Source organism: Mixophyes fleayi, chromosome 6, assembly GCF_038048845.1.
Source record: "Mixophyes fleayi isolate aMixFle1 chromosome 6, aMixFle1.hap1, whole genome shotgun sequence".
In the NCBI taxonomy this organism is placed as follows: Eukaryota; Metazoa; Chordata; class Amphibia; order Anura; family Limnodynastidae; genus Mixophyes; species Mixophyes fleayi.
In genome coordinates, this window is record NC_134407.1 from 221,978,360 (window position 1) to 222,048,289 (window position 69,930).

At 42.1% G+C, this 69,930-nt stretch overlaps 4 protein-coding genes and 1 long non-coding RNA gene across 8 annotated transcripts; 4 read left to right on the plus strand and 1 right to left on the minus strand.

The window, feature by feature from the left end:
- Positions 1-14,593: 14,593 nt before the first annotated feature.
- Positions 14,594-17,034, minus strand: LOC142159836 (uncharacterized). The gene is made up of 2 exons (XM_075214627.1): positions 16,958-17,034; positions 14,594-16,819 (listed from the first exon to the last, which is right to left on the minus strand). Exons 1-2 carry the CDS (start codon positions 16,989-16,991, stop codon positions 14,994-14,996), a joined length of 1,860 nt encoding a protein of 619 aa, XP_075070728.1. The 5' UTR covers positions 16,992-17,034; the 3' UTR covers positions 14,594-14,993.
- Positions 17,035-28,426: 11,392 nt separating this feature from the next.
- On the plus strand, positions 28,427-35,440 carry LOC142159919 (gastrula zinc finger protein XlCGF66.1-like). 3 transcript variants are annotated; one of them, XM_075214799.1, is made up of 5 exons: positions 28,427-28,608; positions 30,903-31,059; positions 31,191-31,379; positions 31,459-31,585; positions 33,610-35,440. In XM_075214799.1, exons 2-5 carry the CDS (start codon positions 30,988-30,990, stop codon positions 34,617-34,619), a joined length of 1,398 nt encoding a protein of 465 aa, XP_075070900.1. In that variant the 5' UTR covers positions 28,427-28,608; positions 30,903-30,987; the 3' UTR covers positions 34,620-35,440. The 3 variants fall into 3 exon arrangements, with proteins under 3 accessions (XP_075070900.1, XP_075070901.1, XP_075070902.1); XM_075214800.1 differs by having other exon boundaries at positions 28,427-28,557; XM_075214801.1 differs by lacking the exon at positions 28,427-28,608 and adding an exon at positions 30,716-30,769.
- A 70-nt stretch (positions 35,441-35,510) lies between these two features.
- On the plus strand, positions 35,511-41,599 carry LOC142095503 (uncharacterized). Its single transcript, XM_075178447.1, has 2 exons — positions 35,511-35,585; positions 40,287-41,599. The coding sequence occupies exons 1-2, from the start codon at positions 35,511-35,513 to the stop codon at positions 41,481-41,483; spliced, it is 1,272 nt and encodes a 423-aa protein (XP_075034548.1). The 3' UTR covers positions 41,484-41,599.
- A 4,878-nt stretch (positions 41,600-46,477) lies between these two features.
- On the plus strand, positions 46,478-48,058 carry LOC142160042 (uncharacterized). 2 transcript variants are annotated; one of them, XR_012693021.1, is made up of 3 exons: positions 46,478-46,541; positions 47,143-47,256; positions 47,866-48,058. It is a non-coding gene; the product is annotated as an uncharacterized LOC142160042 (long non-coding RNA). The 2 variants fall into 2 exon arrangements; XR_012693022.1 differs by lacking the exon at positions 46,478-46,541 and adding an exon at positions 46,576-46,633.
- An 11,378-nt stretch (positions 48,059-59,436) lies between these two features.
- LOC142159905 (oocyte zinc finger protein XlCOF7.1-like) lies at positions 59,437-69,912 on the plus strand. Its single transcript, XM_075214767.1, has 5 exons — positions 59,437-59,488; positions 61,552-61,744; positions 63,724-63,891; positions 63,971-64,052; positions 67,269-69,912. Exons 2-5 carry the CDS (start codon positions 61,595-61,597, stop codon positions 68,348-68,350), a joined length of 1,482 nt encoding a protein of 493 aa, XP_075070868.1. The 5' UTR covers positions 59,437-59,488; positions 61,552-61,594; the 3' UTR covers positions 68,351-69,912.
- The last annotated feature ends 18 nt before the right edge of the window (positions 69,913-69,930 follow it).

The following is a 69,930-nucleotide window of genomic DNA, read 5'->3' on the forward strand; positions in this document are numbered from 1 at the left end:
TCAGCACTTTCAAGGGCCCCCTGGATGCCCGAGGCCCCTGGGCTTTAGCCCAGTTAGCCCTAGGGTTAATCCAGCCCTGGGTCTGTGACGTCAGGAGCGAGGATAGCGCAGACAGCAAGGCGACTCAACGTAGAGTCCCTGTTTTTGCACACTGAATGGGAATTAAAGACAGCACCATGCAAAAAATATATGACTTGTTGTCTTTAATGCACCAATATACACCAACAGTGACATTTCCTGATATGAACCATGGGTGTAAAATACACTGTTCAGTGTGACCCTCACATTCTATTGCCGATCTGTTATAAAGTAAAGTATTACCGCCACCACCCCCATCCCACTCTTCCATTATACGCCGCTGTCGCGCCTCTTACAGCTTTAGGACACGAAAAGATTCATAAACTTTATTAGTAAATAATAAAATCTCTTAACCTAAGTGCAAATTCTGTCAGTGATCACGCAATTTACTTTGTACTCTCTCTAGAAATCTGTATTTGGTGAGAGTAGCTAAATGCTCCGCAGTATGTATACCATAATTGCACTCGTTGACCACATTCCTAGTGTCCCATCCAGTTATCCATTGTACATTTGAATATAATTATTATGTAATTAACAATCATTCTAATCCACTGAGTTTCTTTTGCCATGATATCCACCAATCCACACAGTGCATTTCAGCTGAGCAAGTTTGCCAAGCTGTCAGTCAGTCTGTGTCTGCTGTATCAGGGAGCTCCTCCCTCCAATCCTGGCATGGTCTATTTATTTCACGTGAACTATTTAGCTCAGTAATACTCAGCCTTTTATGTAAATTAATTTCAAACAGTGGCCTTACTTGCTTTCTAAATGACCACAGCCCTAGTGACAAGTGACTGGACCTATAACACACAACTGAAGCCACAACCCAAATATTTAGGACACTGACCAACAACTTATACTTCTCCATACTCCGCACCCAGACTTACCATACCTCAGAGTTATACTAAGAGATTTTATCCTCAAGACACAAGGAAATAAGGGCTTAGAAAGCACTTAATGAGATGTGATATCACCAATTTTTAGAGTTCATATCATTTACGTTCTATAACCAAAGATTGTGGGCAATTTCCTTATTATATAAGGACACTGTGGATGTATCAATACTGCCTACAATCTGGGAACACCTCAGTATTATTGATATCACCTTAGGCAGCATATGAAATAACTTGGTAATAAATTAATTCACCAATGTGACTATTAGGGTAATTGCTTCTATATAATAAAAAGCCTTTCAGTAATAGAGGGATAATAATCAGCTGGGACTTGCTGGCAAGTTTTAGCCTAATAGGCTCAGCAGTCTATCCCCAGCCCCTGATAATCAGGTATAACATTACCCTTATTATAACTTGTTAAAGGGACGACTGTAACCATATGAATTAATAGTATATATTGTACATACCTATACTCCATTATAGATTGTCCCTGGTTCAGGCCGACTTCATCTACATCATTTGATCAGAATTCCACTGACTACTATAATGATACCTATTTGCTGTCTACGCAGTATTTCTAATTAAGGAATATTTTGTTTTTTAAACAATATTCATTCCAGTGGTAAGAAATAAAGGTTGTACTTTATCAGTACCCCAGGAGTGCCCTACATCATAATTATTCTTTACTTCTGTTTCCCTGTGTTCAAGACCATACCTGCAAACAGTCCCAAATTCTACCGAAACAGTCCCAATTTCCTGTAGAAAAAGAGATGTAACTTGCTGAAAAGGAGAGGTGGTATCAGTGTAGTGGACGTGATTACTTCTGGTCCAAATGGGGGGCAAGACGTAATGTGTCCATTTTACCATTTGGGAACGTTGTGAGACGTTTGCCGTCCACTCTCCTATCAATCCAGACAAAACCCCAATTAGTTGTTTTCACACTCACAAAAACATTAGGCTTTGCCTCTTTTTCACAACAGGAATCTGGACGGCTGGGTGTTACATACGTGGATATTATATAGGACAAAAAGGTGCACACAAGCAAAGCATGTCAGTTAGTTTACTGTGACACTGACCCCGCTCCTTTCTGTAAATCCACCAATCTGGCACTTGTGAACCTGTACAAAGCATTTATATCACCTTGGATGGGATGGGACGAGTTTAGATAAAATGGGGCCCAGTTGTTTGTAATGTTATCAAATGATTATCAGCTGTATTATAATAGAGCCTATTTATCAGTATGTGATAACACTGTGTGATTGTCTGCTGGGTCCACGGATGGTTATGGAATAAGACAAACATTGCTCAATTTACCAGATTGATTGTAGCGTAAATCTGTTGCGTGATGGAGTCAAATACAATCAATGAAAAATGTTCTTGACAAAGCTCCTGACTTACTTCATTCAGGCGTGACCCGAGTTTACCCATAAAGAGGATGCCCCGGCCTGCGGCCTGGATACATAAGTGCTTTTATGTTTTGTAACACGTTTTTTTTAAAACAAGTTAGATTTTGGTGCAGTATATCCATTAGGATTTTTACAATTGATTTTTGCTTTCTGTTCACATTTTTAAACTTTTAATATAAATCTAATTTAAAGAAAGGGAAAAAAGCAACAAAAATGCTGAAAAATGCAAGAGTTGAAAAAGCCAAACAAACAAACTACCCCCAAAAAATTAAAGGCAAAAAGCTACTATTTCTGCTGATAGACCCTTGTAATCTGAATGCAACACTATGCTGCTGAAGAACCCTGCTCCTTCCACTATCTGTCTGTGGCTTCCCACTGTGCTCATTCCCATCCTCACAGGGGACTCTACTCCTTCCACTATGTAGCTCTCAGTCTGTGGCTTCCTGCAGCCTCCATTCCCCTCCTCACATCACTACACTGTGCTGCTGGGGACCCTGCACCTTCCTCTATCTCTCAGTCCATGGCTTCCTGCAGCCTCCATTCCCCTCCTCACATCACTACACTGTGCTGCTGGGGACCCTGCACCTTCCTCTATCTAACTCTCAGTCTGTGGCTTCCTGCTGCCTCCATTCCTCTTCTCACATCACTACTCTGTGGTGCTGGGGACCCTGCTCCTTCCACCATCTCTATCTGTGGCTTCCCACTATGCCCATTCCCATCCTCACAGGGGACCCTGCACCTTCCTCTATCTCTCAGTCCATGGCTTCCTGCTGCCTCCATTCCCCTCCCCACATCACTACTCTGTGGTGCTGGGGACCCTGCACCTTCCTCTATCTAACTCTCAGTCTGTGGCTTCCTGCAGCCTCCATTCCCCTCCCCACATCACTACTCTGTGGTGCTGGGGACCCTGCTCCTTCCACCATCTCTGCCTGTGGCTTCCCACTGTGCCCATTCCCATCCTCACAGGGGACCCTGCACCTTCCTCTAACTCTCAGCCTGTGACTTCCTGCAGCCTCAATTCCTCTCCTCACATCACTTCTCCAATTTGACATTCCCACTCTCCAGCCACAACATTCTTTCTTTCAGGCTCACCTTACCTCATGCCCCCCTCCCCCGTGCACCCAAATTCACATACACACAGCGACACCTAAATACTTTTGACACAATCCACTTCTCATTTTCACTAAAACTCCCACAACTATCAGGGTCAGTTGGCCCTTCTCCTGCTGAGTCCCTGGCTTGTCTTCAGAATCCTCTTTAAGCTCCTCACACTCACCTACAAGGCCCTCGCCAACTCCACTGCGCCCTACATCTCCACCCTCCTCTCTATTCATGCTCCATCCCGCCCTCTCCGTTCTGCCTCTGACCGTCGCCTCTCTTCCCCCCTTATAACCTCCTCCCATGCGCGTATCCAAAACTTCGCCCGCGCTGCCCCCCTCCACTGGAACAAGCTCCCTCCCTCCATCAGAACTTCCCCTAATCTGTCCAGCTTTAAACGGGCCCTAAAAACCCACCTTTTTCTTAAAGCCTTTCAGTCTCCCACTTAACTTCCTACCTTATCTTCTGCCTCCGTCCCCCTACTCTCCCTCTCTCCCCTGCGTCTCTCTGTCTGTCCACCCCTCCCCTTAGATTGTACGCTCCTCTGAGCAGGGCCATCTCTCCTCCTGTTTCCACCACTTCTAACTCTGCTCTCCAGCTACTTAGCCCTCCTCCTCGAGGGTCCTCCACCCCACGTCCACTCTCGCTCCCTCCTCCCCCCTGGGGGCCTCCCTGTCTTCCGCGCCCTCCTTCTTGGGCCCCGTCGTTTGCGGATCCTCCCTCCCCCTTCCCCGCCCTCTCTAGCTGTGCATTGAGCGTACTGAGTTGCTGTGTTTACTGTACTGTGCTGTCTCCCATTGTATTGTGATTTTGTTTGTCTCTGTACGGCGCTGCGGATGCCTTGTGGCGCCTTATAAATAAATATTAATAATAATAAAAATAATAATAACTACTCTGCCCTGCCCATATCAGTCTGCTTCATTTTACAAATCCCTCACTTCAGCCACCACTTATAGTCTCTGATGAACCACACCGCAACCAAGGTACGCCAAGCAGACCTGCCACTTATAAAACTGTTCCTGCACTGCTGGGCACCATTTGAGGACATCCAAGTCCTTTGCTGACTTCCTCCACTATAGATTATTCAACCTTTCATTTTACAGCGCTGCTCTTTCACTTGCCAAACATACTTCAAATCTGTAATATCCACAACTATCATACCCGTCACATCTATGCCACCTTCAACTCGCTTCTCTGGCCACCTGCATCTCCTCCACAGCCCATGATTTTTCCACCTACTTCAAAGACAAAATCAACACCATTTGACAAGATATTTCCTCATGACAAATCCTGCACGCTCAAACCACCTTCTTCACTCCCCAATTCACCCTCAATTCATTCTCTTCTGTAACCTAAGAAGAAGTGTCTTCACTCATCTCATTATACAACCTTCCCCCTCAACCCTATTCCCTCCCAACGTCTCAGCTCCATCTCACCAACAACATGCCCACCTCTTCAACCTGTCTCTCTCCACTGGCGCATATCCATCCTCCTTTAAAGACGCATTCATCTCACTAATTCTAAAGAAACCATCTCTCAACCCAACCTCTCTCTCCAAACAACTACCTCCCTCTTTCTATCCTCCCCTTTGCCTCTAAAATACTTCAACGACTTTTGTACAACCACGTATCTCAGTTTATCTCCTGTCACTGCATTCTCGACTCTCTGCAATCAGACATCCACCCCCAACATTCTACTGAAAGTGCACTAACAAAAGTGATTAATGATCTACTTGAAAAAGTGGAGATGTTGCCTATAGCAAATAATCAAATTTTAGCTGTGATTTTGTAGAATGTACTAAATAAATGATAACTAGAATCTGATTGGTTGCTATAGGCAACATCTTCTTTTTTTTAAACCCTCAGTTTAGTATATATACCCTTAAGAATCATTTCTCTATACTCCTGCTCACGGAACTCTGCTGCTTTCTCGTATTAATCACCTTCGATTCCTCCACACCTGTCACTCCATTGGCATTCGTGACACAGTTCTTTCCTGGTTTACTTCCTGCCTATCGAACCTCTCCTTTAGTGTCTCTATCTCTGGCGCATCAACCCCTCCACTTCCACTATCTGCTGGGGTCCCACAAGACACTGTTGTCTTTCTGCTGCTTTTCTCATTTTACACGTCTTCTCTTGGGGATCTAATTCACTCGACACCCACTTCTATCTCTCCTCCATTAACCTCTCCCCTTCTGTACTATCTTGCGTAACCAACTGTCTCCCTACTACCTCCACATGGATGGTCCAACACTACCTAAAGCTCAACATGTCCAAAACAGAGCTATCATCTTCCCTCCTCACAGAGCCATCACCTGCCCTCAAATCTCCCTCACTGTCAAAACCACAACAATTTCGTCAGTTTCCCAGGTCTCTGATTTATTCCTCACATTCAGTCTTTCGCCCTGTTCTGCTTTCTTTATCTTAGGGATAATGACAGAATATGCCCTTTTCTTATCCAAGATTCTACCAAAACTCTATCTGGCATTCCCTTCATCAATCTATCTGCAGCTAGACTGATCTTCCTCTCTAGCTGCTCCACATCTGCTACACAACTTCCATACAATGGATCCCTGTGTCCTCCAGAATCCAATTCAAATGAATCACCCTTAACTACAAAGCCCTTAACACCACCACCCTTTCATACATCTTAAATCTTATACCAAACCTCTGACCTGCATCTCGCCTCATCTCCGGTAACCACCTCTCACTCCCGCCTACAAGACTTCTCCCAATACACACTTGTGACGAAATGAGTTTGATAACCCTGTGAGCATGTCTCATTTCTCACATAATGTGGACTATAGTACTTTTTATAGCCTTTGCTGTTTGTTCCCCAGCTCACCAGACTACAACTGCATTGTCCAATAACATGTGGCTAAGGGGACATTGTAGTTCAGTGTACATATGTATATTGTTTATTGTATATTGATGACTTGAAGTAATGTTATTCATTGTCCTTAAACTGAAGCCAGGAGGGTTATGGGTAAAGATCAGGTGGTGTCTAGGATACAGGTGAGAGGGCTTGAGCTGCATTCATTCTCCCCCCTCCTTCCTCTACAGGAAGCATGGAACAGCTGGGGACCCTGTGACATCACAAAGTAGTGTAAGGGGTTAATTTTAGGAGGGGCTCACTGCTACCTTATCCTTGGAAGTAGGGGAAGCCAATTAAGCATCAATTGTTCTCCTTAGGACTAGTCCAGACGTTCTGTCTGCATCCCAGCAGGGGGCTTCTGTGAAAGGACATCTCATCTCCACTGCCCTGTCCAAGCCCCCTAGTCCTGCACTGGCCAATGGGGAAGTAGAATAGATGCAGGGGTTTGTCCAGGGAGGGGAAAGACTGTGGAAATTAGACCTGTGATATATAAGGAACAACTCCAGGGGGGAGGGGTGCTCATGCTTGGATTTCATTCAGGAAGGTGCAAGATGGAGTTTTGAATTGTCGTTTTCTAACTCAAGTCTATATATGCAGCTGAGAGGGATCCATGGGTCATGAAGTCTGGACAGCAGGTGACTATATCTCCTTAAGTTATTGGGGTAAGGGACAGATGATGTGGTAAATCAGCCTGGCATTTATTTACTGTGTGTACATAATATTGTAGTGTGATTTGTATGACAATAAATATACTGTTGTATGTTTATAACTGCATTTTGCCTGAGTGACCATACGAATCCTAGAAGGTACTGGGTAGCACTGGGCCAGATAAACCCGGTATCTTCACATTATTGGTGGCAAGCAGTGGGGTCACTCAGTCCCAGGTCCTATCTGGGTAGAGCTGCAGGGGAACTGTATCGTGATACATTCCAGGGCTCTGCAAAGCAGTTAGCACTAGAAACCAGTTACCACATTATCCTGAACTTACTCCTAAAGGCTTTAAGGTAGAAAGTGTCACGAAAAGCGTTGTGGGCTTTAGGCGAGGGAAGATGCCGTCTAAGTGCCGATTTGATAAGGGGAAGCGCACCCCGCCAGAGGAGAGCGGAAGATGGAACCGTGTCTCAAAGAGAGGAAATCACAGTGAGGTGATCCCTGGAAGTAAAATGGGTGTGAGCTCTAGGAACAAGAGAGCAGGTCACAGCCCAGTGTTGCAAAAGTTCCCAAAGGAAGGGATGAAGCAGTCCAGTACTCCCAGGAGAAAGGCGTACTGGGATGAAGGACTGTGGCAGTGTCTGCAGGATGGGGATATGGATGTGTTGCACCACCCCACCACAATGCAGCACATTTTGGATTATTGGGATGAGGAGTGCCCAAAGATTATTATGTGGGAAGGAGCCAGTCTACAGGAGAAATTGGAGAACCTGTTGGATGTGTTCCTAATGTTGAAAGAGGAGGCAAGTGCCTGTAATTTTCGGGATGAACCAGCATGGGATGATTTTACACATGAAGTTATTTGTATTATGCAGAATCTGGCCAAGGGAGAATCCAGATACAACAATAATCAGCAATACAAACAAGACGTAAAGGGACTATTACAGCACAGGGACATGCCTGATGAATCCCCTGCAAATGTATTAATAGAATCTGTCCCATTAGCAGATTCTACAGATCCACTAGAGACAATGAGTATGGAGGAGCTGATAGTGGAATGCCAGATCCGGGGTGTACCTTACCTGTACTGCACGCACATGGATATCCTGAAACGTTTGTTAAAAGATCAGGAGAATCCCATCAATGCCTTTAGTGTTTATAGAAAATGGATGCTCACTTTAGGTCCCCACATACCTCTCTGGGAACAAATGCAATGTCTGCAACAGAGTTTTGAAGAAGCAGAGGATGAGGTATGGCGGCAAGGATTTACGGACACTGAAATGTGGCAGGATCAGTGTTATCGAGTGAATACTGAAAAATGCCAATTGGAATATCTTTTATCACACTCTAAAAAGATGGCTGCTCAGTCTGTTAATCAGGGGGAGGTCCATCCCAGTGGATTAAATACAGTTGCCCAAGCTACTATCTTGGGGGAGACTGGAGAAGAACTGCTTGGTGAGGATGTTGTACCTCTGACTACTCAGAAAGGATTAGGAGAAATTCTCCCATTTGGTGACTTGGATGGAAAAGAGCTACCAAGTAAGTACCATGTAGTAGCATCTTCTGATAATTTGCCAGTGTTATTGGAACCTGAGACTGTGTCTGAGTTAGAACAGAATTACAGAAAAGACCAGTTATCCATCCCTGTTGTGCCTGAAAAGAATTTGTTTAATGAAGTAACGCAGGATACCGCATGTGTGCTCTCCGGGGCAAGTGATGTACAGCTTTACCCAATTGTGACAGAAGAGAATCATAAACTTGCGCAACATATGATCTCAGCAGAAATCATGTTTACAGACTGTAGGACAGAATTAATGGGAGAGGATAAAGGAATTGTCATGTCAGAGGCCACTACCATGGGGCCCTGGGAAAATTACACTTATGCCTTCCCCTATGCAGAATTGGCAGATGAGGAGATGTTGACTGAGTGGGTGTCTGAGAGGGCACCAGTACAGCAAGATTCACCAGCCCCACCAGCTTTGATGCATCGCACTCCAGCTCCAAATCTGGGAATCCAGGACCCAATACCAGAGGCCTGCACTGGACCATCCACTTTGCTTTGCTGCCAGGAGGACAAGTCTGTGTCCAATGAGGATTCACACTACCCCGATGCGCCAGAGGCGAGGGAAGTAGTGCAACAGTTGGATGTGGTAGCAGGGGAGGGGAGATGCACACAAACATACTTACAGGGGCACCCACATGTGGTTTGGGAGGGGGACAGAGGATTCCCCATAAGCAAAGAATTAATGGAGCCCCCACGCTTGCCTGCCACTGGGCAGTTGTCCCTTGAGTGTTTGGGGGAGGGGGGATTGGATCTTTGCCAGAAACAAACGGACAAGGAGCCAGAAAGTGTGCCTGCCACTTGGCAGTTTTCACTTGAATATGTGGGGGAGGGGAGCATGGTCTCCAGAAACAGAGGACAGGCCAAGGGACTATTTGCAGTTGGGCAATTAAGGGTGGATAAGGCACACAAGGGATGTTGGACTACAACTCTCCTACCATGGATGTGTGCACAGGAGTGGCCCAGTTTTATTGTTGTCTCATCTTATGACACAGGGCAGCATAAACCCCCACTCCAGCTGAGTGGGAAGATATGCCTGCAGCCATGGGACCCTGGTGGGAGATTGAGGAACTGTGTACTGCTGTCTACCTTGCCATCAGACCCAGGAGAAACCACAGCAGGCCAGAGATTTTGGACTTGGGGGAGAAAGGTTTACTTGGAGCAAGGGAGCCACTGGGGAACAAAGGCTAAAAAAAGTAGGGGAGGTATATGTGACGAAATGAGTTTGATAACCCTGTGAGCATGTCTCATTTCTCACATAATGTGGATTATAGTACTTTTTATAGCCTATGCTGTTTGTTCCCCAGCTCACCAGACTACAACTGCATTGTCCAATAACATGTGGCTAAGGGGACATTGTAGTTCAGTGTACATATGTATATTGTTTATTGTATATTGATGACTTGAAGTAATGTTATTCATTGTCCTTAAACTGAAGCCAGGAGGGTTATGGGTAAAGATCAGGTGGTGTCTAGGATACAGGTGAGAGGGCTTGAGCTGCATTCATTCTCCCCCCTCCTTCCTCTACAGGAAGCATGGAACAGCTGGGGACCCTGTGACATCACAAAGTAGTGTAAGGGGTTAATTTTAGGAGGGGCTCACTGCTACCTTATCCTTGGAAGTAGGGGAAGCCAATTAAGCATCAATTGTTCTCCTTAGGACTAGTCCAGACGTTCTGTCTGCATCCCAGCAGGGGGCTTCTGTGAAAGGACATCTCATCTCCACTGCCCTGTCCAAGCCCCCTAGTCCTGCACTGGCCAATGGGGAAGTAGAATAGATGCAGGGGTTTGTCCAGGGAGGGGAAAGACTGTGGAAATTAGACCTGTGATATATAAGGAACAACTCCAGGGGGGAGGGGTGCTCATGCTTGGATTTCATTCAGGAAGGTGCAAGATGGAGTTTTGAATTGTCGTTTTCTAACTCAAGTCTATATATGCAGCTGAGAGGGATCCATGGGTCATGAAGTCTGGACAGCAGGTGACTATATCTCCTTAAGTTATTGGGGTAAGGGACAGATGATGTGGTAAATCAGCCTGGCATTTATTTACTGTGTGTACATAATATTGTAGTGTGATTTGTATGACAATAAATATACTGTTGTATGTTTATAACTGCATTTTGCCTGAGTGACCATACGAATCCTAGAAGGTACTGGGTAGCACTGGGCCAGATAAACCCGGTATCTTCACAACACTTATGGAATTCTGGAATTCCCTGCCAGATTCCGAACAGACTCTCCCCCAGCCTTCAAATCTTTAAATGCTTTCTGCAAACCCCTCTCTTCATTGGAGTTGTCCCTACTCCCACCTATACTACCCACACTAATGCACCATCACATCTGTCCCAATCTTCACTCTCAGCCACATTCGCTCCACTCGTCTCTGCTGTGACTTCTTCCAATTAGTATGCAAGTTCTCTTATGAGCAGGGCCCTGCCTACCCTTTGTTTTCATGTCTGTATTTATGTTGTCAACCTTGTAGAAATTATACTATCAGAGGTGGGTGCAGGGCACTATTATTAAAGGTTAAGCCCCGTCTGGGACACCCTCACCCGCAGTCCTTCACTCAACTGAATGGAGTACCTCTCTATCGTCACTGGGGGCATTGCTACCCCCAGGAGCCTCCGAAATAGAGCATCTGAATATTGTGACATTAATAAATGTTTATCAGACTATACACAGACAATGTTATGTATTTATGATGAATGTAATTCACTATCCTGTTTAATTTGTTTATTACGTAAGGGAACATACCTACTAAACTAAAGTGTAATTCTAGAGGCTTAGGGCCTCATTTCAAACAAAACACAATTTCATGCTTGGAAGTGGGACGTGCTTCCAACTCTATGAGTCCCAGTGTTTCTGTGACAACGTGGGTTAATAAAACTTTTTGTAGAGCGTTTAAGGCATAAACGCCGAAGTATCATTGGCTCACCGATGCTGACAGTGCCCACTTACTGTGTAAATAAATGTGCTGACCCACAAACATTGCGAGTAGATAAAGACAGAGAGGAAAGTCCCTGACTGAGCCTCATCCCGGGACAGAGACTATGCCATGACTGCCATCATTCCTCAGGAGTCTATATACGGGCTATGGGGACTCTCCTGAACGTCAGAAGCCGCATCTGCAACTTGAGTTCTTGTTTATTAACAAAACCACAGGTAAATGAAATATTAATTTACTTAACTTTCTGAATTCTGTTACATGTCATAGTTTCTGTGTGAGTCTGTGAACGTGCTAGGCTGGATACACACTACTGGTTTTTCACCCGATTATCGGGCGAATTACACGATAAATGACTGTTCGGCCCGATATCGTATTAGTGGGTCCTCTCCAACGATCATGTTTTATCGTTCCAAAGCATATTGCATAATTTGACTTGATTTTATAAATGGACTAAAAATCTCTGTAAATGATGGAACAATGTCGTTCCAATTCTGCAGTGTGTATGTACTCAGGACCAGCAGTGCAGGCAGATCTCTATAGAGTTTACAAAGTCACAATATTTTCAGACAGGTCAATTGTAGGGATTTCAATTTCCTTTTCTAAAACGTAGTTTGTAAAATGTTTCAAAATTTGAGCACCATATTTTGTGCTCTAATTCCGAATGTTGGGGTGTAAACTGAAAGAAACAACAGAAAGGGACTAAAATAAGTTCTGTACTTCTGAGTAATGACTGAGACCCTGAGAAATTAATAAGAGTTATCATTAGGATTATCTTTTATTTATAAAGTGCCAACATATTACTCAGCTCTGTACATTAATTGGATTGAGATACAAACAAATAACATACAATGATATGAAACAGAAGGTAAAGACGACCCTGCCCAAATGAGCTTACAATCTAAGTGGTGGATGAAACACTCGATCCGTATAGTAACGGAATTACAACTACAGCTGTTGGTAGATATACATGTGGTTATACCGCTAATACTTGCCTTCAGGAAGTTGATGGATACAGGTACTGTGCTACCCCCTGGCTCTGGGCAGTTGATAACTGCATATACAGGGCTACTGCCTGGCTCTGGGCAGTTGGTAATTGCAGGTACAGCACTAATTCCTGGCTCTGGGCAGTTGGTAATTGCAGGTACAGCACTAATTCCTGGCTCTGGGCAGTTGGTAATTGCAGGTACAGCACTAATTCCTGGCTCTGGGCAGTTGGTAATTGCAGATACAGCTCTAATTCCTGGCTCTGGGTAGTTGGTAATTGCAGGTACAGCACTAATTCCTGGCTCTGGGCAGTTGGTAATTGCAGGTACAGCACTAATTCCTGGCTCTGGGCAGTTGGTAATTGCAGGTATAGCACTAATTCCTGGGTCTGGGTAGTTGGTAATTGCAGGTACAGCACTAATTCCTGGCTCTGGGTAGTTGGTAATTGCAGATACAGCACTAATTCCTGGGTCTGGGCAGTTGGTAATTGCAGGTATAGCACGAATTCCTGGCTCTGGGCAGTAGGTAATTGCAGGTACAGCTCTAATTCCTGGCTCTGGGCAGTTGGTAATTGCAGGTACAGCTCTAATTCCTGGCTCTGGGCAATTGGTAATTGCAGGTACAGCACTAATTCCTGGCTCTGGGCAGTTGGTAATTGCAGGTACAGCTCTAATTCATGGCTCTGGGCAGTTGGTAATTGCAGGTACAGCACTAATTCCTGGGTCTGGGTAGTTGGTAATTGCAGGTATAGCACGAATTCCTGGCTCTGGGCAGTAGGTAATTGCAGGTACAGCTCTAATTCATGGCTCTGGGCAGTTGGTAATTGCAGGTACAGCTCTAATTCCTGGCTCTGGGCAGTTGGTAATTGCAGGTATAGCACTAATTCCTGGCTCTGGGCAGTTGGTAATTGCAGGTATAGCACTAATTCCTGGCTCTGGGCAATTGGTGATTAAAGTTACAATTACTGTATTGATTACAGGCATTCCTTGAAAGACGCATTACTGGAATGGTTTTCTGTTCTATAAACAAATAGTAGCTTCAATTATACAGGGAGGAAAATGGGTATGTATAGAATAAGCAAGGGCTCTTCATAGTGATAATCAGAATTTTAGGAGCCTCTATTATTTTCTCTTTACTTTCTTATATTATTAAGCATTTATTGCATGACAACCCCAGAGATTACAATACGGATAAGCTATGCTACCTCAGAAACAAAAGGATGTCTGCAAGGCTGATTTTAGTGTTCCTGTGATAGAATTGGCTAATAAAGCTTCCTGAAACAGCTTTAAGGCATAAACCACAAAGCATCATAGTTTCAGTAACAGATGCTAGCAGTGGATGATTATGTGCAAATGGCACTAAAATGTCGTGTGCAAAGCTCATTATCATTAATCACATCTATTTTAAACTGCCTAATTAACTGTATTGGGACTGACCCAGAAACATTGGGTCTGATTCATTAAGCAAAAGTAAGCAAGTAAGGCAAAACCATGTTGCATTGGAGGGGAGGTAAATGTAAAATGTGATGGCAGATTTATCGTTGGGGTAGCGCATGTCCTAGATTAACTTTAAATTTCAGTGTACAAATGAGCTATCAAGTATTTGTGTGCTACATGAAAAAACAGCCAGCATTTTCCTTATGTACAAAATAATAAACTCATTTGCACCCCTTGCATTGTAACATGGTTTTGTCCAGAAAACTTGAGTAAGAAAACTTACTCAATTTTTTGCTTAACTTTCCTTAATGAATCAGGCCATTGTGAGTACATAAAGGCAGGGTGGGAAGACCTCAATGGAGCCTCATCTGTAATTAGATTGCTGCAGGACACGGTGGCTCCTTACAAATCAATAATAATATTCTTTGCTTGCTTGTAAATCAAATAATGGATTATGATGACTGGATGTTAGAAGCTGGATCTGCAATTTGTCTTCTTAGTAAGAAATCATCAGTAAAAGCTTTGTTTTTTCAACTTTCTGAATTCTTTGACTAGTGATGGAATCTGATTGGGTGCGTGTGCGAGTCCCTCTGTGACTCTACCAGAATCCTTTGCAAAAAATAATTGCTTTACACTTAGCAAGATATATAACTTCCGTCTATTTTTTTAAAAAAAAAACGTAATCTAAACACTTTCTGTAACTAATACTGTTCATGCTTTTTTCATTGTTTTTAGGTATTTTAAAAGTTGTTTGAGAATGTTCTGGAAGCGAATCCTTGAACCAACAGGACTATTTTAAATAAATCAATTCTACTATTACTAAATCATGGGAATAAAGTGCATAATTTCCTGTACATCATATATATTCCAAAGGCGCAGAATGGGAAAGAGATTGGAACATAGAAATTACGATAACTTTATTTATTCACAAGGTATAGCTGCTACATAACTAGCATTTAAATATGTGATTTCGCATAACGAACGTTTCACACCTGTTCCTGTTCTGTGTGAACCGTCAAATGCTCAACAAGCGCTGTATTTTCTCTAAATAGTTCTCCAGATACGGAACACTAATATGTCTCCTTTCCAGAATGACTTTCCTGATGTCTGACAAGCTGGGTGTAATGGACAAAAAAATCTCCACATTCAGAACAAGAGTATGGCTTCTCCCCAGTGTGGATTCTCTTATGCCTACCAAGGTTTGAATTTAAGCTGAAACATTTCCCACAGTCAGAGCAGGAAAATGGTTTCTCCATGGAGTGTATTCTCCGATGTGAAGCGAGAGTCGATCTTCTATCAAAATATTTCCCACAATCCGGACATTCAAATGGATTCTGTCCTGTGTGACTTGATTGATGCACCAGAAGATGTTTGTACCTCTTAAAACTTTGACCACAATCTGAACATGAAAACGTATTATCCTCTTTGTGAATCCTCGCGTGTCTAATAAACTGGGACTTTTGAGTAAAGCATTTTCCGCATTCGGAACAAGAAAACGGCTTTTCCGCTGTGTGATTTGCCTGATGTCTGATAAGCTGTGTATAATGGATAAACAATTCTCCACATTCAGAGCATGAATATGGCTTCTCTCGTGTGTGGACTCTCTGATGTTTAATAAGATTTGAGCTAGTGCTGAAATATTTTCCGCACTGAGAACAGTAAAATGGTTTTTCCCCTGTGTGTATTCTCTGATGGATAGTAAGGGTCGTTTTTCTGTTAAAACATTTCCCACATTCAGAGCAAGAGAAAGGCTTCTCCCCTGTGTGACCCATCTGGTGGATAGCGAGATGGACTTGTTGGTTGAAACATTTCCCACAATCCGAGCATGTGAATGGTTTTTCTCCTGTGTGAGTTCTCTGATGTATGAGAAGCTGAGACTGGTAAGAAAAACACTTCCTACAATGAGAACATACATGCGTCTTCTTCCCTTTGTGAGCTGTGAGATGTTCTTCAAGATCTGACTTATAAGTGAAACATTGCTGACAGTCAAAGCATTTAAATGTGAAGTCTGTGGTCATTGCAGACTGGTGATATTTAGAAGGTGAAGCAGCACAAATTTGATCATCTTCAGTATTATTACTTCTTTGTAAGCCAGTTTCCCCATTCAAGTGTTCAATAAAAGGGGTATATGTACTATGTGCGAGAGTATGTTCCATGGATGTATACATGTCAGTGTCTGAGAGATTTTCTTCATCACATGAATCAGTTTCCTCATTAATAAAAGAAGGTGTATATTGTGTATGATCTGTGGGTGTATAAATGTCAGTGACTGTGAGGTTTCCTCCATCACATGTGGCTGATTCCTCCTTAATATCAGTAGATGTATATTGTGTATGATCTGTGGGTGTATAAATGTCACTGTCTGTGAGGTTTCCTCCATTACATGAGACTGATTCCTCCTTAATATCAGTAGATGTATATTGTGTATGATCTGTGGGTGTATAAATGTCAGTGTCTGTGAGGTTTCCTCCATCACATGAGACTGATTCCTCCTTAATATGATTAGATGTATATTGTGTATGATCTGTAGGTGTATAAATGTCAGTGTCTGTGAGGTTTCCTCCATCACATGAGACTGATTCCTCCTTAATATCAGTAGATGTATATTGTGTATGATCTGTGGGTGTATAAATGTCAGTGTCTGTGAGGTTTCCTCCATCACATGAGACTGATTCCTCCTTAATATCAGTAGATGTATATTGTGTATGATCTGTGGGTGTATAACTGTCAGTGTCTGTGAGGTTTCCTCCATCCCACGAGACTGATTCCTGCTTAATACGAGGAAATATGTAACATCTCTGGCTATAGTTATTTACACCTTGATCTTCTTTTGTAAATCCTTGTGATTTAATAGGGGTATGAAATCTTCCGCAGGTATTTCGGTCAGAAAAATCTGCTGAAAAGAAAGAAGTAAATGTTTGATGTGTCGTTAGTAAGCAGATCCCGCATTACATGTATATAACAAAGTGTTTGCACACATGCTGATGCTGACGTGATATATAGATAAACTCATGGAGAGTTAACCTCCTCTTACCTGATGACGTGAGGATCCTGTGATTGTCCATCATCACGTCCTTGTACAGAGCACTGTCTCCTTCTAAACACTCCCACTCCTGCATGGAGACATAGACAGTGACATCATCCACCTTATAGGACCCTGACACACACAATGATACAGTCATCACCCAGACACATCCCCTGGTGTTACTGTATAATGTCCCATTCCAAGCAGTCACCTCTCCAGTCAGCAGCTGAATGATCTTGTTGGTCAGTTCCAGGACCTTCTGTTAAATTCTTTCGCATAGGCCTGAACTGTCAGAGCCATACAAGAGTTATCTTGTGAGTTTCACCAGTGGATTATGGACAAAACAATAACTGAAATGCCTCTTGTCCATATGAACAGCCATGTCCGTCCATCTGAACAAAATGTTATGCTAAAATAAAGAACTCAAAAAGGGCTAAAAAGTTGGACTAAAAAAAATTTTATACTAATCCCTATTACAGCAAGGATGAAACAAAATGTTCTGATAGTATGGGCCTATGAGTAAAGAATTTAACAATAAAGCGTCATTTTTTCTTACAAGCCCCGTCTATCAGTACAACTTACAGAGGCATGCCAAAGTCAGTCCTGTAAATAGGGTGATCAAAAAAACAACATTGAAATTTAAATGAAATAACATTAACAGGAAACCAGAAGACTGAAAGATGCTTAATATGAAATTAAGTTTCCAACATTTTAAAAATACATGTTGATGTGACCACATAGATTCCTAATCTGTTTGTTCCCTGAAGGCACGCGCATAGGCCATGAAGATTCTACCGTGCAAGAAGTACTCTACTATCTGGATAACCAAAAATGATCATACCTTCTGGATGATAGGTAAGTCAAGTTGGATAACACCAAACTGTTGCTAGAGGAAGCAACAAAAAACAAAAATCATGGAGTTGCTCCGGGAGAGACACTGTTGTGTTCTCTAGGTCTGCTACCAGAAGCAAGTAAGGCAATCAAGGGCAATAGCAATGAGACCATCCTTTACCTGAGTCTGTCTAACCACCACTGGAAGAATAGATATCTGGAAAACACATACCCTCAGTTGAGGTGCAAGGAAGTGCCTAGAGCATCAACGAATGTTGATCAACAAAGGTCTTTCGCTGTAATTAATATTCTGTCCATAAAATTGTAGTGATCACTGAGAGAAACCTTTAAACACTTTGTAAGGGATAAAACAAGTCATGTTCTTTGAACAAGACTAGCCAAAAGCTTTCCCTTTTCTTGGCAAACATAAACAGAGTTAAAAAGAGTTCCTAATAATGTTGTATAGACTGAACTGGCACTATCACGGGGGGGCACAGGAACAGTTCTGGAAAGGTCTGCGCTAGGATTGGCTCCAAGGAAGAAAATATGACACAAATGTTGGATGGATAAATTAGGAAAACTGTGCTAAAATATGTGAAAGAACCAGGGATCCTGGATGTCTGATAGTTAACATTATGAAGCATCCTCTGAAAACGGAGACCCCCATCCATCGTTGTTGTTTGTAGTGGCAGGATTGTGTTGTTGACCGAAGACTTCAAAGACAAGCCGAGTGTTGATTGTAGTGAACAAAAGAGACGAAATTTGTCCATCTGCCCTTGAATTACTCGAGCATATATTCCTTGAAGAAAAAAGTTGCTTTATCCTTCAATGAGTTCGTAAAGTATTGGATGAAAGACACAGCCAAGAAGGTATTCTTAAGTGAAATGCAACAGCTTGTTTTTGATGCAACATCTGCAGATCATAAGTGGAGTCATTATGCCCCTATACTGACGTTAAGGCTTGCAAATAAATGGGCTGAGAGTTGGGTCAATCAATTAGAAAGGAAAGTGTGTCGGCCAGGTGGAGAACGTCACCAGAAGACAGAATGTTGGATGGACATACGTTTTTCAAAGACATGTTTCAATCCAGTCGTCCGTCACAAGGGTAAGAGAACTCAAAACCTCCATTAGCAAAATGGTTGGAAAGTTGGGATATAAAGCAATCTGTCATGGGTGATTTAGTCAATTAAGCTAAATTAAGGAACAGGTAAGATGTTCTTCATTAATGTTTGGTTGGACTGTTTCCATTTCCAATAGCTTGAGAGACTTCTAGAACGTACGTCCAAACCTCAGTCAAACATAGAAAGGGCAGAGGACTAATACTGTATTTCCAGTTGGCTATACCTTCTCTTAAGCAGCTGTTTAACTTGATCCATCTAACTAACCCAAAGTGTTTGGAATGAAAAGTAGAATCAGAGTTGAAGGGATAGAACCTTTGGTGAAATTATATCCTCTGTAGAAAAACTCTCTGGTAAAGATTAATTGGATACGACCTCTCTTTGTGATGTATCGTTCCTGCCGGCAAAATTAAAGTTATAGTCTGCTGCAATACTGATTTGAACCAATAAGGAAACTCTAACAGTTGAGGATCTGCAATTAATAACAGATCTCTCCAATAGGCAGTAAGGAGACTGCTGCAAATACAGTTGTTCATGAGCACAAAGCAGCCATAAATCAAACTAGAAGAATATATGGACTTGTACTGATAACAATATGGAGGCAGGATTTTCTTTCTTTCAAATACCATTGCAGAGACGTGATGTTGAGAATACAATGCAAGTAGTTGAGAAGAGGCCAATTTCTAGGAAAGTAGTTTAATTTAGTGTACCGATGATATGATATGATACATAAGAAGACTGCACACTGTACTAAGGGTAGGGATGCAGGGAAAACAGTGATTCCATCACCGCTCCAGTCATGTTCCTGTTTTATTAATAGAGATAAGAGTGATGTTACTGTGTCATTCACCGAACCCTTCATCTCTCCAGCAAGATACCTACTTATCAATAGAGATAAGAATTAGTGATAAGTCAGATCTCTGTTTTAATTATATACATACATATAATTATATAATATATATATATATATGTAATGCTACTGCCCTTGATAAAGGTGCCATGGGAGCATCGAAACAGCCATTGGGTATTACATAACATACACTATGATGAGCTCCGTTTCATCAGTGCCAGCATAAGAGGAGTATACTGTGAAATAATTATACTGCTCATTTGTCTTTTTTGACTTGCTGCTGAATTGTTTTTATCTGACTCGCTGCTATAGATGATACAATGGAACAACTTCATTCTGGAATTTAAAAATAATAATAAAGTTTATTTTTATTTGGAGTGCTGGGTTACAGTCTTGTTTGACAGGATTATACAATATATATATATATATATTTATATATTTATATATATATATATATATTTACACACACACATATACATATACATATATAATGCCACTGTGACATTCCCATAATCCCTCACCTCTCCAATCATGTCTGCTTTTTATTAATAGTGATAAAACTGAAATCATTGTGACTCTCCCCTATTGATAGGTTTATATTTCCTGTGACCAATGGTATTGTAGCTGCAACCTGCACAATGCAGGCAGAGAGTCCACGTGCGTGTGTGTGAGGACCATTCTCATCAATACTTGGATAAAGAAAAACAATAAAAAATGCAACATATATTATTTCAATATAGCAATCTGACTAGAAGTTGTACTATGCTAATATACAGACTTACAGAATCTGAACGGATAATGAGAACTACACATGGCGTACAGAAAAAGGAAAGCAGTATTGTGGAGATCACCCTATATACAGAATACCAACATATACTGAGAATTACTTACAGTATAGAGAATACGAGAAGTGGCACTGTGCTGTCCGTACACGCAAAACAAGAACAGATATAGAGAAGTGCTACTGTGCAGTAGTCCACACATATAGAATAACTTAGATAAACAGGAATCAGGTTCAGTATTTTGGGAAGTTGGATCATACGATGTAACAAGAAAAAACAAATTAAAATAGAAAAAAAGATTTTCACTGCCAGAAGCTTTCAGGAACTTGGGGGGAGTTGACAGTACCATGAAAGCAGAGTCTGTTGTTAATTATGTCTCCGATCTACTTTATTAAACTAAGTACAATTACAGTGCTCAAGGGCAATATGTAATACAAGTAACAGATATAGATAGTAACAAATACATGCTATAGCTGGTGACATTATGAAGGAGGAGGCTCAGTACAACCATCTGCAACGTTCATCCCCCTAATACACAATGCAAGTAAATCAGCTCCCAATACTACATCCAGCTATAATGTGTAGCTGTTATGGGTGTAGGGGATCTGTTATTGTGTTTCTGTCTGACTGCAGAAGATATGTAGATTTTCCATGTTTAAAGGGGTTTTCCACCTCCAGATGACTTCTTTGTTTCTATGCGCTGAGACATTTACTAAATACATTGCCTCTGTGTTTTTATATCACCAGGCAGAATTATTTGTTTTGTCCAGGAATAGGACACAAAGCTGCTCCCTGGATACAACTCGGATACAATGCAGAGCACCCAGCAGCTTTGTGTTGTATCCAGGTTCAAGGAACATAAGCAACTCTGTCTGCTAACATACATACATGACGGAATATTCACATAACTAAGCTATATATAGTAATAAAGCAATGTATTTAGTAAAACCCGCAGTGCGGCACGTAGAAGCCAATAAACTAAAGTAACCTGACGCCCCAAAATTACTTTGTCTATCATCAGAGTCACACCAACAGGGACATCCTCTGATTACACTAACATATTACCAGATCTAACAAATGCAGAATGAGAGGGACAATCACATTACATAAACAGCATACGTTAAAATGACTAAAAACAAATACGTAGTATAGTCTGTGGATGACTATTCCCCTTGAATAATATTTCCCAGATGAACAGGACCACAATATAATATATATAAATAGGTGGTGTGATTTCTGCCTCTAATGATCCATGTATTTACCCTTGTAGCTCTGTACATACACCAACAACAACACACAGCTGCCACATTTACTAGCAATAACCAATATAATGAGTGTCATAGGTCCCTGACCACGAATTGGCAACGCCCCGTATACAGGACTTTCATTCTGACTGGATCAACTCTTATTTTAATCAGCAGTGTCAGGAACAAACACAGTACTGACCTGCTGTACCGATACCCCGGAAACAGAAGCGCCCCACTCCTTATTTCCGGTTTATGCGTTCCAAATGATGTTCATGGTGTGCGTTCCAGCCAACTTCCGGGCAATGCGTTCCAAATGATGGTCATAGTGTGCGTTCCAGACAACTTCCGGGTTATGCGTTCCAAATGATGTTCATGGTGTGCGTTCCGGAAATGAAGGCGTCCAGATGGCGTTTGCGGATAGAGCCTTCCAATGCTGTAGTACATATATTAAATGGGGATTAGAGAATCTCTATCATGTCGGTGCTATGCTTTCAGCTGATTTGCATGGATTATTCCACTTACCTACTGTTATTTCCATACAATACTGATAATAGGGAGCTGGGAACTATTTTCTAGTATGGAACCTGCCATAGGCTTAATCTTATACTTAAGGGTAGATCCTTTTCCAGATCACAGCTTGTAATAAGTGTGTAAAAATCAAATATTATGCATTTCAACTGGATAAGGCATTTGGACACTTGTACGAGACGCTACAGTCACCTTTTAAAAGAAAATAAGATTAAAGTGCTGTGCGGCACCCTCTTATATGCTGATATCAATAAAGACACGGCCTGATTAAGTAAAGCAAAAACATTAGTGACTTTACACCTTGGGAAAACTATGTTACATGGGAGGGGGAGCTAAATATAAAATGTGGGTACAGATTAATAGTTGGGGTAGGGTATATTCTAGATCAACTTTAAAATTCATTGTAAAAATAAAGCTATCAAGTATTTGTGTGCTACATGAAAAACAGCCAGTATTTAACGTATGTGCAAAGTAATAAGCAACCCCTTGCATTGTAACATGTTTTTGTCCAGGAGAAAAGTTACTCATTATTTGCCTTAATTTCCTTTATGAATCAGGCCCATTATGTTTTATATATGATTTGTAAAGTACCTGTGCAACACCACCCTAAAGAGGTTATATAATCCAGTGCAATCCCAACATGACTTCCAACAGTCCTTAATAACCAGGGAGAGTGCCAGGCTTTAAAGATTTATCCAACATTTTCAATATAGGCCAAGTGTGCCATATAATTCCTGTTATTCTGTTTATTTTATCCAAGTCTCAATATCTAGCATCCTCTAAATTTCTGTTATTTATTGAGTTGGTGTATTTATAATTGCATTACAACTGATTTTGGGAATTATAGCGTAACAGGGATTGTACTGCACAGAGGTCCAGTACTGCTTAAAATGTTGACAGCCATGCCTTTGCTAGTTAGATCCATATTCTCCCCATATTTAACCTTCATCTTACCTGGGCTGCAACCTATCTGAACAACCTTCAGTTTCAAACCCAGCTGTCTCATCTTGCTGTCAGCACTGATAGCGAAGGGCTGCAATATAGTGGTGATGGAAGTCACTAGGGGGGGTTACCGTCTTATGAAAGAGTAGTGAAAGTTGGACCTGCCCAAACAGGTTTACACTTGGTATATAGGGTAATGGAGAAGTAACAATGGCAGCTGTTGGTGAGTGCGGTGGGAGGTGGGAACTGCTAGTCTTATGGAAAGTTGATGAAAAATAATGATTTTGGTGAAGGACAGGCTTCTCTAAAGGAGATCTTCCTTAGGGACCAGTTAAAGATTGTGCAGGTTGATGAGAGTTCCATAGAAAGTCTTGCTGATGTGTATGGGATGAGTTTATGACAGGAGAAGACATTATACGGTCACTTGAGGAGTACTGAGGACGATCAGAATGTAATTTATGCACGAAGTTAGAGGCTTGCTCACCATGCTATATAAGTAGCTAATATGGTATTTAACAAATATTCTATTAATTTTTTGGTAAATATTTTTCAGAAGTGGCCAAGAATGTAGGCAATTCATTATAAGACACGTATTCTATTGGATGCGTATAAATGTCCATTTAAGATGACGATGGACAAGCATTAGACATGAGTTATAACATTCAGTTGCCCTGTATGTTTCTAGTGTATCCACTTTATATTGGATCAATTACTGCTGGCAATAGGGGAGACTTAAATAGTTCACCTGATCTTGAAGATGTCTTCTCTGAGGAAAAATTAATATTTAAACAAAAATTGAAAACTAGGAATCAAATTAACAGAAGCCAAATGTTTATTTATGCCTCTATTCACTGTCTATAATATTCATATTTGTTATCCTGAAACTAAATTATTTACTTTTAGAGTCTGTTATTGAGGCTGGACTACCTGTGTGAGCGTTAACATAGCCAAGGTCTTTGCATATTTTGCCAGTCGTGATAGGATGGACCGCCTATGCCACCCTGTCTGTTGTGTTGCTGAGGACTGGCGGGACTTACTTTGCCACCGTCCCTTTTTCTCTATCCCAAATGTGCCTTCTAACTGTAGTAGGAGGGGCTTACGATGCTGCCACCACTGGACTCCTTAGCGGCACCCAGAACCACATCCTTCTGGGTAACTGTTGCTGCTAAAGTACCCTCTCACTGGGCACCTGAGCTGGAACACCTGACCTCTTTCTATAGATCATGGTTGCTTTGGATGCTTTCCCCCTGGTCTATCACACTGGCCAGAGTTGCTGTGTAGGGGGCAGAGTGCTGGTACTGGATGCTGGGTCCAAACCTCAGAACAGCCAGATAACGGTTTAGATTTGGGTCTAATCAGCAGGTCACAGAAATTACAGTGGGTAAGTAGGCGTCATAGCAGGCTCTTGAAGCAAATGATGTTTATTAGCTCAAGTGTCCTAATAAGAACAGTGCACACTAGTGTATGGTACTAGTGATCAGAAGGTCAGATGGAACAATAACGATACATTGTCAAACAGAGCTCCTTTTTATACAGATTCTGACACAACTGTTAGCAGGGGTTAACACTGCTCCCTGATCCTAAATAGCTCTGCAAAGACTGATAAATCACGTTCAATAATTTAACATCAGGATATAATACTGTATAATCCTGCATCTAACACAGTTTAACTGTCACACCAACCTGATTTCCTTAGATGTGCTGTCTATATTGTTAGGAGGCTTCCTGTCTCTCTAACAAAACATGCACACAGGTAGTGACCCCCTGCCGGGCCTTCAGGCCAAAGCAGGTGTTTGTCACTTCACATGAAAAGACTTACTTAGCATACATAGAATTCACATTTCTAATACACAAATATAACACAGTATAAAAATTAGTACTTTAACCATCTGGATCTGACAGCTTGATGCACCATACAGCTGTGTGATTTGTTGATTATGTATGAGTTGGACAATCTTTTTGCATGTTTTTATGTTCTCAACTATTATTGTTACATTGTGTTGCCGTTTCTACCTCAATAAAAAAAAAATGATTTAAAAAAAACAAAACAGTTATTTCACTGGATGTTGCTGCTTTTGTTTTGTATTGAACTCCAATTGTCTGACAGTGTAGTGCAGGACACAAAAGGCAGTATCACCTAAGGAGGAGCTGGAGGAGGTGACTTTTATTTAAGTCTGGTAAGTGCTTTTTATTTGACATCAGAATCATGATCACCATTTATTTATATAGCGCCACTAATTCCGCAGCGCTGAGAGAGACAGGAGGAGGACCATGAGACAGGAGGAGGACCATGAGAGAGACAGGAGGAGGACCATGAGAGAGACAGGAGGAGGACCATGAGAGAGACAGGAGGAGGACCATGAGAGAGACAGGAGGAGGACCATGAGAGAAACAGGAGGACGACCATGAGAGAGACAGGAGGAGGACCATGAGAGAGACAGGAGGAAGACCATGAGAGAGACAGGAGGAGGACCATGAGAGAGACAGTAGGAGGACCATGAGAGAGACAGGTGGACGACCATGAGAGAGACAGGAGGAGGACCATGAGAGAGACAGGAGGACGACCATGAGAGAGACAGTAGGAGCACCATGAGAGAGACAGGAGGAGGACCATGAGAGAGACAGGATGAGGACCATGAGAGAGACAGGAGGAAGACCATGAGAGAGACAGGAGGAGGACCATGAGAGAGACAGGAGGAGGACCATGAGAGAGACAGTAGGAGGACCATGAGAGAGACAGGAGGAGGACCATGAGAGAGACAGGAGGAAGACCATGAGAGTGACAGGAGGAGGACCATGAGAGAGACAGGAGGAGGACCATGAGAGAGACAGTAGGAGGACCATGAGAGAGACAGGTGGACGACCATGAGAGAGACAGGAGGAGGACCATGAGAGAGACAGGAGAAAGACCATGAGATAGACAGGAGGAGGACCATGAGAGAGACAGGAAGAGCACCATGAGAGAGATATGAGGGGGCAACAGGAGAGATGGGAGGGGGTAGTGAGAAAGATATGAGGGCAATTGTAGGTATGATGATGGTAAGGAGAGATATATGAGGATGCAATGAGAGATATCATCAGGGCAATGAGACAGATATGAGGAGGACAACGAGAGAGTTATGAAGCAAAGGGAGAAAGGGGAACAAAGGGAGTCTTCAGGTCAAAAACAGGGCTGGGGAATATGGGGTTAGCAAAACTAATAAAGGACTGAGGGAAACCCGTTGAACTAAACTAATAAAAGACAGGAAACTTGGGGTGAACGGAAGTAGGGCTGGAGAAAGCTGGTTGTTTGAGTGGAGGGTGTGGAGGACATAGGCGTTATAATTTAAGCACATTGGATAATATTAGGTCTTTGGAAGTTGTGGCGACAATGTGTGACTTTAAGAGCATGTACAGATGGGAAATGCATGATCAGGTATAAAAGAGAAAAGTCCAGAAAGACCTCACCACGACTCCTTAGAGCAGGCTATCTGAGAATAGTGTTGTTACTGGAACCTATGCAGCAGTTTAAGCTCTAGTGCATCGTTGGGAGTTTACGTACTGCTCTTAATGCAACATCTGAATGTTTGTATGAATTGTATGAATTTATATGCATTATACATGTACTTTGCAGAAAGGAAATCATATTTCTGGTTACTTTTTACATCATCTGATCGGGCAAGAAAAGCCTAAAAAAAATGAGTTCACTGAAACTAGAGGCCGAAGGCCGATAATGAGAGTCAAACAGGATTGTAGAGAAGCTCTGAAATCTCATCCATAACGAGGCATGATTAATGACTACATATATATATGAATGTGTCTTAATCACTGGTGAATATTTGAGGCACATCGACTTCTGAAGTATAGCATTATTCATATGCCCTTATTGATGAGGTCAATAATTAGATGTCCAAATCAAAAGGGACATTATTGAATACAATTGAGTGCCATTGCGAATAGTAATCTCATCTATTTCGTTTTCAGAAATATACATTGAGTGTGCTGCCACTATTTTATATTGTATTCCAATGCGAGTACAATAAATCATTCTCTCTAATGCTTAGAATAAAATAGTTGACTATGTAATTTACATAATTTCTGTCAGAGTTCTATAAGAACCGGCAGTGGAATTTGAAGTGGGAGAAGAGAGGTCCTTACTCCACTCTATATAGTTTTCCTCGTTCAATTTTGGAGACCTCACCTGCAGAAGGATAGTGATAAAATATCCCCCCCCCCCCCCAAGGAAGCAAACAAATGGGCCAGGGTCTTAAATACAAAACATATTATGATAGACTTGTGTAGCTTAAGCCTACGTGAGCAAAAGCCTTGGTTAATTACATCTTTATGGGTTTTAGTTTTGACAGATGGAGTATAGATAGAAACTCATGTAGAGATCATCATCTCAGCTCTACTTTCCCCCATCATCTGTACTGTGGGCACCGCCACCTAATTTCATAGGTCCCTTCATTTGTGAATTAAGGATTGGGGCAGAGTGCGTGTGCCGCTTTGGAAGCGCTGAACCATCCACAGCCCCCATCCCCTCCACTAATAACACCCCTTCAATGCCACGTGCACCCGGTATACTCCATACTGAATGGGCATCACTCAGCCAACTGGGCCGTATTGATTAACTGCAGCTCAATGAATTCATCCAGCCCAGTTGACTGCAATGGTAAATTCAGGAGCAGAGCATTTGTTGTACCAGGTGGCAGGGGTCATGTTGGAGGGTCTGTAGCTGTCCCCCGAGTACTGATATTTGGGATGGCGGCACAGTCCCCTCCAATCTGGCCTGCCCCACGTAAATCAATGACCCTGGGTAGGTGACATTGTGAGAAGCCCCCCCCCCCCCACCAGAGCGGAGAATGCCAGGATCAGCAGCGCCTGCAGAGGGAGCAGGTAGTCCTGGTGGCTCTCTCTAATTGTGGTGGGACTACAAGTCTCATAATGCCCAGCCAGTCAGAAACAAACCCTACACAGGCATGCTGGGACCTGTGGTTCTAGGGGCCGGGGAGACCATGGTGACAGCCCCCCCCCCCAACCTGCTGGGTCATGTGACCCTGTAACTAGCATCAGGTGGGAGCTGGAACGCACAGGGAGACAGTGGCAGGAGACGCCGCCATGTTTGTGGCGCCCGGAGCTCGTACATTCCTATGGGGCGACGAGAAGATGGCCGCCGCCACGGAGTGAGGACACGTGAGACACGGACGACCATGGAATCTGTTATGAGATTAATGATTCCGGGGGATGATTTCCGCTCGTTGTCTGCTGGAGATCAGAGGAGAGCAGTCGCTGCAGGTTACTGAGTGTTACTGGGATCCCCTGGGTGCTGCGAGGTCTGTATCCTGTATGGTAGATCCCACTGCGGCCGGCTCATATGTAGTAAGGTCTGTGTCCTGCTGCTGCTGCCATGGGGTCTGTGTCCTGCTGCTGCCATGGGGGCTTCAACTACACTCAGTCTGCTGACCTGGGTTCTCCCTAGTCTCCCCCTCTACTGACATGGGATCCCTCCCCCTCCTCCCTCTGCTGACATGGGACCCCTCCCCCACCTGACATGGGACCCCTCCCCCACCTGACATGGGACCCCTCCCCCACCTGACATGGGATCCCTCCCCCACCTCCCTCTGCAGACATGGGATCCCTCCCCCACCTCCCTCTACTGACATGGGACCCCTCCCCCACCTGACATGGGATCCCTCCCCCTCCTCCCTCTACAGACATGGGATCCCTCCCCCACCTCCCTCTACTGACATGGGACCCCTCCCCCACCTGACATGGGATCCCTCCCCCTCCTCCCTCTACAGACATGGGATCCCTCCCCCACCTCCCTCTACTGACATGGGACCCCTCCCCCACCTGACATGGGATCCCTCCCCCTCCTCCCTCTACTGACATGGGATCCCTCCCCCTCCTCCCTCTGCTGACATGGGATCCCTCCCCCTCCTCCCTCTACTGACATGGGACCCCTCCCCCACCTGACATGGGATCCCTCCCCCTCCTCCCTCTACAGACATGGGATCCCTCCCCCACCTCCCTCTACTGACATGGGACCCCTCCCCCACCTGACATGGGATCCCTCCCCCTCCTCCCTCTACAGACATGGGATCCCTCCCCCACCTCCCTCTACTGACATGGGACCCCTCCCCCACCTGACATGGGATCCCTCCCCCTCCTCCCTCTACTGACATGGGACCCCTCCCCCACCTGACATGGGATCCCTCCCCCTCCTCCCTCTACAGACATGGGATCCCTCCCCCTCCTCCCTCTACTGACATGGGACCCCTCCCCCACCTCCCTCTACTGACATGGGATCCCTCCCCCTCCTCCCTCTACTGACATGGGACCCCTCCCCCACCTGACATGGGATCCCTCCCCCTCCTCCCTCTACAGACATGGGATCCCTCCCCCTCCTCCCTCTACTGACATGGGACCCCTCCCCCACCTGACATGGGATCCCTCCCCCTCCTCCCTCTACAGACATGGGATCCCTCCCCCTCCTCCCTCTACTGACATGGGACCCCTCCCCCTCCTCCCTCTGCTGACATGGGATCCCTCCCCCACCTCCCTCTACTGACATGGGATCCCTCCCCCACCTGACATGGGATCCCTCCCTCTGCTGACATGGGATCCCTCCCCCTCCTCCCTCTACTGACATGGGACCCCTCCCCCACCTGACATGGGATCCCTCCCCCTCCTCCCTCTACAGACATGGGATCCCTCCCCCACCTCCCTCTACTGACATGGGACCCCTCCCCCACCTGACATGGGATCCCTCCCCCTCCTCCCTCTGCTGACATGGGATCCCTCCCCCTCCTCCCTCTGCTGACATGGGATCCCTCCCCCTCCTCCCTTTACTGACATGGGATCCCTCCCCCTCCTCCCTCTGCTGACATGGGACCCCTCCCCCTCCTCCCTCTACTGACATGGGACCCCTCCCCCACCTCCCTCTACTGACATGGGACCCCTCCCCCACCTGACATGGGATCCCTCCCCCTCCTCCCTCTACAGACATGGGATCCCTCCCCCACCTCCCTCTACTGACATGGGATCCCTCCCCCACCTGACATGGGATCCCTCCCCCACCTGACATGGGATCCCTCCCCCTCCTCCCTCTGCTGACATGGGATCCCTCCCCCACCTGACATGGGATTCCTCCCCCACTTCCCTTTGCTGACATGGGATCCCTCCCCCTCCTCCCTCTGCTGACATGGGACCCCTCCCTCACCTCCCTCTGCTGACACGGGATCCCTCCCTCACCTCCCTCTGCTGACACGGGATCCCTCCCTCACCTCCCTCTGCTGACATGGGATCCCTCCCTCACCTCCCTCTGCTGACATGGGATCCCTCCCCCTCCTCCCTCTGCTGACATGGGATCCTTCCCCCTCCTCCCTCTGCTGACATGGGACCCCTCCCCCTCCTCCCTCTGCTGACATGGGACCCCTCCCCCTCCTCCCTCTGCTGACATGGGATCCCTCCCCCACCTCCCTCTCCAGCCCACCCGCCCCCCACCCCAACTCATTGACATGGGATCTCCGCTCCTCTGCTGATGTGGTCCTATGTAAATTACTTCTCCACTTTGGCTTCTGCATTCAAGAGACATTTGATTGTGACAATTGATGACCAAGTGGTGAGTTAGATGGGCAGTGGGCATTGATATTTCATGTCTTTTCTGTTAATACAGGTGGCAGAAGCAAAACAAGTATAGTAGACGTCAGATATCTTAAGGGGAAACATCTTTTTCGGGTGGTCCCACTAACTCACTGAAGATGGACAAGGGTCAGATTCCCGAGAGGATATTAAATTTCACCCTGGAGATCATCTACCTGCTGACTGGAGAGGTGAGGGGGGTTCTGGGAAAGTCACAGTGACCTCACTATTGTCCCTATTAATAAATCAGGGAGTTGACGGGAGGGGTCAGGATTTGTGGGAATTAATATAGTGATATTTATTCGTGTCTCTCTATATGTAGGATTATATTGTCGTGAAGAAGTCTGGTGATAGTGAGACACCCAGCAGCCATCCCTGTGTATCAGGAGGATTGAGCAGGACCCAGAGCCCCATCACGGTGCCTCCACCTCACTCACTGATACATGAGAGAGACAATGACCAGAAGATCCTGGAACTGACCAACAAGATCATTCAGCTGCTGACTGGAGAGGTGACTGCTGGGAATGGGACATTATACAGTAACACCAGGGGATGTGTCTGGGTGATGACTGTATCATTGTGTCTTTCAGATTCCCAAGAGAAATGAAGATGTCACTCTGAGTTTTTCCATGGAAGAGTGGGATCGTTTAGGAAGAGACACCATTCATAACGTGGATGACATGATGATGGACAACCACCAGACCCTGAGATCACTGGGTAAGACTGGATGTAACTGAGTCATGTTCAGGTTAATGTCCAAATTCTTTATATTTTCATAGCTTTACCATATACTTAAACCGAGAAAGAACTACCGGTACCTTCTTATGTTCAGTTCTTACTATAATATAACATGTCCTTTTGAATGCTTCATTGTAATTAAAAATAAAAGTAATTGAAAGTGGACTATCACAATACTTTAACAGAAATGTCACTTTTATAATTATTCTCCTAAAGGAGAGTAATTAGACGTGCACAAGAAGACGTGTCACTGAGGTATGTTACTGTATATTCCAACAAGTCGGTAGAGAATAAAGTGAAGCACACAAGGGGTCTGAGTCATTAAGGAGAGCAGAGCATAAAAAAGGAGTAACTTTGCACCTGGGCAAAACCATGTCTCATTGGAGGGGGAGATAAACTTGATTTATATTTGGGATTGGGCATGTCCTAGAGTATCTTTCAGTGTAAACATAAAGCTATCAAGTATTTGTGTGCTAGATAAAAAAAAAACAGCCAGCATGTAACTTATGTGCAAAATAATAAACTAATTTGCACCTCTTCCACCGTAACATGGTTTATCTCAAGAGAATATTTATACCTTTTTTTTTTTGCCTTACTTTCCTTAATGACTCAGGCTCAATATGTGTACAATGTACAGGCAAGTATTGCTATCTAAGGTCACTTAAACACTGTCAATACAAGTGCAAACTGCACGTGAAAATACATATAAACACCATGGTGTAAATGTATCATAGTGCGTGTTGTACAAGTCGCCGGAAATCGGCGCGATGACAGCTTAAATTTAAAGCGGCGCTGCCTTGTAAAGGGAAACTTCCCTTTACAAGGCAGCACTGCTTTAAATTTAAGCTGTTATCTCGCCGATTTCCAGCAACTTGTACAACACGCACTATGATACATTTACCCCCATGTCAGAGTTTTTAGGTCAGCAGAAGTGTTAAGATAACTCAGATGTTGGTTTGTTTGTTTAATATGATTTACATTTTTTTAGATATTTAAACAAGCTGGTTGTATGAACAGAGGTCCAGCTATAGCCCCTTATCATTCTTTTACTAACTTCTCGATTGGCTAGTCTACAACCGTTTAACACACTCTCCCTGTTCACTCTCTACTTGACCCTTTATAGTCAGCTTCCACCCTCACTCTGTGCTGCTGGGAGACTCTACTCGTTCTACTATGTAACTCTCAGGCTGTGGGATCCTGCTTACGCTGTTCTTCTCCTCAGATTTTGATACTGTCCCTGTCACATGCAGTCCTTTTTTTTCACTTACACATCACACAAGTGGACGGGTCGCTGCCTCCCATATGACTTGTCTCCTGAAATACTCTGTGGTGGTTTGAGCATTCTGATGATCTGATAGGATAAAAAACTGAGGGCACCCCAGTAGGAAATTCAGTTGAATACAATAATGTGTTCAAACTCTCTTAAATGCACCTTTAAAATTATGGCTTTGAAACTGCCTTTAACATACTCTTCCTACTCCAACCATATAATTATTCCGATCGACAGTTCCTGAGATGCTACAGGTTGTAGCTCTGGGCCAGTCAGGGTGACGTCTATGGTATGAATCTGGTACAAAGTCGGATGAGTTCCTCTCCTGGCAATCGGTCTAGGAACAAGTTGAAACTGGTTACAGAGAGTCTAAAAAAAATAAGTTTTACAGAAATGCAAAATATTACCCAACAATGTCTGGGGAGCCATCAGACCAATGTGCTCTCCGGCTTCTGTTGCAGTAAGGACAAGGGGCGTCCTTGACCGTAAATAGTAATGTTCCTAGACTTCAGTAGATGTTGGGGGACTTGACAGACCAGGTTGTAAGTCATATCAGGAGTAATATGATAATTGAGAGCATGTGTTTTTGTTTTTTTTAATAACTTGAAATTTCTAAAGATTGAACAGAAAACAGGTCCGGGTTTTGGCCAGAAGGCTTTTTTTTATACTATTAGATTGTAGAGTCTATGTGCCTGCTGTTTACTATGAGCTAATTATCATTGTTGTCTCTCAGATTTGAAGGACTCCCCCGACACTGCAGTTCCCGAAACTAGAAGTGTTGTTGAAATCAATCAAGGCGGACAGTATACAACGATCTGTAAGACCAGAAAGAGGAAGGGCCAACCGGTGCGATACGTGGCAGAGAATTCAGGCTCTGGTGAAGAAGGAAACCTTACGGACTCGGGCGCACACGCAGAGCACGCGCAAACAGAATATCCGCCCGCGTACATCAAGGAAGGATTCAGCACCAAGATTTACACTCGCTCTGAGCACACTCAGACCGACTTGACATCAGCCCGCATTAAAGGAGACCCAGGAGAAGACGGTGGAAAAGGTCCACATCCAGACTTCTTGCGTATTGATTATGATTCGATATTTGTTGGCAATTCTGTTTCTACGCCTCAAGAAAGCACTCGGAAGTTGTACGACTGTACTCTGTGTGGAAAGACGTTCACCAGCAAGTCAGGAATTGTTAAACATCGGAGAATGCACTCCGGGAGGGTGGTGACGTGTGCCGACTGTGGCAAAGAGTTCACCTGTAACTCGGAGTTAGTAGCTCACCAGAGGACACACACCGGGGAAAAACCATTTCCTTGTGCTTCCTGCGGGAAGTGTTTTTCAACCAACACAAATCTAGTGGCACACCAAAGAATTCACACGGGAGAGAAGCCGTATTCATGTACGGAGTGTGGAAAGTGTTTCACCAGCAGCTCCGACCTGGTCAAGCACCAGATAATTCACACCGGGGAGAAACCGTTTTGTTGTTCAGACTGTGGGAAGGGTTTTACTAGCAAATCAAATCTGGTCAAACACCAGAGAATCCACACGGGCGAAAAGCCATTTCTCTGCTCCGAATGTGGTAAAGGTTTTGCCATCAAATCAAATCTTATCAAACATCAGGTAGTTCACACAGGCGAGAAGCCGTATCCCTGCCCAGAATGTGGGAAGTGTTTTTCAAATCAGTCCAATGTGGCGAAACATCAGAGGACTCACTATGGGGTAAAGCGGATAGTTATCGAATAAGTAAGAACGTTTTTCAGTCTCTTGAACATAACACTGAAAATGTTGGTGGTCAGTCTTAGGGGCCTCTCCTCTTTCACTCCTCGATTTAAATAACAGTTGTAAAGATGCTAATAATATTAATTTTGTTTAACCTGGAGTGATATTATACAGTATCCAATTATTATTATTTTTTTTAATCATTTTTTTTAAACACTGAGATGTGAGTGATCTATGAAGAATCTAAGGTCTTTAACTCCTGGATAGAGACCTGTTTTTTTATAGGAAATATTATTCGATATATATATATATATATATATATATATAAAAATTGTCGTTGCTCAATGTGTAAATATAATGTCCGGGGACAATTTGTTACATCACATGCTGTATCCTAAGTGGACAAAGGGTCATTGTACTCCCTGACCTTTGGACTTAGTTGTAACATAATTCTAATGACTTTTATAAGCTTGTCTTCAATCTTATTAATTAAACAGTCCCGAGAATTGCATCTAATAAAGTCTAAAGGAAGTGGGTACTGTGCATTCAGTAAATAATAAGACAAGTTACTTCGCCTTCGAATACTGAAGATCAGAGAGTGTCCTGTGAAATGAATGTTGTGGAATCTTAAGTTTTGTTATCCTGAACAAGAACATTTGTGTGTGGCAGCCTTCAGAGGTGCAGATTGATTTCTCCATGTCCTCGTGGACCTAGACAGCATGTCTACAGCCATTTCTGGCCAGAATTGTATAAAACCATGTGACATTCAGCTGCTGTTGTCATACCAGTCACTTCAGTGGATGTATTAGTTACTCCTGAGTATTAAACTGCTGTTACCAGAGAAATTGGCGTTTTACTGTGCTGTTAGTTTAATATATCCCATAACCGAGCTTATAATTACACTGGTTATCAAAGATGTTGGAGCACTGGTTCTTGCTAATCACGTCCACCATAGTGATTGGACAACACACAGGTATCCCTCTAAAAATTGTATTTTTTCCAAGGCAGGTGACACCAAGGTATATAGAGTATAATACAAGCTTATAGTGAAGCCTAAAGCCTCTTGAATATTTGTACACTTTCAATATAACTTCTACAGATCGGCCACCTTAAAGGTGTGGCATGCGAAATACATAACGCATAACTTCTCAATAAAAAAAACGAATTCAGCTCATACCTAAAATCAGAATATTTTTTAAAACAATATGAAACATTTTCTTCAAAACAGTTGTTTATAAATGTTACAAGGCGTGTGTCTACATATATTTGTTAAGGAGAATTGTAGCTGTACATCAACTAGACAGACCATCTGTCCAGTTAAATGTAACTGGACAGATGAAACATGCCAATGAGAGAATTTTTAAGATGAAAACACTATCTATGTTGGCTTCTTGTAAAAACACTGTTGTGCAGTCTAATAATGCCTGTACTCAGCGTGGTACAACGTTCGTATACCAACATGATTGCAAAGCATGTTCATACATGGTTATAACTATAGATCACACTGACAGGTATGGTCACAAATATTAGATGGATGACTTTATGAACTGCATCACCAGATGTATAATACATGCCCTGGTCTGCCCATGCAGTAAGGTTTATGTTGGCATGACCAGCAAAAGGCATAAATTTAGCACTCTGGAACATACTGGAACGATCATGAATGCCAGAACAGACAAGGGTTTTTAAGAGTACATGATGATGACTAATACTTTGACCAGTGATCTACCTAACAAATTGGGATTCACTTGAGCCTATATGCCTAATATTCTTATAAACGGACTCCAAGATATATTTGTGAATCCTATTTAGATATTTTTACTTACCATGTAGGGATAACTCTTTGCATGTGTTCTGAGATTATCCTCTGTATATATATATAATTCTGTGGTACTAATTAAATTCATGCCTATATAATTTTCAGCTTATGATCTTTTCCAGTTCCACAGTCAATAATTATATGTAGTGGCAGCCCGAATAACAATATTTATAATTATAAGGTCTAATTATAGGCATTTATCTCTCACTCAAACACCATTTCACCCTTTAACTTCATTTTTATTTATTATCACCCACATTTTATACTCTTTTATTCACTTTAGTTGTTATTTTACATTGGTTATTATTACTATTCACATTTTATATTTATTATCCCAATTAAGATAATACAACCACACACTGTATATTTTATCAGAGCATTTTATTCACTATCAATTATGTAACAATACATTTTAACACTCTCTTCTATTTACCTAGAGTTATCTTCACTCCAACACTTGCGGCCTGATACGTGTGACATTATAATTGATATGACATTTTTACATTTAAAATAAATAGTAAATAATAGAAAATAAAACACAATATAAAAATATAATAGAATAAAACAACAAATAAATTACTAAAAAAATACCAAACAAATTACTTAAAATTCCTAAAAAGCAATAAAAATACTTTAATACTTAAAACATGTAGTCATTAATAATTCATATATATATAAAATGTAATAACTTATATAACAATAATATAAAAAATAGGGAATCGATATTGTCGTATTCTGGATAGGTTGTGATGTAACGATATAACAAACGTTAAAAATAGCAACATATTTATACATCACTTGGATTATATATTATAAGAATCTGCCCAAAACTCTTACCTAAATTATATGACATCTTTGCTATGTAATTTTTTATAGATCTTACCAGCGATTGAGTTTGTTAGACACATATTACAGCCAAAGTACACTGATTGGCCACACATAATATAAACCGGACACTCTGACAGCAGCTCAGTAATTCCCACGATTAAGCCTCTCTGGGGGAAACGTACGCTAGGTGACGTCAGACCTGGAAGTGGTAGGGACTGCTTGTGGCGGTCGGCCGCTAGGTAACTTGTCTCACTGTTCGCTCCAGCATAATAATATGTTACTACTTTTTTCTAGTTAACGAGATACAAGGGTGCTGATTGCTACCTAAATGAAGCCGCATGTCATCCATTACTTATAGGCAGGCGATTTGCATAGTATCGTGCTGTCTATATATTGAAAGCTGTTAATACGAATGGAAATAGAAAAGGAATGATACATCACTAATGTGGCTACATACTGTTAACTACTGGATTATATAGCTAGTAAATACAGACAATATCCTTGTTCATGATTGGGGATAGATACATAATACAAATGAAGTATACTATAGATAAGAAACAACATATACCAATTAGTGTCACGTTGTTGCAATTTATAATCCGTATGTAACAAATATATTAGAAGGACCCAGAAACTTTTGCCTCTGTCTAAAACTAATAGGACATAGGATTGTCCATGTACCATGAGAGACCTATTATCAGGAGGTCCATGATATGGGGCACGATACATCCATGATCAGTCCCACCACAGGGTCTTTTATTACTCTTCTTTATTTCAACACTTTATTTTATAAATAATTTGCCTACTTCTTTCCTGTCGATTGCCAATATTTTTAAATTTTTCAATAAAGTTTTTTGATTTTGAGCTATTAGTGGCAACCCATTTAGACCTGGAGTGCTTCTAATTTCAACTTCTGTTCCTCCCTTTTCCCAGTTACAAATGTGGTCAGACATTCACTGGAATTTCTGTCCTCTCAACTCGGTGAAGCTTAATCTTCTGAAAGCTTCACTCAATATATCTCACTGAAAAGCCACGTGTAACAATTTATACACACACACAATGCCTTTGATGTTTAAAATGAAGACATCACAGGCTGTTTTAAATGATTAATTAGTGTTTATCACTTTGTTGGGTTCTCTGCTCGGTTCGTAAGACAGGCCTGTTTGAATTGCACGGTAGTGTTGTCAGTGCCCCTCCCCGTGAGGGAGGAGCTTCGACAACACAGCTGCCAGTTTGAATCGAGAGTGAGGAGAGCGGCTCTGTAAAGTTGAAACCTTTAGGGGAACTGTTGGATCCGCTCATTCTGCTATTCCTCTCAGCCTGTCACAGCGCCCTCATCTCCCACACTAAGACAGCTTTATGTTAGTTATGGGGTCAAGAAATTATGAAAATGAAGCCATAAAATGCACGTGTACCAGAATGATTAACCTGTATGTTTGATTATGGTTTTATACCTGGCACCCTTATTTATTATAGGCAAACCGATGGGGGGGGGGGGGGGGTTCCTAGTGCCTGGAAACCCCCTCCAAGCCTGGTGCATTGTATAATTGAAGTAGCTGGCCCCCGCTTCACACGGCTCTGCTCGAAAAGAGAGAGCTGCACGTACCTAACAGTAGTACATGCAGCATTGCCCATGTATATTACAGGGATAGGGAGAGTAGGAGAGCAGCCAAGCCCTGTCCAAAATTATAAACACGTCCCCATGCATGCTTGTCACGCCCACTGACGGCGTGGTGTGGAAACCCCCCTCTGCAAATCTTGCGTTTGTCCCTGATAGGGTTATTAATAGATTGTATATGTTTAGGAATCCAGATAAAGATAAATATACAGATTAATTTAGTGCGACTATCCATAAATACAGTTTAATAAAAACGTATTCTGTGTCTGTCTTTTATTAGAACAACAATGAATGCTCTGGGTCTGCAATAGCACCAGCCGTGCTTGGTAAGAACAGAGGTTATGAAGACTTAACGGGTAGCATAGTGGCGTCACAGCAGAGCCCGCAAAGACCCTGCTAGATTTCTGTCCCTATTGCTATGCCACTGTAGTGGTTCTCTTGTCGGACTGTGTTTACGATCAGTCCGACAAGAGTTAGAACAACAGGAAAATGTCGAAGACAGGAGGAGGTAATTATACTTGCTGGTAGACTCCCTGTGCACATGATCAGAGATGAATGAGTTTTGCAAGTTAAATTGCGTTTAAAACAAGATTAGAGAAATGTTATATCCCGATGGTAAACATTCAATAGAAAACCTCAGACGTTGTGGTGCCGCTAGCAGCAATGTGATAAGGTGTTAAACCCCTCCAGACTGATTTATGTGCAGGCTGCATGAAGCACCTGGATTGGTTAGAGAGGCAGGAGGCTGGATTACCTCCTGCCAGGATATCTGTGTAAATCTGTATAAAAGGAGGACTGTTTGACTATGTAATGTAGCATTATACTATCTGTACTTTCTAGATATCACTAGTATCTTAAACTAGTGAGTGTGTAACTGTCCTTTTTAGGATTTCTTGAGCTAATAAACATCACTGCTAAAGGAACCTGCTTTGACACCTACTTACCTGCTGTAATTCCTGTGACCACAAATTAGATTCAATTAATCCTTTATCCGGCTGTTCTAAGGTTGGGAACCAGCATTCCAGTGCTAACGCTCTGCCCGCTACCTGCAGCTCTGGCCAGTTTGATAGGTCAGGGGGAACCATCCACAGCAACTCTGATCTGAAGGCAAGAGGTCAGGGGTACCACCAAGGGGGTACACTAGCAGCAAGAGTTACCCAAAAGGACACGGTTGTAGGTGCCACTAAGGGGCATTTATACACCCACAGATCATACACAATATACATCTACTTATATTAAGGAGGAATCTGCCTCATATGATGGAGGAAACCTCACAGACACTGACATTTATACACCCACAGATCATACACAATATACATCTACTCATATTAAGGAGGAATCAGTCTCATGTGATGGAGGAAACCTCACAGACACTGACATTTATACACCCACAGATCATACACAATATACCTCTACTCATATTAAGGAGGAATCGGTCCCATGTGAAGGAAGAGATCTCACAGACACAGACATTTATACACAATACACATGCCTGACTTGTGCCAATCAGCAGAGAATTAACATAGAATTGACACCATTTACTTGTTCGGGAAATGGATTTGGGCAACAGGAAGATTATGATGAGAATTTTCAGTGTAATACACAAGAGAGATCATTTTCATGCTCTGAATGTGGAAAATGTTTCACACAGAAAATACACCTTGCGCAACACCAGATAACTCATATTGGAGAGAAACAATATTCTTGCTCGGAATGTGGAAAATATTTTACACAAAAAATCCATCTTGTGCGACATCAAACAATTCACACAGGAGAAAAACAATATTTGTGTTTTGAATGTGGAAAATATTTTGGGCAAAAGAAAGATCTGGAACGACATTTACTAACCCACACAGGAGAGAAGCCATTTTGTTGCACAAAATGTGGGAAATGTTTTAACAGCAAATCATATCTTTCCATTCATCAAAAAAGTCACACAGGAGATAAACAATTTTCTTGCATGGAATGTGGTAAATGTTTTGCAAACCGTTCAAATCTTTCAAAGCACCTTAAAATACATACAGGAGATAAAAAGTTTTCTTGTTCAGAATGCGGGAAATGTTTTATTCAAAGATGCCGTCTTAATGAGCATTTGAGCAATCACACAGGGGAAAGGCCATTTCCTTGTTCTGTGTGTGGTAAAGGTTTTACCCGAAAATCTCACCTTGTTCAACATCAGGCAATTCACACAGGAGAAAAGCGATATTCTTGCTCTGAATGTGGGAAATGTTTCAGACATACCAATGTTCTTAAGCGGCATTTAATGTATTACACAGGTGAAAATCCATTTTCTTGTTCCCTGTGTGGGAAATATTTTCACTGTAGGTCAGATCTTTGCAAACACCTTAAAGAACACGCTGGAAAGAAGCCATTTTCTTGCTCTGAATGTGGGAAGTGTTTTCCACAACCGTCATTGCTCACACGACATCAGACTATTCACACAGGGGAGAAGCGGTATTCATGCTCAGAATGTGGGAAGTCTTTCAGAAGGAAAGATGTATTGATTCGGCATGTACGATCTCACACAGTAGAGAAACCATTTTCTTGCACTGAATGTGGGAAGTGTTTTACCACTGACTCCAGTCTTTCCAAACACCGCAGAATACACATGGGCAACAAATGATCATGGAAACTTTTAGATTACTGACCAGTTTGAATAAATGTGAAATACAGACCCTCTTCAAGTCATGTAAAGATAATACTGCCCTTCGTGTTTTGATTGTGGGTTTGTTTAATAAACTCAGTGCTTTGGAGAATTACTGTATTGCAAACAGGAAACATTTGATTAATGAGAAGCAGTTTTCAAAGAAACAAAATATATTTTTCACTTTTACAGTGTTATTCAGTTTATTTCTATGTGATGTTTGGCTAAAACTGCATGTAGAATGTATTGTGATGGACTAGGACCATTAAAGTGTACCTGCACCTACAGACAGCGGAGGCAATTCACAAAGCGCTCTGTGAGCACACTGTAAAATGTGTTTTGCCCCTCTGCATCCAGATGCCTAACTCCCCTGCCTCCGCAAGGACAAAGTGCACTTAGGTGTGCAGAGAGCCAGAAAATTTGGAGAGGGGTTCTGGGCAAAATAATACATATCATATTAAAGTAAAATCTCACAATTACCATGCTTTTATTAAACTTTTCCTTTGTTAAATACAGCTCAATTTATCTTCATATCTGTCATGCAATAATTATGACAGTGAGGAGACATCGGGCCTGAGTGTGGAGGTTTTTTTTTTGGTTTTTTTTGCAGAGTGTGGAGGTTTCTATTACATTGCTTGGTGTGTGTTTCTCCGCTGAAGTGCAGCATGGATTAATAGCATAGGAAGTACCAAAGACACAAGGTATTTTGCAGAGTGAAGATGTGCCCTTCTGCACAGCAAGGAACTCCCCTATCATTGTGTCTTTTCCATCTCATTTCAATAATAATTTTGCTCTGCAAAATTAAATCTTGTTTTTTTATGTTGCATTTCTACTGTAGAACCAGGCCTCCTTATACAAAGGAACTTGGATAGTCTTTAGAATCACAATTTAATTAGGAATTGCTCTGTTGTTTCAGGTGCGGACATCAAATAAGTTTCAAGGAGACATTTAGACACAAAAATCAATATAAGCCATTGTATCTAAGGACATCGAAACAATAAAAAATGTTGACCTAGAGGATACAGGGATTAACCTATTAAAGAGGAGGCTAAATTAAGAACCACTGGAATATTTAATTTATTATCTAAAAATATAATGCAACGCCAATTATTTCCTATGGCACAAGGTTTAACATTTAAAGTTTCTAAAAGAACTAAACGTTTATCAAATCTGACAGTTGTTCAGGGGAAAGTGATGGGAGAACATTTCTCTGATTATTACATTATTATTAAACAACTGAAAAGAGGGTGGTATTGTTATTCAGGATGTACAAGATTATCTAACAGAAGCCGAATGGCTATTAAGTGATATCAACTTTTACATCAAACTTCACAATGATCCCACCTCTATATCAGTCTATTATATAGGGTGGCATCATTGAGAATGTATGGGATGGTGCTTTAACTTGAGGGAGTAGTCTCTAAATCTGTATAGAATGTTCTGTTTAACTTATCACCCTCTAAAATAAATCACATCCATCCACAGAGACTGCCAATTATTTTAGGTGTTGGGTCTCTTACGTTTAACATTTTTCTATGTTGATTATTTTCTTCAACACTGCACGTCTACCTGAAGTCATATGTGAGAGATACCAAAATATACTCAACAAGTTATCCCATCTTAAATAGAAACCTGGATACCAATGGTTGATATGTGATTTTTTTTAATTTGAATGAATTTATTTCATCACATAATTATTTCACTTTTAATCAACAGTTCTGTTTATAGATTCTTGGTATCACCATGGGTACCTGGTTTGCACCAAGCTTTGCCAGTCTTAATGGGAATTTTTTAGGACTACTTCATCAGGGGCAGTTTATTCGGGGAGAACCTGGTATTCTATGGCAGGTGTATTGATTATTTGATATTTATTTGGATTTGTGATGTTCTATCAGTCACTTAATCATGTGAACACTTTTAATTTAAACGTCACTTTTCTTTATAATGCACAGGAGATAAATTATTTGAGTACAAATCTCTCGGCATTAGATGACAATAATATTTACACAAAAACTTTTAGAATTTCAGTTGATGCTAATAACTACCTCGATTTTCGTAGTCAACACTATAGATCCTGGAATTCTAATATACCCAAGAAGACGTAAAATAAACTGTTCTTGACATCTGAATTGTGTCGAACAGGCGAACTAAATGCTCCTGGTGCTCAAAGAGAGCGGTTATTCCCCCAAGATATCAGAGGGGGCACTTGTGGAGTATTTGAAATTGGAAAGGGATTCCATGTTGTCAAAGAAATCATTCAAAGCCAAAGATCGCGGTTTTGATAGAACTATAACTTATGTCTACAAGTTCTGGGAACCTCTGGTCTCATTAAATACAATGCAAAGGCATTTCTGTATACACAAACAAGATCATATTGTTAAAAATGTTCTAGCAGATAAGCCAGTCGTTTTGAAGAAACTTGAAGAATATTTTAGCTCGAAGTTTTTATACCCTAATTAATACTAATTCATTCTGCCCCTGGTTATCTTCCAAATCAGTAGGATGATACAGATGTAGTATCAATACCTGTTTTTCATGTGATTATATTATAAATAAGAATAAGGCCAATTTGGTGAAATTTGAGAAGGAGTAAGAGAAGACCGGGTCAAGTGAACGTCAATTTTGTGGTGGAAGAGACAGTTAGGTTGTCAATGGCAATGTTGAAATCGCCTAGTATGAACGTAGGTCTGCCAAAAAATAGTTTATATGTGAGAAGGGCAGCAAAGTTGTCCAGGAATTGGGAGACAGGATCTGGGGTGATGAATGACCAACACAAAAGAAGATAAGGAGAGGAAGAGTTCAGGGGGTATGATGTGGAATATATAGTGTGGAGAATGTAGGATGTCTACTCTTCCACCTTGTCTGCCTCCAGGTCTGGAACGGTGGCTAAAGGGAGAGTCTCTCTAGCAGGGAGCGACAGGAAATAAAGTATCAGAGAAGGTAAGCCAGGTCTCTGTATTGACAAGGAGGTTGAGAAATGAGTAGATGGTGGATGCATGAAAGTTTGTTACAAACTGATCTCTCTTTCGAGAGTGCACCAGAAAAGGGGACAGAGTTTAGTGGAGAGACAGTATGTGTAAAGGGTGGGGATATTGGCAGTATGAGGCCGAAGGGTGGAGAGAGGAGTGCAAGCATATAGTAGGGATTGCTCAGGGTTGGGAGAGTATTACTGGAGCCCCGTAGAAGCAGGAGGGTGAGAAACAGGACAAAAGCAGATAATTTGTGGGTGTGGTGTTTGTTTCTGCTTCTGTAGGTCGGTGAGTGAGGTAGGTACAGTGAGCAGAACCATTTATAGGCACAGAAAAGCGAGTAGGGAGAAATAATAATTGGGGAGGGAGAAACAGTATGCTGGAGCAAGAAGAGGAGTTTGGAAAGAAGCTTAGTGAACGTGAGTAGGAGAAAAGGAGAAGATAAATTATTCTAAGAGAGGAATAAGCTATTTGGCTGACAGTCTGCACGTAAAAGGCTGCAGACCAAGTTATATACAGGTGTAGCACTGCCCTTAGGTTCAGTCACATACAGGTCTGAGACATGTTAGTAGAAGTAAGAAATGTTTTCACAGCGGCTCTTCCACAGCTAACAGCAGAACTGACAATGTTTCTCTGCAGCGGTATGGTTACAGCACCTGTGGAAACTTCCTTTTAAGGCAAGGTGGGAGTGTCGCCTGTCCGTCAAGCCAAGGCTGTGGGAGAAGTCTCAACTATAAAAGACTGTATTGGGCATATGTGCATTGCGACCGATGCCAAAAGTGGCCGGTGTCTAGACAAAAGGTTTATGTCTTGCCAGTGATAGGTTGCCTGTTGTCGTCCTGGCGGAATGTGTTTATTGTGATGGAACAATAAAAGGACTTAATTTTAAGCAAGAAGTTGCCCGTGTGTGAATCATCTGAGGTTGCCTGTGTCACAAGAAGGGAGCTCTTGCAACAATGTGAATATATTTACCGGTAGTGGTGACCAAATAGTATCCAGCGATGTCCATCTAGGATGTTGAGTATCGATAGGAAAGCACTACAGCTGGCAAGATCGGAAGACTCAAGACCAAACGAGGAGGTGGCAGGTCCTGGAAACATGACATGATAGTGGCGTACCAATACTGGTAGTCGCATAGCTGGATATATTCCACTGTCGGGATTATTACTGAACATTACTATTGCTGCTCATATTATTAGGTATTATTACTGCAGCTGGGCATCTTTCCACAAGTGGTCATTGTACTGGATATTAATAATCACCAGTATTATGCTCATATTATAAAAATATTATAGTTGAGCCTTGCTACGTTGTGTCCATCCCCTTAACTTCTCGGGTAGTTGTTCATCCTTGTTCTGCTCAGCTGCAGGATCCTTTCTACAGACATACATGTTAATTTTTATCTGAGTATTAAATGACTTTAATTTATTGGGATTAATGCACGACAACCTGCAACACAGAGCTGATCTCTGGACACAAATGCATCCAATGTAGAGAGCGGGCTAAGCTCTGCTGGGGTAGCTTTCTTCCTTTTACCAACTGGATGCCCAACTTCAGCTAACCATTTTGGAAAACGAAAAAAAAAAAAGGGATAATTCGGACTGGACAGCTATCAGCCCCTTGTTGCCCAAAACATGGCTGCTTTTACAGACAGACTGGGAGTAGCAGTGTATGCTGAGTGTCCAGGTGCATTGATTGAATTGAAATACACTACAACTTGCTCTTCCTCCCATTGCAAGCAATGAGAGACAAACAGCTATGTATGGATTATACAGCAATCACTATAACACCTGATGTACCCATTATAAATATCAGCAGCCTCCCTGTACTTTATATCACACCAGGAATCCACACAAGGTAGAAAACACAGGTGGAACGCACAGGCAGGGAGTGCAACGCGGAAGTCTTGCAGGTGGAACGCATAACGCGGAAGTCTTGTAGGTGAAACGCACAACGCGGAAGCTGTGTAGGTGAAACGCACAGATAGAATGCAGGTGGAACGCACAGACAGGAAGTGGTCATCTATTGTTTCCGGAGCAACTTCTAAGAAGGTCCCTGAGTTTTCTTGGTGAGATGATCTGATACAATTAGAATTCTATGATTTATAAACAGATTATGGGATGTTATGTCAGTAATTCTATAGTTATTGTTTATATATTGGTAAGAATACAGATTGTTATATTAGTAATAATATAGTTATTGAGTATATATATGTAGGAATAAATGTTAGGGAATGTTATATAACTTATTGTACAGTCATGATTTGTATATTGGTAGAAATACAGAGCATGGAATGTTATATTATAGTCATAGATTATATATTGGTAGGGATACAGCTAAGGGGATATTATATCAGTCATTATATAGTCATGGATTGTACAAATTATGTAATGTTATACAATTTATTGTACAGTCATGATTTGCCTATTGGTAGGAATACAAATGTTGGGTGTTATATCAGTGAATATGCTGTTATATTATTCTATAGTTATGGATTATATGTTGGTAGGAATACAGGTATATATTCCTACCAGTAATGTCATTAATTGTAGATTTTGTTTGTGCAGATTGCTTTATAAAATACATTTTATGTGAATTAATGTTTGCTGACATGTAAATATTTCTGTGCATAAATAATATGTTTAGTCTCCCTCTTAAAATTTTGGCAGGTATTATGAAAATATAATTTTACCGAGTCTCAGAGGATGGAGAAAGACAGGAATTGCAGGACTGACGGGATATTAAATCTCACCCTGGAGATCATCTACCTGCTGACAGGAGAGGTGAGGGATTCTGGGAGTGTCACAGTGACATCACTATTATCTGTAGTAATAAAACAAGGACATGACTGGAGAGGTGAGGGGTTCTGGGAGTGTCACAGTGACATCACTATTATCTGTAGTAATATAACAAGGACATGACTGGAGAGGTGAGGGATTCTGGGAGTGTCACAGTGACATCACTATTATCTCTTAATACAACAAGGACATGACTGGAGAAGTGAGGGATTCTGGGAATGTCACAGTGACATCACTATTATCTCTTAATACAACAAGGACATGACTGGAGAAGTGAGGGATTCTGGGAGTGTCACAGTGATATCCATCTCTATAAATAAATCAGGGACCTGTAGAATATTAATATGGGAGATACAGAGGGAATATATTTCATTATGTTGTTACATAATAAAGGTTTTGATTTCTAGAGAAGCTCAGGAATAAGGGAAGGTTTATAGAAGGTTCCAGTGACTGGTTGTACTTGTGTCCAAGAGATGATTTGTACGTACGGAGGAGGAGGAGGAGGAGGAGGAGGAGGAGGAGGAGGAGGAGGAGGAGGAGGAGGAGGGTGTCTGTCTGTCTGCACAGTATTATTTTGTATCTATCTATATTTAGGATTATGTTGTTGTTAAGAAGTCTGGAGAGTGTGGGACACCCAGCAGCCATCCCTGTGTGTCAGGAGGACTGAGCAGGACCCAGAGCCCCATCACGGTGCCTCCACCTCACTCACTGATACATGAGAGAGACAATGACCAGAAGATCCTGGAACTGACCAGCAAGATCATTCAGCTGCTGACTGGAGAGGTGACTGCTGGGAATGGGACATTATATAGTAACACCAGGGGATGTGTCTGGGTGATGACTGTATCATAGTGTGTGTCAGGTCCTATAAGGTGTGAGGATGTCACTGTCTATTTCTCCATGCAGGAGGGGGAGTATATATAGGAGGACACAAGGGTCTGTACAAGGACGTGATGATGGAGAATCACGGGGCTGTCGCATCACCAGGTAAGAGGAGGTTTAATTACTTTGGATAGAGTAGGTTGAGCTAAACCAGGAAGATCTTCAGCTTTGTATCTCTTACAGTTCAACCATCAGCATTTTTTCTAATTATAAAGTCTAGTCTGCTTTCAGTATTAAGTAGCTGCAAAAATATTTACAAAAAACAGATTAAAATGAATTTAACAAAGGCCCTGCACACTGCAGATCTCTGTACACACCGGGTTATCTCCCATAACTCCTTCACACCTCTACACACCAGGAGAAGAGCTGCGTTCACTCTCAAGGACACCACATGCCCAGGAGAATGTCTGTTTTGGGATTTGGTGACCCGTCTATCTGCTCACTCCTTCTTCTCTAGTGCCAGTGGAAAGAATCGTAAATACTACAAACGTGGCATGTTGTACTTTAATTGTGCATATCATACCTTTAATTAGGTTTACCTAAACATTACTCTATTAAATTGACATTTAGCAGAACAGATTAGCAACTGAAGTGTACGCAGCAGTTACTTTAATCTGTATAATACACACCTCACTCCTTATCAGTTTATATGGTAGAGTTGAATTGAGTTGTCTGTTCTTTAACAAGTGGTTCTCCTGTCTTTAGGACTTTTTGGAATGATGGATGGCAGGAGTGAGAAAACAAATATTCTAGTACTATAGCTAAACGTTTTGTCTGAAGAAGTAGTCCTAAACTGCAGCCTGACCATAATAATTACAGTGCCATGTCTGGACCCACTAACTGGTTTATGAACATCTGGGGTTTGGCTATCACCTAGAGCCAGACCCTTATCCCATGAACCAAGCAGACTTAGTGATGCTCATTTGCTCCAAGATCTTAAGTATACAATAACACAATGTTTTACTAATAGAAAACATAGAGAACTTTAGAAGTACATATTTTCCTCTGCATGGTTCTGTGATCTATCACCACCATGGATGACTCTGGTAGTTCCTTGAACATTTGTCAGCCTGGCTCACTCATTTCTTATCCTATGACATCCCCACTATTATTTTGGGTGATTTCAACCTCCATATTGATGAAGCATCTTCTCCTTATGTCTCCAAACTTCTATTTCAAACCTCCCCTCCGCCTCTTCTTGTGGACCGATTCTCTTACTCATCATGAAGACCACTGTCTTGGTCTCATTTTCTCCTGGCCTTTTTAAGTTTCTCATTTCTTTACCACTCCTTTCCCTCTCTCAGATAATCACTGTATCACCTGAAATCTCTCCTCCACCACTTTAAACTCCTTTCAATCTAACTCAACCGAACCTCCTATTACCTGCAGAGATCTCTCGTATTAGTTTTCAACAACTCTCCCCTTATTTACCTTCTCATGTTCTGATCTGGCAGTATCACACTGTAATCACACCCTTGAAACAACCGTTGATGAATTGGCTCCAACGTAGCAAACAAAGCAAATGCAGAAACTCTCTTCAGAAACTCTCCTGTAAAGTACAACTTCATTGGCGAATGTCTCTTACTTCTTACTTCTTACTTCTGATGACACCCTCAAATATACTGATATTTAGTACTACCCCAATCTGACTCCAAATCCTCCATACATCTTAAAAACTACACCTACTGAAATGCTCTAGACGTTGCCAAACAAATATATCTTCCAATATCTCATCTCTGCGCAGTCTTCTAACATTTAACTCTCAACCTTCAAACACCAACCCCTCCGACAATCATTACTGCCCAAGATATTGCTTCCTACTTCAAAGACAAGATTCACAAGATCCGACATAAAATCCTTTACTACAAACATTCTGCTAATTTCCTTCTACTGCACTTTGTGGCATCTTCTCTTCATTTCATCCCACAAAGGAAGATGAATTCTCTCCCCTCTTCTTCTCCTCCCACCCGTCTGCCTGTCCACCCGACCCAATCCCACCACAAATCAGTGTTTCTCTCTCTATTGCGCTCATCCAAGTTCTGTAATATTTCTCTCCATGGTATATTTCCATCATTCTTCAAATGTGATAATTACTCCTATTCTCTCTTACCACTGCCCCATCTCATAACTCCCACTAAGCCTCTTTGAGTGGGTTACCTGCACTCATGTATTTCTTCTCCTCACACAGCCTGTGGGACCCCCTTCAATCACTCTTTTGGCTCCAACATTCCACAAGGACTACACTGACTGATGTAGCCATTAATTTCATCACTGCTAAATCGAAAGGCCGTTACTCACTTCTAATTCTCCTCGACCTCTCTGCTGCATTTCAGACTATTAATCACTCTGTCCTATCCTGGTTCTCATTTTACCTATCAAACTACACCGATCAGATAAGTGTGTCTGTGCCGATTTGCACCTGTTCGCCATTACGTGAACACACCCTTACTGTACTCTGCTTCCTTAGAAATGCAGATGATGCCCAAATCTATCATCTCTACTGTTCACCATTTGTGTTGGCCCACGTTACTGAATGCCGTTCTGCCATCTTGGATGTGCTCTCGTCATCTCACACTCACTCTTTCCAAGACTGAGCTAATAATATTCCCAGCAGGTAACAGAAGCTTCCTACCTGACATGTCTATTCCTGTTGACAACGTGGACTGCAAATGCTATCCTCAAATCTCGCTCACTAGGTGTCATCCTTAAAATCTTGACTCAGAAGTGTCCTTCGTTCCTTTCCCGTCTTACTGGTCGTCTTCTAACCAGATTTTCACCCTCTCTGCCCTGCCTTGGTCTGCATCTCTCATCCACTCGAGCCCTCTGCCCTGCCGTGGTCTGCGTCTCTCATCCACTTGACCTCTCTGCCCTGCCTTGGTCTGCGTCTCTCATCCACTTGACCCCTCTGCCCTTCCTTGGTCTGCGTCTCTCATCCACTTGACCCCTCTGCCCTGCCTTGGTCTGCGTCTCTCATCCACTTGACCTCTCTGCCCTGCCTTGGTCTGCATCTCTCATCCACTCGACCCCTCTGCCCTGCCTTGGTCTGCATCTCTCATCCACTCGACCCCTCTGCCCTGCCCTGGTCTGCGTCTCTCATCCCCGCTCATTATCTCATCCCAATCCCAGTTATAGGACTTTTTTCGGGCTGCACTCATTCTGTGAATACCCTCCATTGTACAACAAGATTTTATTTACTAATAGACTGTAAGCTTGAGGAAAGCCCCTCTTACCTTTCTGCCTGTCTGTAAGTCTTGTTTTTATTTGTTTTTTCTCAATTTTAAAGCTGGCGCTATATAAATAAATGTTAATAATAGTAATAAGTTAATATTGCTTAAACCCAGGATGGATCCATAGTGTCATAAGACCGGGTTATGGGTACGGTCTCCTGAGGATAGATGGCTGCACTTTACTCATTTCGGCCGGATAAATCACACCAGTCTCCAGTGCTTCGATTTAAATAGCCTCAGCTAGTTTTATTCACTAGCATGGAAATAAAACAAAACATGAACAAAATCCTTGATGTCTGGCTTCTAAATAATACACAGGCAGTCCCTCTCTAAAGGTAAGAACCTAGTGTCCCACACAAAACAATAGAACTTAAATTATAGCATCTCTCAGGAGCCATCTGACCTCCTCCCCAGGTAACGAGAGGCTGATGGAGCTGCCTTTTACCAGCACCATGCAGGTGCAACTCCTGATTAGTCTGCTGTGAGACTGAAAGATCAGAAGACCAGGACTGGGCCTTATGTATGGAGCCCATCCTTCTCTCTCCATACATAACCCCAGGGACCCTTATCAGCTTTTCCTATAGTTGACGACAACTTTGTGAAGCTCATTATTTCCCTTGGGCTTTAAAATTCACTAGACAGAAGCCTGTGAGATATATATCTGCCTTTGATGACGTTCCCAGTGCTTATGTCACAATAGGTAAACACTAAGAAATATTGCGAAAAACAAATTTCTGTAACATTCTTGTGACTCAAACTTAGAGCTAAGCAGAATTTTCTTTGAGCTTCTGGAGAACCTGACAGACAGAATTATAGACTCAATGAAAGTTGGGATACTCATTCTAATCTGTCACCTTGTTGATCTCCGATAAATATGTGGTCATAATTACCCATCCATAAATACGTCATTGTTTGAATTTAAAGTAGTGCCGTATTGTTTCAGCGTTGTGTCATATTCTGCAAGTATGTCTCGGCTAAAGTTGAGCAATCAGGATAGCGATATGACTATCCCAATACTTGAACAAAGGCTTTAAGTGTTGATAATGCAAGTTGTTGAATTCTAGACCAAAGGTTCTAAGTGGATCTCCCTAATTAATCACATAAGTCTCAATATGATGTAGTGTTCACAACTATTTTAAAAATCTTTCTCTAGTCTTTTTAAAAGTTTTTGCACCATCTTAGCAGTATTCTTTAGTTGGTCAGGCATAATTTGGGGAAGATTGGCTTCCATGTCGGTTTTCTTCATGGCGGTCATAATTTAATGTCTGGGTAGACAAACCTGTACATGAACACCTAAGACCTAGGCTTCCATGCTCTTCCCATATAGCAGCCTCATTTCCAATAAAACAAACAGGTTTACCGGGAGTTAGTTGCCACCAGGTCTTATACACACAGTCCCAGGTGTTCACGAGTTGGGCAGATAGATATTTTCTTGGAAACACAGACATACATTCCAAAATGATTTTGAGTATGTGTAAAGCATTGTTTTTTCTCTTCTCTTTTGTTTGAAGTTTTGCAGTTAATGTTAATGTTTAATTCTTGTTATTTTTTGATCCTTCCAACAGATTTACCAGAGACATGCAATAAACCTGTACTGTTCGATACTCCTTTTTCCCATATTAAGGAGGAATTGGACTCATGTGATGGAGCAAACCTCACAGACGCTGACATTTATACACCCACAGATCATACACAATATACATCTACTTATATTAAGGTGGAATCAGTCTCATGTGATGGAGAAAACCTCACAGACACTGACATTTATACACCCACAGATCATACACAATATACATCTATTCATATTAAGGAGGAATCAGCCTCATGTGATGGAGGAAACCTCACAGACACTGACATTTATACACCCACAGTTCATACACAACATACATCTCCTTATATTACAAAAACAATTCTCTCATGTGAGGAACAAAATCCCACAAACCATAGAACGCTCCCTCAACAGAAACTGTATCAATATCCATACAATGGAACATGTTTCAATGCAGGAAAATCCCCCAGAAATTGGGGAGACTGCTCAGCAGAGAAGTCATTTTATTGCTCTAAATGTGGAAAAACATTTATTCAAGAGAAAGATTTGAAGGACCATGTCAAAACTCACTTGGCAGCAAAACCATTCACTTGTTTGGAGTGTGGAAAAAAATTTCGACAAAAGACGGATTTCATGAATCATATGAGAGTTCACACGGGAGAAAAACCGTTCCCGTGCTTCGACTGCGGCAAGCGATTCACAACCAAGTCAGATCTCTCTAAACACTCGAGAATCCACACAGGAGAGAAGCCATTTTGTTGCTCAGTATGCGGGAAACGTTTTGTACAAAAGACCTCGCTGAATAAACACTTCCGTATCCACACAGGAGAAAAGCCATTCTCTTGCTCTGAATGTGGGAAATGTTTTGCAGAGAAATCAAATGTCGTAAGACATTTAAAAGTCCATGAAAAACAAAAAACGTAACTTTATGGTAACGACTAAAAATGATGGTAATAATTGGTGTGTACGGTGTTACTGGTTTTTTTGTTATAAATGCCACTACAATGCTCTTAAAAATTAAGTTTCTGGATGTTGTATGTTACAGTAAAACAGGCAAGAAAACCATACAGTGATCAGTTACATTTTCGCAATTTTGCAATGTTTGCTATTTCTTGATACACCGAGAGTAACATGGAATGTGTAAATTAAAATTATGGTTGATTTAATATAATTACTGTAGCCCAAAAGATTGGCTTTGGAAGTTAATCGGCTACAGTACTTCTGCTGGATTTGTAAGTACTAAATGTACATGCGTTACTCTAGGTCTATAAGATATTTTACCATGGTGGCAAACATACTAAAACTTGTGTACACAACTCGTATAGCAATGTTTATAGTTTGTATAAAGCATGAGAAGCTAAGCACACCCCTTCGTCCAAAATGCCAGAATTTGCACTAAACTGAATTGACCAATAAGATGATTGCTTTCATTGGCCAACTTGCTCGAGGCAGTTCAAAGCTAAGTGAGAATTGGTTGCTGTGGTTATGTGCAGATGCTGCACCTATATGCAAGATTGTCACATACACAGCAGCACAGTGGATCAGTGGTTAGCACTTCTGCCTTACAGCACTGGGGTCATGAGTTCAATTCCCGACCATGGCCTTATCCGTGTGGAGTTTGTATGTTCCCCCCGTGTTTGCGTGGGTTTCCTCCGGGTGCTCCAGTTTCCTCCCACTCTCCAAAAACATACTGGTAGGTTAATTGGCTGCTAACAAATTGACCCTAGTCTGTGTATCGGTCTGTGTGTGTATGTTAGGGATTTTAGACTGTAAGCCCTAATGGGGCAGGGGCTGATGTGAGTGAGGTCTCTGTACAGCGCTGCAGAATTAGTGGCGCTATATAAATAAATGGTGATGATGATGATGATGTGATGATACACATCGACTTATCCTCTTAATAAGGTTCACATATATGGTATCCCCAATGTGAAAATGTCTTTAGAGTATGTTTGAGTGCCTGTACTAAGTACATAAAAGTAATAAATGACAGTAATTAAGTTCAGTTCTTTTCTATTTATGCTAAATTTGCTGTAATAAACTCTAAATATATTTACTGCAGTATGGTAATAAAAGAAAGCTTGTACCAAAAAAATATATATTTATACAAATAAATACATATGTCTTTCTAGCATAAACTGAGTAGTGTAAAAGTGATTCCCATTGGACCTTATATAATTGATGTGTTATTAACTTATGGGACATATGCTCAGTGACCATTTACTTTGAATCAGGATTGCAGGTAGCAATCAGAACACAGGGTTCAATACACGGCAGCCGGGGAGCGGATAGAGTTTAGCTATTATCAGTAGCTCACAGGATATAATTGGCAACATGCAGGATCTGGAAAGCAAAATGGTGTTTTATTTCTCTTAGAGGATCTTTAGAAGGACTGTTAAATCATCCAGATGGAATACCCTTACAGGAACTATACAGCTCTTTATATACCGTTTTCCACACAACCTGGTAGGAAGTAATTCTGTCTCTTTAACTAATCCGGGCTGATTCATGCAGGTAGCACATGAATTGTTGCTACTGTCCACAAGCAGCCTCGTTTCCACCCCTGGCACCGTTGAGTCTAGCTTGGACACCATAAATGCTCCTGGGAGAGCTTACAATCCAACGGTAATAGGGCAGAGATGAGACGAGGAATGAGGGCTAAGAGTAGAGATTGGGACTGCTGCGAGGGTGTTCTAGTGTGGGTAGTACAGGTTTGAGTAGGGTAAGCTCTAATAAGGAGATGGGTTTTCAGAGAGCATTGAAAGATTTGAAGGCTACAGAAGAGTCTGGTTGGGCGTGGTAGAGAATTCCATAAGTTGCTGGTGGCACGGGAGAAGTCTTGTAGGTGGGAGTGGGATTTTGAGATGAGGTTTGAGATAAATGAAGGAGTGATTTGTTTGAATTGTATTCCAACAAGACATGGACACCAGTGTAGGTATTTTCAGAGTGGTCTGGCAGATGTGGAGCTATGAGAGAAAAGATCAGTCTTGCCGAGCAATTTAGATTGAGTCGGCGATAGATGGCTGAGAATTACTTCTACTTTATTACTTCTTGCAGTTGATGTTTGTTCGTCCCACAGTAAATAAACCATATTTCAGATCAAGATGAGGGTTGGTGGAATTGATTGACACAGCATAGAACAAGGGTTGGTAAGTAGGGGATTATGATAGTTCAAAATTTATAGGATGAGAGGCTTTTATTTACTTTCTTAAAGGTATACTGGTTATAGGTCTAGGTAAGTTCCACCCTCCTATCATATGTGACCCGTTGGCTCTATCATATAGGACCCGTTGGCTCTATCATATAGGACCCGTTGGCTCTATTATATAGGACCCATTGGCTCTATCATATAGAACCCATTGGCTCTATCATATAGGACCCGTTGGCTCTATTATATAGGACCCGTTGGCTCTATTATATAGGACCCGTTGGCTCTATTATATAGGACCCGTTGGCTCTATCATATAGGACCCGTTGGCTCTATCATATAGGACCCGTTGGCTCTATTATATAGGACCCGTTGGCTCTATCATATAGGACCCGTTGGCTCTATTATATAGGACCCGTTGGCTCTACTCTTGTGCCAACCATATTCCCGCTCATATATCCTCATACTGCTGACCGCATTATAATAATACTATTAATCACGTATGTAAACAATGTATGCTGGGACCTGTCTTATTCCTCTACATATCTCTTACCATAAATACCCCTCCTCTAGCCAAAATGAAGAGTGAGGCCCTACTAAATGCAATTAGCCTCAGGTTGGAAAAGTATAGGGGTTCTCTCTTAAGCTTGGCTATGGTATTATGTGGACACCAGAGGTGGTACCCAACCCAGTGTAATTGGAAAAGGGATCCGCTATATTTGCTAAAGGCATCTCTCCTTCACCCCTTGGTATTTAACTATTGTGCCAATTGTTATTGTCATCCCACTCAATATGTTACTCAAATACAGCTCCCCTGCCAGGTCTTCACACATCACCAACCTGCACCAGTCCTACTGCTGGTACTGGGAATTTAATGGGCTGTAATGCAATGGACATCTCTGCTGGTAAAGAAAGGAAGGTCCCAGCTGATATGAGCTGGATCTCCTGCTGGTATTATGTAATGGGCACCAGCACTGGTATAAAGGGACGGGTGACTGCGTCATGGGCACCACTCTTGGTGTAAAAGCATTAGAGTCACTGCAGTTATAATATGATGGTCACTATTGCTTTGACCATATGTAACCCAAGAACAAAGTGCAGATGTCAGGCTGGTGTTTTTGCTAATGACCGGGGGAAACTTCTGCCAGTCACTGACATTGAAGCAGGTGTATCTATGGTTGAAAAGTAAGTGTACTTGGACAGCAATGACAGTACATTGTAACACCGCTGCTAACCCAGAGTGTTACTGTACCCATCCTTATGGAGATTGTACATGCTGAATGGAGCTTTATTTCAGCAAGGAAAGTAGAGTAGACTTTATTGTACTTTGTTGTGAAACAACACTTATACCCGTCAGCCAAACCCGTAATAACGTCCATTTAAACTTGATGATAGTGTCGCCAATAGCCGAGACACAGACAGAGCTGCCGTGTGGTAATATTGATAAAATAATTGCTTATGCTAATTAACGAGGGTATATACAATTTAAACTTAAATGGAAAGTACACCGTAGCATCTAAAATATGTACATGGAAAGGAACTTATGTGTTTTATGGGGTTTATATTTTATAGACCAGTGGCTAAGTTCATACTTCTATATTCCCCTCTAAACAACTGCTATATTGGCAGTCCATGTAAAGGACCAGGCATGGTCTATGCACCTACAACTTCTAGAGGGAGGATATAAGGAGCTTGTAAAGGCAAACTTGCCTTTACAAGCCATTGCTGCTTTAAATTATAGCTGCAAAGTCGCCGATTTCCGGCGACTTGCAGAAATCGGACTTTCGTACATTTACCCCCATATATGTTATCAACAGGTGAAGAGAAATCTGCTAGATGTCTCTCTCTGTTTTTTAGATTTCCAAGAAGAGTGTTTAAGCACTCCTATTCTCATACTAACAATCCTTAGCAGAAAACAGTGTGGCTGCCTGAACCCAATCTTGATCTTTTACGAATCGTGTTCCCCTTCAATACTTATACTGTACGGCACAGCCCAGAACGTGGGAGGTGTTTTGCCCGGGACCAGATCTGGAAAACCTCCAGGTAAACCTGAATACGATAAACTACCTGTAACACCTTTCAGAGTATGAGGTGTTGTGGGTAGTGTATCAAAAGTTAGGACAGTAAAGACCGGCACATACTATACAAGAATTATGTAAATGGTTCATGTAAGTCATTGCTTCCAGGAGAAAAATATAAATGTGTGTGCAGGATTTGAGGAATTGCATTATTTCCAATGGAAAATGACAATGGCCTTGATTTGCTCTGTATCTCTAATTGAGGAAGAGGTAGGAAGCTGATAAGGTTGTTACATTTTCGTGCAGGAAGCTGCCTCTACCATCCAGAAACAGGCATTTGCTGGAGTTCAGTAGGACCTTAGCATTATGAGATCATTAAAATGTTTCACTTACGGTCACCATATGATGTCGTCTGACACTGCAAGCTATACGAGCATAACTGCGCCACTTGGCAGGACTATAGATACCAGTATTGAATAGACCACAGTAGAAGAATATAAACATGGTCATTGTCCTCTGTAGAACTATGGCGTTAATCGCACGAGTAAGAGACTAAATTCTGACACACAAAGGACTATGGTAATTAGGGTTATGTTAGTGTAGTAGTTTGCTAGTGTAGTATGCTATACTAAGCAGTACCAAAAACACTTGGTTCTCGCAAACCTGGGCCTAGGGTTTCAGGCTGTCCCTAGTTTCACCTTACAAGATATTTTCTTATCTCTATCTACTGGCATCATTAATTAATGTTTTATTCTATTTTATAGAGGTGGAACATGGCAATCAATGGGGGTGGGGCACACAGATATTTAATCTGGGACTTGTGGTATCCACAGCATTGGAAAAATAACTTTCCTTTATCATCTCTGCCAAACAGCGGGACTATAAGCGACTACTGAGCCCAGCTGCAATAATGGAGGCTTAATTCATTAATTATTTATTAAAAAAAGCATAACAACCAAAGCCCCTATAACCGAATTTAGACCATGAGGTAGCATTGTGGTCTGGATGCATTATCATCCTTCTATATCAGACATAAAGAAGACTAATCCAGCACTTTAATGTTACAATATTATTGTGACTGTGGCCATTTTTGCCCCCTCCATGACTATAGATTGCTAGGGGCTAGTTGGGGCCCGGACAAAAACATGGAACCAGTTTAACAGACTTTCAGAGAAATAAACGCACCCAGAAGTGTACAGTGAAACGCATATTGGAACGCACAACACGGAAGTGAACAATGGAACGCATGTTGGAAGGCAAAACACGGAAGCAAACCGTGGAACGCAGACCTTGGACATCATTTGGAACGCACACACCGGAAGTGGCTGTAAGCGTTCCGGGTGGTAATTTCCGCTCGTTGTCTGTGCTGTGGAGCAGAGGAGAGGAGGTGCTGGAGGTGAGAGCCGGGTATTACCGGTAACTACAGCTTATCACGTCATGGCTGGAGGTAACTGACACCAGGGGGCGCCATACTATAGGAGTCAGTGCAGGACTAGGGGGTATACACCCCAAGGGGACAACATTTTACTGTCCACATACCCCTGTATTCATGCTACTATATTTCTATTATACCTGACTTGCCACTGGTGCGCAGTTTCCTGGCGTCCGTACAATTACTGAAAACATGTTCATAAACATAAAATAATTGGGTTATTAACACCCAAAGCAACCAATCAGGTGTCGGCTTTTAGCAGTCCAGCTTAAGTCATACATCTGTTGTCACAACATCATTGCTCTTTGCGCCTGGAGGGATGTTCTATAAAATGTCTGTTAGAACGGCGATACAATTTTATAACGTATTCAAATTCTTTATTAAGGGTTTAAAAAGATCCTTTAAAATAATTAAATTCTTAAAAATAAATTATTCCACGCTTAATAAATAGATGTTTTTATATTCGTCCTCTCTTTTGTTTAATCAGATAATTTCCTACTTATTTAATGCCGACTGGTGATTCAGTCAGGGATATAAAATAATATACTGTAGAAGTGACTTTTTTGGGGAGTTAACTGAATCACAGACACTTTTTATGCAAAAGTTTAGTAAGACATTATAGAATCTGGAGGTGCCAAATAGGACGATCCTAAAGTCACATATTCAGTGTCGCTCACTTCCAGGAGACTTCCTCCTATGTGACAGCTCTTGCGATCACAGAGAAAGGAGGAGAAAGCCCCCAGACAACGAACATGACTCTGACATTGAAGATGGCACGTGGCATGGTGCACGCACATTATTCTTGTGTATTTATAAAGCGCAGACGTATTACACAACATTGAGGGGGATGGGGATAGAGATAACATATAATGACATGAAACAGAAGGTAAAGACGATACTGCCCAAATGAGCTTACAATCTAAGAGGGTCATAAATAAGGTAGTGAAATAACAACTGGTGGTGAGGAACGTGTGTTTCTGTAAGGCAGAAACATTATTAGCCATTGACGACTGGCTGTTCTGGGCAGCTGTCCGTGGTGTTGTACCGTTGGAATGAGAAGGTGAAGGTATGAAACATGAACTAGTCATTGTAGGAATCTGAAAACAGCCAACTGATTGTCTTTCACTGTTTATCTTAAAGGAACCTCCGTCCTCTTCTGCTTCTAAAAGAGGCTTTTGCTTTTGTGCTACACCGGTAGTCTTGCGGTTATCCGTCAGTTTGGAGTAACTGAGCATAGCCCGGTTATTTTTTTTATCAGCATGCTCGTTGCTGGACAGAGTTCCCCATGATCTGCTGTCACCAAGGAGTCCACGGAGATCAACATATGAGGAACGGAGATGGTAACAGCAATGAGTCCAGCAGCTGAACTGAGATGGCAGCGTTCTCCCCAGATAATTTTGCCAGCAGGGTTGGAATTAAGAAGTAGCCGTGTTTAATACTTTGCAATAATAATTAAGAAAACTGTTGGAGGCCAACAGTTATATGATTTATAAAGCCTCTGTAAATTATTGCCCAAACCTTTATCATTTATAAAGACTCTGGAGGTTATTTCCCGCTTACTTCCTGAACCGGACATGCTTATATATATTTTTTTTTTATATAGTTCATTTTTATGCCTGGCTGCTGAGATTGTGCCAGCCAGGACTGGTCTGACTGGTGGTCAGTGGTCTAACACACTCTGCTGGACTCTGTTGGACTCTAAGATCCAGGTGGAGCACCTGGGAAGCAGGTTCTGGGGACAACACTGGATGATATCCAGTACATTTTCTAAACAACCCTGTCCTTAGTGTGATGAATTTCCTTGGGACCACCTTGTAATTTCCTTGCTGCCTTCTCAAATGTTTAACTGTTTTATATTTGTGAGCAGATGATTTATGTGTGAGCTATGGCAAAGAGCTGATCTAATTTGCACCCATCTCTAGCTGCAGTCCGCATGCCCAAAGTGCGGGAGGTACTATATAAAGCATACTTTTCACAAACCTGAGTGGTTCTCTCTAACTAGTTTGTTCTTTCTTATCTCTCTGTAGAATAATAAAGACTGCAAAGACTAATAGTGTGACAAGTCACCAGATGTTATCTAGTTCGAAAAAGCAAGCACGAAGCAACAAGTCCCCTATGGTGGACTCGACTATCTCCGTGAAGATGGAAGAGGACTGTGCTCAGATTTCAGGAACAATCCTTAGTATGACTCTGGAGATCATCCACACAGTCACTGGAGGGGTGAGGGACTTTGGGGATATTATCATGACTGTGTTTTTCCTAGAACTGAAACCAACAGACCAATGACTACTGATGAGGGGGTTGTGATTCTGTGACAGATATAAGTAGACCACAGTCCGGGGTTATGCAGGGCACACCAGTAAACCCACAGTTCAGCCTAATATATTTCCCATTATAAACCATAAATACAATTTATATGGACCTGTTTCTAAGGATTTTGCAATATCAGAGGACAATAATAAAGATATTTTACCATATGTTTGTATTAAACAATCTATGGTGGCCCGCTTTGGGTAGAGGTTCCTGGATGATCCTTTAAGGACAAGCTTGAGCCTTAATAGAGCCAATGAGTTCTGAGTATTTTTACCCATATATGTCACATGCCGAAAAAAAATATATTTAGCGCAGGGTGAGAACGAAGGAGAAACGATTACTCACATGCAGCTTAGGAGAAACTGAATATATGGTCATGCCAAAAGGAAGAGACCAATAGAGAAGATTTGAAGAAAAGGGGATATTCTGGTAGGGTGCCAAGGATGCGGGAGAAAGGAAATGTTTGGGTTGAATTAAAAACACCATGGGGATATTGGGTAATGGATATTTTAGGTAGACAGGAGGTAAGCAGGTGAAGGGGAAATGTTTGGGTAGAGGTGGGGGAGGTTAGAAGAAGGGATGACTTTCTGGTAGAGGTCAGGTAACAGGGGAGATGCTGAGCTAGATTGTAGTGTGACAAGATGAAGGGGAGAACTTTGGTAGTGATGAGAGGACCACCTTTCCTAGTGAGAAGATAGTCAAGGAGATGTTGAGCTATAAGAGATCAGGTGATCAAGAGACCAGGAGATAAGCAGATGATCAAGTGGGTGGAGATGCAGCTTCTCATGTGAGGTAAGGGCGTATTAAGGGACATTTGAGGTATGTGGGTAGAGAATAAAGGAGAACATGAGAATGTTAGATTTGAGGAGAGATATTAGGAGAGCAGGAGTGATGGAGGTGTTTGAGTAGAGTCACGAGCAGGTAAAAAATAGATATTCGGAGTGACCTTGGAAAACTAAGATGTTTGTATACATGGGAAAAGGAAAATAAATGTAGAGTGGAAATAAACAAGAAGTTGGGATAGCTAGGTAGAATAGACAGATTGACGATGTTGAAGAGGGTAGATAGATCATGAAGATTCAATTTCAGATATTTGTCAGGTAGTAGGGGATGGTATTATTTCAGGAGAAATTGGGATATTCAGATAGTCGAGAGTACATAAAAAGCAAATTTTTTGTTGCAGTGGATTGGGAGTTAAGAGGAATGGAATGTTTGGGTCGGAAATGGCATGGTCAGCTGACTTGTTTCTGCCCATAAAGGATATTTTGTAAACCATAGCATCTGGGGAATCTCCATAGATACTGATGACTTTTTTTTCCTTATAGCCTTCTGACCTAATGTGTGTCACTATGGTACCTTACATTGAAATGTTTGTACCAAGAGAAGGAGAGATCTTTGGCTTCAGGAAAGGTGTTATATTGTAGTGTCTTCAGGAGAAAGGAGTACCTATTGTGGTTTGCGAAGGGTCCATCAAGATAGTGGATTCATTTTGCACAGAAAAATGGAGAAATCTAATTTCAGCGCATGCAGAGACCAAAGCAATGTGTTATGTGTGAACTGTCAGGGAACTTAATGTGTAGAGGTTTGTTGGATAGTGATAGACAAGGAAAGTAGATACGCAAAATGTTCTTTCAACAACAGATATGGTATAGCCTCATATGGTAGGGGACCTATTTGGGATAGACATAAGATATCCTAACTCTGAGAGCTATGGATCAATTAAGATCTGCAATTTTTAGGCATAAAATTGGGTAGACTAGATGGGCCGTGTGGTCCTTATCTACTGTAAAATTCTGTTCCCATGTTTGGGTACATTGAGAGCCCAAGATCTAGACATTGTGATATTTTATGAGAATCTTGAAGCAAAGGTTTCTCTCAATTTATAGGACTATGTTATTGTGAAGAAGTCAGGTGAGGACCATATCTCAGAAGGATTCAGCAGGACCAAGAGCTCTATCAAAGTGTCTCCACCTCACTCACTGATACATGGGGAAAATAATGACCAGAAGGTCCTGGACCTCACCAACAAGATCATTCAGCTGCTGACTGGAGAGGTGACTGCTGGGAATGGGACATTATACAGTAACACCAGGGAATATGTCTTGATGATGACTGTATCATTGTGTGTGTCAGGTGGCTGTTGATTTTTTCGACGAGTGGGAACATCTAGAGGGGCATGATCATCATGAGAGTTCGCAACGCCTCAAATTACTGGGTAAGAGTACATTATGTCACAGTTTTCTTTCTCGATCCCTCCTATGTTGTAAAGGTAACACAATTGCACCAATAATATATCTATATAATAAATACATGTGATGTCTGAATTTATCCTGGAGCTGGGTGCTGAGTTATGGTTGTGAATCCCCAACCCGACGACCGTCACCAGTACTACTTTATACGGTATGTTGGATATAGCTCGGAGCTCCAGTGGTGCAGCCTGTAGGTAGACCGTCACCAGTACATTTATATGTGACTGTACTTTAGTTACATTAATGGTCTTACAATTATATTTACTTTTCCTATAAAGCTATGTAATGGAGCTTGCACTAGCAAATGCTTTCCTAAATAACCCATTTAACCAGGTCCACAATGGTCTGTGTGCAGTGTATTATCCAATTGTAGCAGCGCTGAACTAAATGGGTCATGTTGATTCATGTTCCTTGCTTCCTACCACTCCAAGGAAGGGCGGCTCCTTGTGATTGCTGCATCCTTCAGTTCCCTCTGTCCGGCCCATCAAACACATCACTGTAACCTTGATGGTCTTCCATCAAGGTTCTATCTAAAAGAGTTTGTTCCAAAAAGTAATCCCACCACATCTGCCCCACCTATGGTGGCCTTAGAGCTTCTACTGTTTTTCTTCTTTCCCTGCTGTGTCTCTCCGTTTTTTTTATGCATACGACGACTACATTTCTCGATGATCGACTCTTAGGGCTAGATTTACTAAACGGCGGGTTTGAAAAAGTGGGGATGTTGCCTATAGCAACCAATCAGATTCTAGCTGTCATTTTGTAGAAGGTACTAAATAAATGAAAGCTAGAATCTGATTGGTTGCTATAGGCAACATCCCCACTTTTTCAAACCCGCAGCTTAGTAAATCTGGCCCTTAGACTTATCCATTAACTGATCCAGCTGCTTTATCTGTTCAAAAACTTCTGCTGATAATGAGAAACTATATATGAAATATCATATACATACACAATGCCATATACATACACTCACGCACACAATGCCATATACACACACACGCACACATGCACAATGCCATATACATACATACAGCCATACACACACATACTGTCATATACACACAATTCCATATATATATACACTGTGCCAGGCTATAACACCCCCAGTTCCTTGTACTTAACTTCTGACAGACACTGGCAAAACTTGCAGAAACAGGAAAGGAAGCCTCATCTGCCGATAGCTCCGTGGCCGCGCTCTGAAATGACAGGCAGCCTGGCAGCAGTCCGATTTGTTGCCTTGCTGTCTGCCTCCATTAGTGCACTGACAGGGCAGTGCCGATTAGCTCCGCCCCCTCTCCCTGATTAGCCCCACCCCCTCCCATCCCTGCCTGGCCGGGTGAATGGGAAAAAAAAATTAATAAAAAAATAAGTTTGTGGTCTGCAGTGCGGGCCCGGGCACCAGTAATTAGTACCCACTCTCCCCCCCCCCCTAATCTCTCTGCGCCCCTGGTCATAGGAAGTGTATTGCGGGCTGTAAGTTGCATCTTTCTGTTTATTAAAGCAGTTCAGATAAAGCACTGCCTCTGCAAAATCTTGCAGGCAAAACTGGGTACACACTACAGGTTTTTCACCTGATTATCTTGTCAATCACACGATAAACGACCATTTGGGCAGATATCTCATTGCTGTGTACGCTCCCACGATTATGTTTTATTGTACCAAAGCACATCGTATATGTTGATTTAATGTTATAAGCGGACTAAAAATCACTATCAACGATGAAACGATGTCGGGCAAATGAGGAAGTGTGTACGCACTCGCTACCAGCACTGTGTACGCACTCACTACCAGCACTGTGTACGCACTCGCTACCAGCACTGTGTACGCACTCGCTACCAGCACTGTGTACGCACTCGCTACCAGCACTGTGTACGCACTCGCTACCAGCACTGTGTACGCACTCGCTACCAGCACTGTGTGCGCACTCGCTACCAGCACTGTGTACGCACTCACTACCAGCACTGTGTACGCACTCACTACCAGCACTGTGTACGCACTCGCTACCAGCACTGTGTACGCACTCGCTACCAGCACTGTGTACGCACTCGCTACCAGCACTGTGTACGCACTCGCTACCAGCACTGTGTACGCACTCGCTACCAGCACTGTGTACGCACTCGCTACCAGCACTGTGTACGCACTCGCTACCAGCACTGTGTGCGCACTCGCTACCAGCACTGTGTACGCACTCACTACCAGCACTGTGTACGCACTCACTACCAGCACTGTGTACGCACTCGCTACCAGCACTGTGTACGCACTCGCTACCAGCACTGTGTACGCACTCGCTACCAGCACTGTGTACGCACTCGCTACCAGCACTGTGTACGCACTCGCTACCAGCACTGTGTACGCACTCACTACCAGCACTGTGTACGCACTCGCTACCAGCACTGTGTACGCACTCGCTACCAGCACTGTGTACGCACTCGCTACCAGCACTGTGTACGCACTCGCTACCAGCACTGTGTACGCACTCACTACCAGCACTGTGTACGCACTCACTACCAGCACTGTGTACGCACTCACTACCAGCACTGTGTACGCACTCACTACCAGCACTGTGTACACACTCACTACCAGCACTGTGTACGCACTCACTACCAGCAGTGTAGGCAGATCTCTGTAGAGTGTACAAAGTCACAGTCATCAGCAGATGGTTATGACAGATGGAGAGCACAGACCTGAAGGTAAATCGTGTAGGTGTGTACACATTAATCTGCATGATCATCAGGGCATTCGGTTGGTGAAATCGTTACAGAAGTTGCATCTGAAGTAATTTTCTGTAGTGTGTACCCAGCTTAATTGTATTTATCATCATTTGCATTGCAGCTGGATTGTTTACTTTTAAAATATTTATCAGATTACAGTGCAGACCCCGGATCTCTGGGGCCTTTACAGTGCAGACCCCAAATCTCTGGGGCTTTTACAGTGTAGACCCCAGATCCCTGATGGCTTTACAGTGCAGACCCCAGATCTGCGGTGGCTTTATAGTGCATACCTCAGTTAAATCTAAATTCATGTAAGTACATTGTATTGTACTAGATAGGCTAATTAATGAAACGGTGATCTGTAGGTATCTATATACCATGCTTATAATGTAATGAGATTTTTTTTTACATCAATCCCAGTAACGAAATCTCTGAAAAAAACTCTTCTTTACAGTTTTTGTATGTTTCCAACAGGTTCGGGCAATAGAAACCTGCACTGTATTAAGCAAGAGCAGGGAGGAGACTACAACCAAAACCTAAACTACTTATCTAGAAACTTCACAGATGTAGGAGTCCAAACCAATTTTGACCCTAAGGAGGAGTCGGTGTCTGATGAAGACGGGAATCTCACAGATACTTATACTTCTGCCGATCAGTCACAGTACATAACTACTCGTGTCAAAGAGGAGCTAGTGTCCTACGAAGAGGGAAACCTCACAGACACATATACACCGACGGATAACGCACAGATAGATTATATTATCACCTATATTAAAGAAGAAGACGAATCATGCGATGAGGAGAATCTAACCGATAACGATGTGTACACCCCTAGAGAGTATGCCTCCATCTGCAAAAGAGCGGGTGAAAAGAACATGACGGTAATGTACACCGGAACAGATAAAAAATGTAATAAATCTGCTTCCACCTCTCATCGCCAGTTCCTGGAAGACACCAAACTGATGCACAGCTTTGCCAAATGCGAGAAATGTTTCACCTGTAATAAACACCAGAGGATTCAGATTAGAGAAAAGCCGTTTGCCTGCTCCACGTGCGGAAAGTTCTTCACGACCAACTCGAATCTCGTGACCCACCAGAGAATTCACACTGGGGAGAAGCCGTTTTCTTGCTCAGAATGTGGGAAATGTTTTACCAGCAGCTCGGACCTTGTCAAACATAAGATCATTCACACCGGAGAGAAGCCGTTCCCCTGTTCCCTGTGTGGGAAATGTTTCACCAACAAGTCAAATCTTATTAAACACCAGAGAATTCACACAGGAGAAAGGCCGTATTCCTGCCCGGAGTGCGGGAAGAGGTTCACTAGTACGTCACATCTAGTTACACATCGTAGAACTCACACAGGGGAGAAGCCGTATCCTTGTCCCGTTTGTGGGAAATTTTTTAGCAGTAAGTCTCATCTAGTCGAGCATCAGAGGATTCACACAGGAGAGAAGCCATTTACTTGTAGGGAATGTGGGAAATGTTTTACACAAAAAAGTAATCTGAATAATCATTTCAGAATTCACTCCAGAGAAAAAAATGTTACTTATCACTAACGGCAGGAACACATTCTTGGTGCATGAATAGCCAGTGGAATGTTTTATAGCTCCGGCTGCATTGGAGCACAGTAGTTTTTATTTTTGCTTTCCCCAATTATTCCAATGCGTGGCAGTCAAAATGGCTGTTTCAACAACTGATAAACAAGTTCATACTTGGGTATTCAAAAAAAATCTCGACATTCGAAACCTGGAGTTGAGTGCCGATCCGGCAGCCTGAAACTGACTCTTCCACTCTAGCGGCCCGGTTTGAATCTATGGCCCATTGATCCCAGGACCTGTGCAGCCTTCATATAAGTTAATGGTCTTAAAAACTGTTTTAAAGAATATCTTATCCATTTCTCTGGGGTTTAATGAAAATGGTTTCAACAACTGAAAAACAAGTTCATATTGAATATTCAAAAAATCTCGACCTTCGAAACCTGGAGTTGGGTGCCGACCCGTCATCCTGAAATTAAATCTATGACCCATTGAACCCAGGAACTGTGCAGCCTTAATATAAGTTAACTATTTTATAGAATATCTTATTTGTTACTCTGGGTTTTAATGACGTAAATATAACTTTTCACTGTAATGGGATAAAGGAAACAATTTCTTAGTGAAAAATATTTATTAGACTATAGGGACACTGAAAATCTTGAAGAGACTATGTAATGACGAAACGGATTTTCTTAAACTGTAAATTGTGTATAGTTATGTTACTGTATGATGTACACTTCTGACAAATGATTATAAATAGGACATATTTAGCTCATAGACCGGTCTACGTCGAATCCAAAGCTAAGTAAACATCTTTTTCTATATTGTGTAAGAAATATCCTCTAGAATGCAGAAGAACTCTTTTTTCCTTTCCATTTTGAATAAGTCCTATTTGTAATTTATTGTCCTTACAGGCCAAACATTTTTATTCCTTTCCGTGATGTGAGGCTGCTGGCTGGTTTAAATTGGCACGTCTTTTCTCGACTTGTCATTCACAGACTGACCACTTGGAGGCGACACTATGTAAAGGAATCTCAGCTCTTCTGCTCTCAATAAGCTATTATTCTGGGGGCAAAACACTACGGGCCTGATTCATTAAGGAAAGTAAAACAAAAAAAAAATGAGTAACTTTGCACATGGGCAAAAACCATGTTGCATTGGAGGGGGAGGTAAATTTAAAGTGTGGGGACAGATTAAATAGTTGGGTTAGGGCATGTCCTAGATCAACTTTAAATTTCAGTGTAATAATAAAGCTAGCAAGTATTTGTGCTACATGAAAAAACAGCCAGTATTTAACTTATGTGCAAAATAATAAACTAATATTCACCCCTTGCAGTGTAACGTGGTTTTGACCAGGAGAAAACATACTAATTTTTTTGCCCTACTTTCCTTAATGACTCAGGTCCTACATCTTTCCAAAAATGACTGAGCAATATTATACAGCCATCTCCCCAAGGGAAAATATATCTTATGTCCTTTCGTTACTACAAGATGGTGAGAATTAAAAAAAAAAAAAAATTATGTTCCCTCTTCATTGTTTTATTTATCCTCTAAGCTTCAATAAACTTTTTGTTATTATGGTACTGTTGTTGTTGTTGCAG

Coding starts and splice junctions, on each gene's coding strand:
- LOC142159836 (XM_075214627.1), bottom strand. CDS start 16,991: ATGATGGACAATCACAGGATCCTCACGTCATCAG. Junction 16,820..16,957: donor CAGGATCCTCACGTCATCAG/GTAAGAGGAGGT, acceptor CTTTCTTTTCAG/CAGATTTTTCTGACCGAAAT.
- LOC142159905 (XM_075214767.1), top strand. CDS start 61,595: ATGTTATCTAGTTCGAAAAAGCAAGCACGAAGCAACAAGTCCCCTATG. Junction 61,745..63,723: donor TCCACACAGTCACTGGAGGG/GTGAGGGACTTT, acceptor CTCAATTTATAG/GACTATGTTATTGTGAAGAA. Junction 64,053..67,268: donor GCAACGCCTCAAATTACTGG/GTAAGAGTACAT, acceptor TGTTTCCAACAG/GTTCGGGCAATAGAAACCTG.
- LOC142159919 (XM_075214799.1), top strand. CDS start 30,988: ATGGACAAGGGTCAGATTCCCGAGAGGATATTAAATTTCACCCTGGAG. Junction 31,060..31,190: donor TCTACCTGCTGACTGGAGAG/GTGAGGGGGGTT, acceptor CTCTATATGTAG/GATTATATTGTCGTGAAGAA. Junction 31,586..33,609: donor CCAGACCCTGAGATCACTGG/GTAAGACTGGAT, acceptor GTTGTCTCTCAG/ATTTGAAGGACTCCCCCGAC.
- LOC142095503 (XM_075178447.1), top strand. CDS start 35,511: ATGTTGGAGCACTGGTTCTTGCTAATCACGTCCACCATAGTGATTGGA. Junction 35,586..40,286: donor CAGGTATCCCTCTAAAAATT/GTATTTTTTCCA, acceptor ACTCATATTAAG/GAGGAATCGGTCCCATGTGA.